Below are 72,089 nucleotides of genomic sequence, written 5' to 3' on the forward strand. Positions count from 1 at the left end.
TATATAGAATTTAGATTGTTAATTTATATAGCCACCAACTATCTTACCTCCACCAACAAATTCTCATGTATTTTCCATTGAGTAATTTATATTAATGTTTCACGGATTATTTTTTTTAACGAACTAAGCCATCTGGGTTGGATTTATAGTTTACATTTTTCCATGTTTATATATTAGTGTTAGTTGGTTTTCTTTTTTATTGTAGCTGATGTAGGTGTCATTGTATCATAATATAAGAATCCAAACATGTATTTTTTTGGTTGATTTTTTTTGTTGTAGCTGATGTGGGTGGGGCAAGGTTGGGAATAGGTATGAGTCGGGTCAAAATAGTTTGATCTAGAGTGTAGAGTGACAGTGAGGTATTGTCTATACGTGTATATAAATTTTTAAAAAATAATCACTTATACTAAAAAATATACATGATTAATATACATTCTTGCTTTTGTATGTTTTTATGGCTCTTTACAACAAGAAAAAGTTTAAGAAACCGAATTAAAAATTTATGGTGGAGAAAATGGAAAGATGATACTTTAGATGTTAAAAGTGTTATTTTTATACTTTTATTTGTTGTATATTAAATTTCCTACCCGGAAAATTTCCGGGTTATAACCTAGTTTAATATTGTTAACATAAGGAGAGAGTGGTTTGCAATGACAGTTATAATTAATACCCCAAATGTTATAGTAAACCACATGGCCGAATGGTGATCTTCCCACATATTATTAAGATAACTACTTTCTTAAACTATACCAAAAGGTATAGTTAGAACTTAACATTAGTATAATCATTTAAACAAAAATGAAAGTAAAATAAAACTATAGAAAATCAAAGCTGAGAAAGGGAATACTTTCACATCCTTTGTGAATTAGCATATTCCATAAGGAGAAAATCACATGCTTAGAAACTGTAAGATAAAACCAAAGCAAGCCAAATTATATTCTAATTCCACTTCTCTATCTTAACGTTTCATTCTCTCTTCACCGGCTGGCACAACCACCAAGACACCATCTCCACCACCAAAAATCAACAGCCACCGTCACCACCGCAAGCCACCCAAGTACCCGACACCTTCCCACCACCGCCACCAGCATCATCGTCTACCACCCTCTCTCTAGATGACCACTGCCCCCACCAATGACTACTTCTGACCACCGCCACCATCCCACCGTCTTCCTGTCTCTTCTGGCGAAATCTCATCCGTTTTTCATCAGGGAAACCTCTAGCCGCCCTTTCAGTTCCAGTTGTAGATAGAAAGATGAAAGAGAAATAAAGTGACGGTTGGCCTTGGGTGGAAATATGCTTGTATAATGTTGTGTAAACTTGTAAAAGGAGGAAACCTGGTGGTCAAAACCTAAAACTAAAAAAGTCTACTGACGCAAACATATGTTATGTTTTGATATATATATATATATATATATATATATATATATATATATATATATAATGGTAACTAATATTCGTTAAAGCAAAGCTTCAATTTTCAATCATCTGTTATGTCGATTATGTTCATATTTTTTGTTGTTTACAATCTGATTTAGTTATCTGATGAACATGTGTTTGACAGTTTGATGTTACAGTGTATGGTGTTTTTTGCATGGGTGATGTTCCTTTAGTATACGAGTTTATTTAATGATAACACGTGTAATCCTTACAAGGTGTTTGATATGTACATGGTGTTTTTGATGTATACTATTGAAGTTGTAGGGTGTTTTTTATAACAGTTGTTGATTTGCTATAGTTGATTAGTTGCTTGTGGTGTTATGTTGTACATATTATGTTGTGGTGTTTTTTTTTTTTTTTTTTTTGCACATCTTTACCGTTGAATGGTGTTTTCTGCATTAGTTGTATAGCTCCATATGGTGTTTTTATGTAGTGTATTATTTTCTTTCTTTTGCTGTATTCAATATGGTGTCATATTGTAATGATATCTGTGGTGTCTTATGTTCGTCTATGTTGTCTTTAATATATACGTTGGTTGTTTAATGGTGTTTTTTCTATATGATATGTTGTCATATTTTCCAAGTTTTGTTTAACTGAATTTAAGCAGGCTATCATTTAATTTAATTTTTTCGTAGGCTTTCAAACTTATCAGCTGGTTGGGCAACTACATCTGTCTCCAAACTCTGGTAAGAGGACTTATTTACCTGAGGTGGATGACTCGCTTAAGCTGAAGGATAAGATGACGTTTGATACAGTGAATAATGCATTCCTCTTTTATCAAAAGTATGCAATAGCTTCAGGCTTCACTGTCAGGAAGTCTTCTCAATACACGCCTTATGGTGTTATAAAATCTAAAATTTCGTTTGCTCAAAGGAGGGAACTAAACCTTTCAAGGCGATCGATACATCTAAAGAAATTGACACCTCAAATAATGGGTCAAAGAGGAAATCTATTCGACATGTTCCTTCTATAAGAACGGCTCTCGAAGCACCTATGTGTGTAAAGTTAAATGCTTCGAATCTATATGAGGTATATTCTTTCAAGGAGGCCCATAATCACTATTTTGTTGCTGAAGAAGATAGGCATTTACTCCCCGCTAACCGAGGTATGAACTATATGCAAGAACAAGCCGTTAACGAGTTGAGCGCCTTGAATATTGGACCGGTCAAAGCGTTTAATATCATGAGGACACTATATGGTTGGTTTGACAAGGTTGGGGCAACCAAAAACGGTTTTAAAAATTTTAAGCGAGACCTGAACAGGTATATATCTGAGTTTGACGCTGATATGATGATTAAACGGCTATTGAGGAAGAAGGAGTACATGCCAAACTTTTCAATTGAGTATATAACCACAGAAGATGGTGTTTTAAGGGTGTTGTTTTGGGTCGATGAAGATGCCAAAAGGAATTTTTCGGTGTTTGGTGACATTGTTTCATTTGATGCGACATATCGTCGTAACAAGTAAGTTTGATAATTATCATCCTTAATTTGATTTTTACAGCTCCTTTGTTAAGTATATATCATTTAGTTGTATGGTGTTTTTAATCCGTATTTATTGTTTAGGTACAAAATGATGTTTGTTCCATTTACTGGTATCGACAACCACAATCGTAACGTTACTCTTGGTGCCGCTATAATAGGCAACGAAATGGCTGAAACTTATAGTAAGTTGCTTAAGGTGTTTCGTGAAGCATTTGGCCGTGCCCCTCCAGTGATTGTCACCGACCAAGACCCAGCCATGAAGAAGGCTATTGAGGATACATGGACTGAGAGTAGACATAGGCTATGCATGTGGCACATTATGGACAAACTTACTGCTAAGGTGTTTACTTATTCGTCCTTTTAAGTTTTTATTTATTTATATTTTTACATACTTTTCTGGTGATTATTGTGTTATATGTTGTTCAATGGTGTTTTAGGTTGGTGCTACAATCTGCAATAGTACAGATTTCAAAAAGAGGTTGTGTGCTATTGTGTGGACCAATTCAATTCTACCTGAGAAGTTTGAAAGTGATTGGGCTACCATAATGAACGATTTTAACTTGGTTGATCATAAGTGGCTGCAGTCAGTTTATCAAATCAGGGATACTTGGATACCGACTTATTATCGTGAGGAGTTCATGTCCGGGCTTATGCGTACCTCGTCTCGTTCAGAGAGTGAGAACCATTTCTTTGAACAGTTTTTTAACCAGAAGTGTACTCTTGTCGAATTTCTCGGGCATTTTAATTCTGCAATTGAAGCTTAGAGACATGAACAAAAGGAAGAACGACCATGACACCAGAAACACAAACGCTTACATATGGGCTGTAGACTTTGTTTTGGAGGATCATGCGACCAGTATATACACACACACACTATATTTTTTGACAAGCAGCTGGAGATACAAAATGGTTTACATAGATGTGCTATCGGAAAGTGGGAAACGATGGGTGACTTCGTTAACTTTTTTGTGAAGGACTGGGAACAACCATGCACTACTTTCTTCAAGGTATATACAAAGAATTAAATATCTAAGTCAAAATATAATCTCCTTGAGTTTACACATGTTGTTTTGTAGTGTTATGTCTCAAAACGTATAGCACTTGCCGATTTACGGTTACATATGGTGTTATAGTATAGTTTTTGGTGTGTTTATGTTTGTCATGTATGTAACAAAATTCTAATTTTTAATGGTGTTTTATAGGTTATGATGCGGGAGGGTGACATGACTGTGTACTGTATATGCAAAAGATTCGAACAGTTTGGGTTGTTGTGCTTGATGCGTGTGTAGTGTAATATAATTTAGATGTTTATTTAAGCCCTTTTTACACTTTTAGCCAAGTTTTAAATTTATAAAACACGATATTTACTAACACTAAACACACATATGGGCAAGTGCACCCATCGTGGACGTAGTATAGTGTTGGTAAGATACCGAGGTCGTCCAAGGACACAAGAGCTTTTAGTACCGGTTTATCCTCAACGTCTAATCAAATCAAAATGTTAGAAAAAGGTTTTTAAACTAAGAAAATAAAAACTAACTAAATGCTGAAAAATAAAATAAAAATAAAAACAGATAGAAAAGATGAATCACTTGGATCCGACTCGTGTATTAGTATAACCTTTGATTATTTTCGCACTTTTGCACTTGTTTAAGAGATTATCTTAGTTATTGTAGTAGGCCCCTCTTTTGAAGGCGACGTTACCCTCAACCCAGTAGTTTGAGTCAGCAAGGATACAATCCTAAAGGGTTGGATTATTGGAAGATAATGAATTAAGTTATTAATGCAAATTATGGTAAGCCCCGCTTTTGGCGGTGACGTTACCCTCGACTAAGTAGTCTGAGTCAGCAGGGATACAGTCCTAAATAGCCGGGTTATAGTATTAATAGTAGTTAACTTATGAGGGGGGTCAAAGAGTTCGGGTCCCCGCCATCCAATACCTATGGGTATTGAAGGAGATCCTACTAAATTTGACCCAGGTCCCTTGCAGGACCTATAAACGCTGAACAAGGGCAAGACCCTTACCAAACCGTTCCCTTAACCCCCGACCAGGTAGCCAACATACCTCCATATAGACCGTGGAGATATGAATGGTGAAAATCTTTTATTTTATATAGACAGTAAAATAATGCCAAGACACCACGGACAAACGATAAGGAAAGATCACCTTCAACATAAGTAACTAGTTATTAAAGTCATTAATACAAAACCAAATAAAAAGTGCAAAAGATTAAAAATAAAAAGTATTATACTAAACACTTGTCTTCACCAAGTGATGTAAGAGACTTAGGCAAACATGGCCTTGATTGTCAAGAACTCTTACGATCAATCTTGGATCCCGAGACGACTCACACACTCTATGATGGACAATGGATGATGGTGGTGGATGATGGTTTTATGGTGGTGGTGGGTGGTGGATGAAGTGTGAGAGAGGTGGTGTGCCAAGGGATGAGTTGAAATGAAACCAAGCACTCCTATTTATAGGCTGAACAGAAGGCTGGGCACGGCCCCGTGTCCGCTGGACACGCCCCCGTGCCCGTCTGACACTATCTCTCTTCATTAATTGTAATTCGCAATTACAATTAATGCGCCTGCTGTACTTTCGCCACGCCCCCGTGCTCACTAGACATGGCCCCGTGGTGGGCAATAGAAGCTTCTACGGGTTTGTCTTTTCTGCTGCTTCTTGGGCACGGCCCCGTGCTGGCTGAGCACGGGGCGTGTTCAGTCTTCTGACTTCTCTTTTCTGCTTGGGAGGATGTCGTTGAGGGGTCGGGCAATCCACTTTTGTTCCTTTTCTTGTATTTATGTTAGATTTAGCTGTCTTTTTGCTTCTTTTGTGAATTTGAGCTCATTTCATCCTGAAAATACAAAAGGAAGACAAAAATACTCTTTTTCCAACATTAGTACTTAAAAAGGGTTAGTTTTATGCCTCATTTGATGTAATTTATATGTTGCATTTTACACACATCAAATACCCCCACACTTGAATTTTTGCTTGTCCTCAAGCAAAACTCTTTAATATGTGGCTTACACTCCCAAATGGAATGGGTAGAAGAGAAGGTTTTTGGCTTGTCATAGAGTGTCGGGAATCCAAGATCTTTTTAGTTTTATTTTTATTTATTTACAATCCTATTCGTTATGATTTATTTAGAACGTTTCGTAAGAGAAATTACTTATTTGGGCATAGCATGCCTTTTTAAAATTTCATTTATATACAAGTTCACATACCTCACGGAGAATCACTCAACACTCGGCCGAAGGTGTATTTTTAGTGAATCACTCGAGAGCGGCATGGAACTTATTCCTACCATAAGCTTGCCAAGCAATCAATCCTCCTCCTTTTTAACTTTATACCTTTGTAAATATCAAGAGGGCTTTTTGGTTGAAGGGTTAGGCTTGGGCTAAAGGTGGGTGGTTGGGTTAGTGGTTAGTAAAAGGGCGAAAAGCGTAAAAAGCGTCGGTTTTCGTGAAACACTTTGACTTTTTATTTTGAAGTATTTCTCCAAACAAACTTTTTGTTTTAATAGCTTTGTTTGTTTATTTCAAACTTCATCATATTTTTTTTTTGGTCTTCACGAAAAACCGAGCTTTTTACTAAAATAAAGGGTGAAAATAAAAAGGGTTTTTTTGGTGGGTAAAAAGGTTTTAGGGTAAAGAAATGAAAGGTTTAGGCTCAAAGGGGTTAACTAGGGGGATTTTGGGTAGGTGGTAAAAAAAATTGAAAAATAATGGTGTAGAAAAAAAATGATTAGTCCTAATGCCTCCATCATTTACTTACTTGGGTTTAAGTTGGTAAGGATCGGGAATGAATCGTCGTGGCAAGTTCTAGAGTCGTAAGAACCAAGCGGCTATTCACACAAGAAATGAAAAATGAGCATTTAGTCTAAAGATGTAAATTTGTATGCTCAATAAAGGCTCAAAACTCACTTTTGTGGGAAAGGGGTTTTTATGTGATCAAGTATATATAATCGAATTTTAACCAAGCTTGTCATGCCGTTTCATAATTTTCTAATGTTGGTTCTTGTTATCACGACGCTATCGGTTGTAAATTAAAAATATAACCTTATTAAAACTTGTTATTCCCAAATTAAACCAAGACAAGTAAAAAAAACGAAAAGTTTTTGAAAAAATTTGGGGTGATTAGCGGTTCCAAATAGAGTTTTGTGTAAGGCTTGTTAATAGGACTTGCAAAATTTCAAGGTTTTAGCTTCCCCCCCACACTTAAATTACACATTGTACTCAATGTGTCCCAAAAATAATTTTTTAGGTGGATTGGATGTGTAATGTGGTGTTAAAAAGCAAAGATTTATGTTACTGGCAGTCTGGACACGGCCCCGTGTTCAGGTGCCAGTAACAAAAATTAAAGAAAAGAAACAGAAGCCTGGACACGGGGGCGTGTCTGGTGAACACAGCCCGTGTCCAGTTACCTGAACTGGGCATTTTTCTGCAGGGGGTTGAGCACGGGGCCGTGTTGGTTGGACATGGCCCGTGTTGAGCCTTCTGTAATGGAGAAATTCATGTCGGGTTGCCTTGTTCTTGTGCATGGGGCCATTTTTCTCGTTCCCCTTTTCATCCTTTACCACCATGAGTGTGTTTTATTCCTGCAAAATAAAACTAAAAGATTAAACTAAACTAAGGATAGTTCCGCGGAATGCCTCCGTGGTGCACCACATTTATAAGGGTCCTTGGCTAGACCCAATGTGAGGTTATATATTTTCTGAGTGGGATATTTGGCATCCCATGTTACACCGTCGGAGAGCCGCATCCAAACTCGAATCAATAACCTTCATGTAGTTGACCGGGTCGTCGTCTTCTATTCTCTTCCCAACTCCGAATTTTACTTCATCATCCCCGTACCTCAAGGTGAGCGTTCCATCATTCATATCTACCACTGCTTGTGCGGTGGCAAGAAATGGTCTCCCTAGTATGAGGGGGACCTCGGTGTCTTCCTCCATATCGAGTATGACAAAATCGGTCGGATAAACGAATTTGCTTACCTTTACAAGGACATTTTCGATGACACCTTGCGGGAATTTGACGGATCGATCAGCAAGTTGTATGCTCATTTTTGTAGGACTCGTTGTTCCTAGGCCGAGTCTTTTAAACATTGATGAGGGCATGAGGTTAATGCTAGCTCCAAGATCGGCTAGAGCATTACGAACGGGGGAATCCCCGATTGAGCAGGGAATCGTGAAGCTTCCGGGATCGATTTTCTTTTGGGGAAGTTTGTTGAGTACGAGAGCAGAGCATTCTTCGCCTAAGTTAACTAATTGCAAAGTTTCAATTTTCTTTTTATGAGTGAGGAAGTCCCTCATGAACTTAGAGTATTTGGGCATTTGGGTTAGGACATCAATAAAAGGAATATTGACATGCAATTGTTTTAACAGACTTTCGAATTTTGCGAATTGCTCATTGGTCTTTTGACGAATTAACCTACCGGGGTACGGAACTCGAGGAGCCTTGGCAGGCTCTGATGACGGAGGGGAGTTCTTTTCCTGCAGAGGCGGGGGTACAGTTTCTTCTATCGGCGGTGGCGCCTCCGCAGGCCCCACGGTGCGGTTTCGTAACGTGATGAGATGAACTTGCGGTTTTGGGTTTGTTTCGGTATTGCTTGGTAATGCTCCTTGTGGTCTCTCGGAAAAATTTTGAGCTAGTTGGTTTAATGGTTTTTCTATGTTTTGAATACTAGCTTGTTGATTTCTAAAATTTGACTCTAATTGTAGAAACCTTTCCGAGTTTTTCTTTTCAGTGTCGGAGATGAGGCGAGATACAGTATCTTCAAGCCTTTCTCGTCCACCGTGTTGTTGAGTGAAATTTTGTGACTCGCTTCTTGGTTGTTGAAAGTTTGTTCGTTGGGTTTGTTGGTTACTATTATTGTCGGGCTCTCTCCAACCAAGGTTTGGGTGGCTTCGCCATCCTTGGTTGTAGGTGCCCCTTGGAGGACCCGACGGCCTAGGTCTATTATCAATATAGCTTACCGACTCTTGTTGATCTTCCGTTTCTTTCATACAACTCCAATTTTCATGTGGCCCACCACACCCTTCACAAGCCATAACCGAGACTGTTTTTGTCATTTCTAATTTTTTTATTTTTGAAGAAAGGGCCTCGATTTGGGCTTGCAAAGAAGTGCTTTCATCAACCTTATGGGCGCCCGGGGCAATAGATTTATTGCCTCGGGGAGTGTGCCACTGAAAATTGGTTTGAGCAATTTCCTCAATTTGGTTATATATTTCATGCGGGCGGCGATTACCTAAAAGTCCCCTGGAGCTAGAGTCAAGTGTCTGCCTTGTGTGTGGCAACAATCCGTTATAGAAAGTGGATACTTGTTGCCATATCGCAAGGCCATGATGTGGACACTTGCGTAATAGTTCCTTGAACCTTTCCCAAGTTTCATATAAGGATTCCCCGTCCTCTTGTGAATATGTATTAATTTCAGTCATCAATTTAGCCGTTTTAGCGGGGGGGAAATACTTATATAGAAATTTTTGGGCTAGTTCATCCCAGGTGTTTACCGATCCAGCTGGGAGGGCGTTGAGCCAAGCTTTCGCTCGGTCTTTTAGTGAAAAAGGAAACATTCGGAGGCGGATGGCGTCATTTGATGCTCCATTGATCCGAAAGGTATCACATATTTCTAAGAAATTAGTAATATGTAGATGGGGATCCTCGTCCGCAAGCCCATGGAAGGTTGCGGAGTTTTGGAGCATTTGTATCAAATGCGGCCGAAGTTCGAAGTTATTGGCTTCAACATTCGGTGCATTGATAGCGGCGCCTAGATTACCTACGGTGGGTCGTAGATAATCCATGAGGGTACGTTGGTCCGCCATAGGTGGATTCCCCGAAGCTTTCTCTTGGTTTTTAGCTTTTAGTCTTTTTCTGAGAAAGCGTTCGGGTTCTTCTAGAGGTTCTTTTATGTCCTTATTAGAACTGGAGCTCATACACTACGTAGGATGGCGTCTGGTTCCAAGTCCTGCAATAAAAACAGAAAAGAATGCTGGTCAGAAGGTTCACCACGGCCCCGTGCTCAGCGAACACGGCCCGTGGTCGGAGTTACAGTGATTGTTTTCCAGATCCCAGTTACTGGAAAGTTGGACACGACCCCGTGTTGCACCGACACGGCCCCGTGTTCAGCCTTCTGTAACTTGGAAAACTAAAAACTGCCAGTAACGATGCTGGGCACGGCCCGTGTCCGACCAGGCACGGCCCGTGCTGAGCTCTGCAGAAGCTGAAAAACTAAGAAAATCCTAAAAAATAAAAAAGAAAAATAAAAATATGATTAGGCCGTTGATTCCTAACTTTCTTAAAATCCTTGTGTCCCCGGCAACGACGCCAAAAACTTGATGCGTGTGTAGTGTAATATAATTTAGATGTTTATTTAAGCCCGTTTTACACTTTTAGCCAAGTTTTAAATTTATAAAACACGATATTTACTAACACTAAACACACATATGGGCAAGTGCACCCATCGTGGACGTAGTATAGTGTTGGTAAGATACCGAGGTCGTCGAAGGACACAAGAGCTTTTAGTACCGGTTTATCCTCAACGTCTAATCAAATCAAAATGTTAGAAAAGGTTTTTAAACTAAGAAAATAAAAACTAACTAAATGCTGAAAAATAAAATAAAAATAAAAACAAATAGAAAAGATGAATCACTTGGATCCGACTCGTGTATTAGTATAACCTTTGATTATTTTCGCACTTTTGCACTTGTTTAAGAGATTATCTTAGTTATTGTAGTAGGCCCCTCTTTTGAAGGCGACGTTACCCTCAACCCAGTAGTTTGAGTCAGCAAGGATACAATCCTAAAGGGTTGGATTATTGGAAGATAATGAATTAAGTTATTAATGCAAATTATGGTAGGCCCCGCTTTTGGCGGTGACGTTACCCTCGACTAAGTAGTCTGAGTCAGCAGGGATACAGTCCTAAATAGCCGGGTTATAGTATTAATAGTAGTTAACTTATGAGGGGGTCAAAGAGTTCGGGTCCCCGCCATCCAATACCTATGGGCATTGAAGGAGATCCTACTAAATTTGACCCAGGTCCCTTGCAGGACGTCTAACCGCTGAACAAGGGAAAGACCCTTACCAAACCGTTCCCTTAACCCCCGACCAGGTAGCCAACATACCTCCATATAGACCGTGGAGATATGAATGGTGAAAATCTTTTATTTTATATAGACAGTAAAATAATGCCAAGACACCACGGACAAACGATAAGGAAAGATCACCTTCAACATAAGTAACTAGTTATTAAAGTCATTAATACAAAACCAAATAAAAAGTGCAAAAGATTAAAAATAAAAATTATTATACTAAACACTTGTCTTCACCAAGTGATGTAAGAGACTTAGGCAAACATGGCCTTGATTGTCAAGAATTCTTACGATCAATCTTGGATCCCGAGACGACTCACACACTCTATGATGGACAATGGATGATGGTGGTGGATGATGGTGTTATGGTGGTGGTGGGTGGTGGATGAAGTGTGAGAGAGGTGGTGTGCCAAGGGATGAGTTGAAATGAAACCAAGCACTCCTATTTATAAGCTGAACAGAAGGCTGGGCACGGCCCCGTGTCCGCTGGACACGCCCCCGTGCCCGTCTGACACTATCTCTCTTCATTAATTGTAATTCGCAATTACAATTAATGCGCCTGCTGTACTTTCGCCACGCCCCCGTGCTCACTGGACACGGCCCCGTGGTGGGCAATAGAAGCTTCTACAGGTTTGTCTTTTCTGCTGCTTCTTGGGCACGGCCCCGTGCTGGCTGAGCACGGGGCGTGTTCAGTCTTCTGACTTCTCTTTTCTGCTTGGGAGGATGCCGTTGAGGGGTCGGGCAATCCACTTTTGTTCCTTTTCTTGTATTTATGTTAGATTTAGCTGTCTTTTTGCTTCTTTTGTGAATTTGAGCTCATTTCATCCGGAAAATACAAAAGGAAGACAAAAATACTCTTTTTCCAACATTAGTACTTAAAAAGGGTTAGTTTTATGCCTCATTTGATGTAATTTATATGTTGCATTTTACACACATCAGTGCTCACACATCTTTTGTGTGCTTAGGATGCTTGATGTTAGGGAGTTTCCACAACACTATATCTTACGACATTGGACCCGGGAGGCTGTTCCCAATAGTGCCCCTGGTGCTATTCTAGGTATCAACGAGAGTGATGATCGTTATAATGAAGTTAACCGCGTTGTACGTGAGATCACATACTCTATGGAGTCAGTTATTAACAAGCTTGTCACCAACTTTGATGCGCTGTGCTCATTCAGGTATCATGTTGTAAACTATTTCAAAACAGCTGATGAGGCAGTGGTCATTGCCCCACGTAAGAGCCGTCGTGAAAGGTTTGCTCAAATTACCAGTAACACACAACCATCAGATATAGCCGTTCGTGTTCCCGTTGGAACTAGATACAAAGGTATGGGTAAGCCTAAAGGGATGAAGTCCAAACGTGAAATTGCTATAAGTCAGTTGGGCAAAAAGAGTCGTTAGTGTCAAAATTGTTTTAGATACGGGCATAACAGACGTACTTGCCAAAACCCTACCCAGACTAAAGAATAAGATAGTGCCGAGGAGGACGGTGAAGAAGCTGATAAAGGTGACGAGGAGGAAGATGTCTGGGAAAAAGTTGAAGAAGCTTTGGATGAACAAGATGAGGACGAAGAAGACGAGGAGGATGGAAAAGAGGATTAAGAAGTTATTTAGAGATGTCTAAACATTTGGTTATTTTTAACATATTTATTTTTTGTTTCGTACATTGTTAGGTTTTCAATGGTTTTTCGGATTGGTAGAAACTCGTAGTTTTATTTGTTTGGTTTTGGTCGTATTTTATATTACCAATGAGAACGTTTTATATTCTACGTTTTTGTTTCACTTAAATCTGCTTTTTTTTTGTTAATCAATGGTGTTATATTTGTTCAGGGTGTTTTATTATGTGTGTTGGAACTTTAATGATGTTATTTATTTGCACACAGTGTTTTAAGCATGGTTATAGAAATCGCAAGTCGCTAGTCGGCCGGTGGGGTGGGGACTAGCGATTAATCGGGATTAACCGGGGATTAATCGGATATAATCGCGATTAATTGTAATTAATCGAAAATTAATCGAGATTAATCGGTGATTAATCGAGGATTAATCGGCGCCTAGTTGGGATTTTTACAACCATGGTTTTAAGTGCATATTAGTTGTACTGTTTTTATTTATATTTGTGTTAGATCTGTTCATGGTGTGTTATTATGTATGTTGAAGCTTAATGGTGTTATTTCTTTACACACAGTGTTTTATGGTGCATATCAGTTGGTATGTTATTTCATTACATCAGTTGGTATGTTATTTCATTACATCAGTAACATGTTAACACTTACTTCGTACAATCCCTTTGGTCGCGGATGGATCACAAAGGTCATTACAGATTCTTTCAACTAAAACGGTGTCTAACTAAATGAAAACACCAAAATAGAACATATAAAAGACAAACAGTTTACCAAACGAAATCAGGCTTTACATAGACAACGTATACCAAGATCATAAAGAGCGACCAAATGTTATTACCATTGTTTAAAACCCATAACAAGAGTGCTAACATGCTAACACATCATATATTCTAAAAATGCCAAAATTGTTTTGTTTTCTAACAGAAAGTTGATGTTGTTTTGCCGTCAACCTACACGGCACTGTCCAACCTTTCACAAATCCGATCCATTGCATTCACTTCCATACTCACCCTTTCATCCTCGTCTAAACGTGTGAATTCTTGTACTTCTAGCTCTACATCGCCTCGTCCCGTGTTCACGTCGCTTAGAAGCATTTTTGAGAGGTACTTCTTACGCAGATCCTCGATTTCTTTCGCTTGATCAAGCAAGATTTCTCCTTTGATGTCTCTCTCATGCGAGAAACCACACATCTAATGCCCCACGTTTGTTCCTATTCAATCCCAAATCATTAGCATTTTTCATATTTCATGTCTATTTTAAGTACATGTATTTCACTTTTTTTATTAAGAAACAAAAATGACACGAGCTTACCATTGTAAGTTTCCATATGCCGCATCAAGAAAATACCACAGTCGATGCCATTGTAACGTGTTTTCCATGGGAATACCAGTGGAACTGGTTCTGTAGTCCTCAGTTTTGCAGCGATTTTTGGATGTATTTGACTTAGATACCGACAAAACGTAGTTATCTGCAATTACACATTTTTAATGTTAAGAATTAGTTATATTTTTTACACCATATGGTTACGGCAGTCACATATATATAAATCTACACCAAACTTACCATCTTCTCCACATTTCCATGGTATCTTTTTAAGCCCGCATCACCTTCTCTGTTGTCAATAATGAAGATCTCTTTTGTTTTCAAGTTGAAAAATAGGAGATAGTGGTGATCACCTGTCAAGAGAGGTATAAACACCATCTGAAACCTTTAAACGTTTTTGCTTCTGTCCCAGCAAGCACAGCGTTCATGTTTGTTGTAAACTCTGTTATGTGGTCATCATAAGACTTCGCGAAATCTTTCTCGAGCTGTGGTGTTATTCAAGTAAACAAAAATAAGATATGGTGGTATTCAGCAATCAAACAGTAGATTGTTAAACAACCCAAAAATTTGTAAACATACAATAAGCTATGGTGTTATTTAAGTAAACACAAATAAGCTATGGTGTTATTCAGTAAGTTCACTTAATATGGTGTTTTTACAATTCTTATCTCCAATATTTGGTAAACACAAAAATGTGTAAACATACTATAAGCTATGGTGTTATTCAAGTAAACCAAAAATAAGCTATGGTGCTATTCAGTAAGTTCACATAATATGGTATTTTTACAGTTACTTATCTCCAAATTTTGGTAAACACAAACATGTGTAAACATACAATAAGCTATGGTGTTATTCAAGTAAACCCAAATAAGCTGTGGTGTTATTCATTATGTTCACATAATATGGTATTTTTACAGTTACTTATCTCCAGAATTTGGTAACTTAGAATAAACCATGGTGTTATCTAGTGAGTTCACATAATATTGGGTGGTGTTATTCAAGTAAGCAAAAAATAAGCTATGGTGTTATTCAGTAAGTTCACATAATATGGTGTTTTTACAGTTACTTATCTCCAAATTTTGGTAAACACAAACATGTGTAAACATACAATAAGCTATGGTGTTATTCAAGTAAACCCAAATAAGCTATGGTGTTATTCACTATGTTCACATAATATGGTGTTTTTACAGTTACTTATCTCCAGAATTTAGAATAAACCATGGTGTTATCTAGTGAGTTCACATAACATTGGGTGGTGTTATTTTAAGTAAAGGAATAACTTACCAACATTCCTGCATTGCGGAATAATTTTGGGGTTGTCCCCATCCTCCTCATTTTTTTCTTGATAGTTTAAGACTGCGGCCCAGACACTGATGACATTCACGTGTATAGTTACACCAGGCATCATGGATTCAAAAGGCCCCCTCATCACCGACACGTTACCATTGTTGCTAAACAAAAGATCCCTACGAACCGAAACACCATCGACACGAATGTATAAATTAATATAGATACAAAATAATGGTAACGTATAATACTATACATAAAACAGGTAAAGGTCCAGTTCAGATTCATATAACTTGTTTCCTACGGCACAAAATATACAACGAGCCAATGTATCTTCAGACTTATCACGTCCGTTTCTCAACGAGACAGCGCGCTCGACGTACGGCGACCGTAGTGCAACTGAAAGAATGATTGTTCGTTTCGGCCTTGGTGTTTTACCTCGCTGATCAGGTTGCGTTACCTCGTTGCGTTCTTCATCCGTTACAACGTCGGCCAGCCTTGTCGACAAGTTCACCGCTTCAATTCCCGAAACGTTGAATTTTGTCTCTGGTGTCTTTTCACTTCGTACCTCCTCAACAGCTCTATCCACCTCTGCGACAAACGACAACCTCATTGGTGAAAATGGAAAAGTGTACTGTGTTATACCATCATTATTTTGCACGTTCGCAGGAGTGTTATCTCCGACTAACGATACATTACCTTTTTAAAGATCAATGGGTTCAGCTACTTCAACCACATTATCGTCTTCAGCTTCAACATTTTTATTTCCGTTTTCCACATCATCACCCTCATTTTCTTTCTCATCTTCAACAATAAGGAGTTTTTTGATTATCTCCTTCTACTCCATTGCTTTCCGTTTCAATAGATTACTCTCGGGGTACATCACACATGATTCTGTTAAAGTGTTATTGATTTTGTTCACACAGATCACAAACTCTGTAAACAAGTTATCTAACAAATTTGACCAAACCTGTACGAAACCCCGGTTTAATTAACATATCAACAGAAATAACATATAGTGTCAAATCTAGTACGAATCATAATATGTTTACCAGCTCAAAATCATGGTCAGATGTGCCTGTGCCTGATGGTGATGGAGTGTTCACATAGCGTACGATCATCGGTATACGGCATTCGCCATCTGCACCTACAAATAATGCACACGTTTTGGGTGTCAGTATGTGACAGTAAGTAATCTGCACAGTGTCTGTATATACCCAGGTGCGCATCATCATCCTTGATCTCTTCAGTACCTTCTTCATCAATCAGCTTCGTCGTTTCCATTTCCTTTTTCCGTGTTGTTTTTTGTTTATTAATTGGTTTTTTCTATATTCTTTGTCCTTGTGCGTTTCTGTTTATCCGCCTGTTCGACAATTTTTATCTTCTTTTTTTCACCACGTTTAACGTCGTCGGCAAGTTTGGTTTTTTTCTCTTCCCTCGCATTCTTCTTCTCCTGTTGTTCTGAGTGCATCCTCTCCATATCCTATTCAAGATTGTTCAAAACATCATCATCGACAAGTTCAACAATATATGAACTGTGTGATGAAGGTATCTTCTTTATCTCAATTCCTTATGCAGATCGCGGACAATATACTACAATATGTTTCAAAAGATTTGTAAATAGCTTAACATGTATGGTGTTATTCAGTTATCTAGGGTGTTATTCAGTTATCTATGATGTTATTTAGTTAAATAGGTGTTATTCAGTTATCTATGGTGTTGTTCAATTATCTATGGTGTTATTCAGTTATCTATGTTGTTATTTAGTTAACTATGGTGTTATTCAATTATCTATGATGTTATTCAGTTATATATGGTGTTATTCAGTTATCTATGGTGTTATTCAGTAAGCAATGGTGTTATTTCAGTTATCCATGGTCTTATTCAGTAATCTATGGTAGTTTATCAGTTATATCACTAAATATTGGTCAACAACTCAATTGGTATGGTGTTATTTAACTAAAGATGTTACTCAATAATTTTGTAATGCAAGATGTTAAATACGAGCAACTTACCGCCAGTAACAACATTGGTCCCCGGAAAGCATCCTCACCACCATGCCATGCCTTTTTCATTCTGTTAAGACATGAGACCATGTACGAACACCAGTTGAAGCTTTTGATATCCACGTGCGGCTGTATAAATGGAATGTATCGCACGTTCACTGTATTGTTCGTTGTGGTTTCACCTAGGAGTGAGAAGTATAGAATCAAGAAGTTCATGACAAACATCCTTCCGTGATCATGCCTATCTAATATGTAATGCATCAGCTGCAACGGCAACAATCGCTTGGTATCCGTATGCTCAAACTGATTTCTGAACTCTTGGACAACAACATCTTTCTTTTTGTTTGCCTTTTTCTTCTCAACAAGATCTGTTGGTCCCATGGGTAGCCCGAAAACACGTTTAACCAGCTCTGATGTTATCTCTACAAGACGACCGCCGCCCACATTCAAAATACATGCGTCTGGGTCGTAATTTGAAACCAACCAGTTGACTATCATTCCCAACTTGCTCCTCTACTTCACCCATATCTGTTATGGTTCAAATCAATTGTTATCATGTCTTATATGCTAACAAATTATAACCACAAGAGCTTTTTTTCTTCTTTACCTTGTGTGTTTTTTATCGATTGCGGAACATCTTCTCTTATTTCTACATTACAACATCATTCCTTCCAGCATCACCATCTGTTTAATACAAAACAATTTTTATCATATACAAAACTCATCATAAAACATACATACTCACATATGGGCTACTTAGCATACTGTAGTGTTTTTTGTTTGTTTATACTTTAAACTACATTGGGAATACATTTGTCCTCGTTATTTGATGTTTCTGAGTCACTACATACCAACGGTCTTTCAAATGTGTTTTTGAATCGTGATTTGTACATTTTCCTTGTATGGCTTTGGCTTGACATGACTATAGAAGACATTCAAACACTATATTTAAAAAACTACATCTAACACAACATATCCTAAATAATGTTTCAAACAAATTTAACAAAACCATGCCACAGGATGTTAGGACCCTACATGGACATATAACAGAATAATATCACAAGTAAACAACATAATCAAAATACAGTTAACAATATCATAGAATTGTTTACCGTAATATAACACCATAGCTGCCAACAACAACATATATTACACCATTCATACAAAAAAAAAAATCATATGTTTAACTCACTTTGTTTAAAAACACCATGTAACAATATACATAACACCATACATACAAAAAAAAAACATATCTTTAACTCAACCTCTTTGAAACCACCAATATAACACCATAGCTGGAAAGACCAATATACATAACACCATATATATGCTTAACTTAATATGTTTAAAAACACCATATAACACCATACATATGCTTAACTCATTATGTTTAAAAACACCATATAACACCATACAGCAACAAAAATAACAATACAATTGAACCTGAGCCATATAACACCCTATCTAAAAAAAAAAACACCATGTACAACAACAACCACAATCTTTATAACACAATTAACTGATAAACATACATAAAACACCATTAACATCCTATCTAATAAAAACATTAACTCATTGAACTATAAAACACCATTATAACACTCCTATTCCACCAAACCCTAGGTTTAATGTGACAACTCGAGTTTCTGACTTTCACTTTCGCATTAAATGCGCGTTGACTTTGACTGTTTAGTTGTTTGGATTGTGGACTTGAAATTGTACGCGTTGTGTTTTAATGTAATGTATTGTCGTTTTGCCTATATGTGATTACTTGCTGTGGTAGAAAATAATATTAGAATTTATTATTTAAAACACTTAGTCTAGATCACGAAACATGACATACAGTTCGAAGGATCTCGAAACATATCCTTCGATTCGAAGGATCAACTTTCGGTCCGAAGGATCTCGAAACATATCCTTCGACCAAGGACTCTATCCTTCGACATCTTTCGGCCCAGTCTTTCTAATGGGCTTGGCCCATTCCTGTGATACGTTTATATACGTGATGCATGTAAACCGGCTGTTAGTTTCAAAACCCTAATACCCTTCTCTCTCTCTCTCGAAGTCTTGTAGTCGGCTGAAAGTTCTTGTGCACCCGAAACCCCACTAGTTTCAATCCCCTAATCCGGTTAGTGTTTGATTGTGTTTTAGTGATTGAATGATGTTATTATTATTACATGCTTTGATTAGAACGATTAGAATTGATTGTATGTTGAATGATATGAATCGTATAAAGATGATCTTGTAGTTGTATTGCATGATAATAAGTTTAAATCGATTCAATGATGCTTGTTATGTTACTGTGACGATGTATGCTCCGGATTGATAACTTGTTGATATATTAGTGAAATCGGGTTATTATGAAATCAGTTTACATGAGGTTGTATGTCTTAATAGTAATCCGAATGATTATGGTTATTGTTCATGATTTTCGGTTAGGGTTCCTGAGATTGAATATATGAAATATGCTTGTTTGATCGGCTGTATGTTAATCGAGAAATTGGAAACCTGTTGATTGATAATTGTTATGTTTGGAAACAATGTAACAAATTCAGTAAGTTTAGGAAACACGTAACTGTTATTTGTCGAAAGATGTAGTTATTCGAAACATAGTTGTGACCGAAAGATACTTGTCCTTCGAACCATAGTAGTGTTGACCGAAGGATAGCTTTGACCGAACCATAGTAGTGTTGACCGAAGGATAGCATTGACCGAAAGATGACACTGGTTCGAAACATAACATTCGGTCCGAAAGATAACTATGATAACTGTTTGTCGAAAGATCACTAATGTGTCGAAAGATAAGAGTGGATCGAAAGATATATGGTTATGAACATACTTTGAATGATTGAATGTATGCTTGATTTATTTGGCATGTCATGCTTGGTGATGAATGTTAACATTGGTATTCGTGTACACTAGCTGATGATTTGATGTGAAACAATACGTGTTGTGCCGATATGCAAACTGACTGTTATGTGAACATTAAATTGCATGCGTATCATTGCGAACATGAACTGATTTGTTATACGTGCATACAATAGGACGTGATTAATTACTTGTGAGTGCATAACCTAGCATACCGAGCAAACCAAGGTGAGTTCACACTCTTACCAAGGCATGGGATTCCCGGGGTGTTGGGAATGGGATTGAAAGGATAAGTTTGAATAGATATGCTACTGACACTATGACTGGACTACCACATTACTATCCTCGGATGTGAAGGATACTTATACTGATCACTATCCTCGGATGTGAAGGATACCTATACTGATCACTATCCTCGGTCGTGAAGGATACATACACTGATCACAATCCTCGGATGTGCAGGATACTTTACTTATATTGATCACTATCCTCGGTTGTGAAGGATACCTATAGTTACGAGTAGTCTAGTGGTTATACAACGTGGAACACCACCACCAATAGAACATACAATCGGCCCAGTAGAGCCACCTGTTACAAACGAACTTACTATTACGCATTTACTTTCTGTGAACTCGCTCAACTAGTTTGTTGATCATTCTGTTACATGCCTTGCAGATCGTTAGGTACTTGGAGCTTGCACTGGAGAAGCGGGTCGTTGTGGACAAGGATCGTGGCTTTTCTGTTGAACTATTATGACACTTAAAATTGTTAACTACTACTGGATCATTTACTATGCTTCCGCTACATTTTGAAACTATGGTTTTGTTTGAACACCTTTCGTGTTGAATGGATGGTTTACTTTTATTTTACTTGATATTAATTGCATGTTCAATATGATTGGTGGCTTGATCCTGGTCAGTCACGCTCCCAAGCGGTGATACTCCGCGTGTGGATTTTGGGGGTGTGACAGATTGGTATCAGAGCCATTGGTTATAGAGAACTTGGTTTTAATATGGGAAAACGTTTTTATTAAAACCAGACTATAACCAGAACAGTGCTCTCAACGATCCACAACGACGCTTCGCTCCACGTGCAAGACTCAACTTCTTAGGTAATAAGGTTTATGTTTATTGCCTACATGCTAGAATTTGCATAGAACTTTGCTCGTAGTATGCTTACATTACCTTGCTCACAACTTGTTATTGCATGAGAATACTTATGTGCTTACACTCTTCTGTCATCGCACTATTCGCGAACCTTTCTCACTTATGTTGCCTTTGATGTGAAGATCAATGGCCGCACGAATTACCATGACTCAAGCCCAGCTAGAGGCTCTCGTTGCTGCGGCAGTTGCAGCCGCCCAAGCAGGTAGTATACCCTGCAGTATAGACACTAGGATCTTTAGATCCTACATTAATTCTCGTACTTAACTTTGCCCTATTCGTACACAATAGGTCAACCCGCTCAGCAACAACCTGGGTGCACCTTCAAGAATTTCATGGATTGTCGTCCTAGCTCGTTCAGTGGCACGGAGGGAGCAGTTGGACTCCTCCACTGGTTTGAAAAGCTCGAGTCGGTTTTCGAAATGTGTGAATGCCCTGAGGCTCGCAGGGTGAAGTTCGCCACTGGCACACTTGAAGGGATTGCGCTCACTTGGTGGAACGCACAAGTGCAGATCTTAGGGTTGGCAGCTGCTAACGCCACACCCTGGAATGATTTCAAAGAACTGATTAAGAGGGAATACTGCACTAGAGAAGACATTCACAAGTTGGAGGACGAGTTGTATAACTTGAAAATGGTTGGTTCGGAAATCGAAGCTTACACCAAGAGATCAAATGAGTTGGCTGTGTTATGTCCAACTATGGTGGACCCTCCATACAAGCGTATTGAGTTGTACCTCAAAGGTTTGGCACCAGAAATACAGAGCCACGTTACCTCGGCTAACCTCAACAACATCCAGGAAATCCAGCGTCTCGCTCATCGCATCACCGATCAGGCAGTGGATCAGAACAAACTGCCAAAGCGTATCAGTGCTACTGCTACCACTACTGCTTCTACTACACTTGCTACTCCCAGTGAAAGTAAGAGAAAATGGGATGGGGATTCTAGCAAGGGATCAGCTTCAGTGCAGTCGCAAGCTCAACAGCGAAAGACAGACAGTTACCAGAGTCCAAGTCAGCACTCCTCAGGCAGCCATAGACAGGGAGGGTATCGAGGAAACCTTCCAAAGTGTAACACCTGCAACAAACATCACAGTGGCCAGTGTAATAAGGTTCGTTGTCAAAGATGTCTCAAGATGGGTCACGAGGCTAAAGATTGTAGAAGCGCTCGTCCTGCAAACCAGAATCAGCAGCAACCCCAGGCACAGCAGAATCAGCAGCAGGGTAACAAAGGGTGCTTTCATTGCGGTGCAGAGGGTCACTTCAAAAGGCATTGCCCTCAGTTGAACAGGAACCAGAACAACAACAATCATAACAACAATCAGGGTAATGGTAACAACAACAACGGGGGAAACAACAACAACAACGGCAATGAAGCTCGTGGTCGTGCTTTTGTGTTGGGTCGAGGAGATGCAGTGAATGATCCCAATGTGGTTATGGGTAAGTTTCTTCTCGACGATATTTATGTTACTGTCTTGTTTGATTCGGGTGCTGATACAAGCTATATGTCATTGAAAATGAGTAAATTATTAAAACGTACACCAACACCTCTAGACACCAAACACGTTGTAGAACTAGCCAATGGTAAAAGTGTAGAGGCCGCCCAGGTAGTCAAGGGTTGCAGTATTGTTCTAGCGGGTCAGACTTTCTCGATTGATCTCATACCCATAGTTTTGGGTAGTTTCGACGTTGTCATCGGTATGGATTGGTTATCCCAACATCACGCGGAGATCTTATGCAAAGAAAAAGTTATTCGTATTCCTCGCTCCAGTCAGGAACCTCTCGAAGTACAAGGTGACAAGAGTGGTGCTGTGGTTGGCATCATCTCTTACTTAAAGGCGCAGAAATGTTTACGAAAGGGACATACTGCCATTCTGGCACTTGTCACTGACGCATCAGCAAAGGAAAAGAAGCTGGAGGATATACCAGTTGTGCGTGATTTTCCTCAAGTGTTTCCTGAAGATTTACCTGGTTTACCTCCTCATCGTCAAGTCGAGTTTCAGATTGAGTTAGCTCCTGGAGCAGCACCAATAGCCCGCGCACCGTATCGTTTAGCTCCAACCGAACTGGAAGAACTGTCGAAGCAGCTACAAGAGCTCTTGGAAAAGGGCTTTATTCGTCCAAGCTCTTCGCCTTGGGGAGCTCCAGTGTTATTTGTGAAGAAGAAAGACGGTACGTTTAGAATGTGCATCGACTACCGCGAACTCAATAAGGTGACGGTGAAGAACCGTTATCCTCTTCCGCGCATAGATGACCTATTCGACCAGTTGCAAGGGTCGTGTTACTATTCCAAGATTGATTTAAGGTCAGGGTATCATCAGCTGAGAGTCCGGGATGAGGACGTCTCCAAAACCGCTTTCAGAACTCGCTACGGTCATTACGAGTTTCTTGTCATGCCATTCGGGCTTACGAACGCGCCTGCAGTCTTCATGGACCTTATGAACAGGGTGTGCAAACCGTATCTTGATAAGTTTGCTATCGTCTTCATCGACGACATTTTGATTTACTCCAAGAGTCAGGAGGAGCACGAGCAGCACTTACGCCTTATCTTGGAACTTCTTCGAAAGGAGCAACTGTATGCAAAGTTTTCAAAATGCGACTTCTGGCTTCGTGAAGTCCACTTCTTAGGCCATGTGGTAAACAAGGATGGGATTCATGTCGATCCATCCAAGGTTGATTCGATCAGAAACTGGCCAGCACCACGTACACCGACAGAAATACGCCAATTCTTGGGTTTGGCGGGTTACTACAGGCGATTTATTAAAGACTTCTCAAAGATCGCGCAACCACTTACTATGCTAACACAGAAAGGTGTCGTTTACAGATGGGGTAATACGCAAGAGACCGCTTTTCAGTACTTAAAGGATAGGCTTTGCAGCGCACCTATTCTCTCATTGCCAGAGGGCACGGATGACTTCGTGGTTTATTGTGACGCATCGATACAGGGGCTTGGTTGTGTATTGATGCAGCGGGATAAAGTTATTGCCTACGCCTCTCGGCAACTCAAGGTTCATGAACGGAACTACACGACACACGATTTAGAGCTGGGAGCTGTTGTTTTCGCGCTTAAGATATGGCGACACTACCTGTACGGTACCAGGTGCACGATTTACACCGATCACAGGAGTCTCGAGCATATTCTTAAGCAAAAGGATTTGAATATGCGTCAACGGAGATGGGTTGAACTTCTGAACGACTACGAATGCGCCATCAAGTATCATCCAGGCAAGGCCAATGTTGTGGCTGATGCCCTCAGTCGGAAAGACACTCTACCTAAGCGCGTGCGAGCGCTACAGCTTACTATTCAGTCCAGTCTTCCTGCACAGATACGAGCTGCTCAGTTAGAAGCACTGAAACCCGAAAACGTTAAAGCTGAAGCCTTACGCGGCTCAAGGCAACGCATGGAACAAAAGGAAGACGGCGCCTACTATGTAACGGGGCGTATTTGGGTCCCACTTTATGGCGGTTTACGCGAACTTGTAATGGATGAAGCTCACAAGTCTCGCTATTCGGTACATCCAGGGTCGGATAAAATGTACCACGACATCAGCACAACATACTGGTGGCCAAGTATGAAAGCCCACATCGCCACCTATGTTGGAAAATGCTTAACCTGTGCGAGAGTCAAGGTTGAATACCAGAAACCAGCAGGCCTACTTCAACAGCCCAAGATACCTCAGTGGAAATGGGAAGAAATTTCCATGGATTTCGTTACGGGCTTACCTAGATCCCAGCGTGGGAATGACACTATTTGGGTGATCGTTGATCGACTCACAAAGTCTGCTCACTTCTTGGCTATCAAAGAAACGGATAAGTTTTCTACCCTAGCAGACATCTACTTGAAAGAAGTTGTTTCGAGGCACGGAGTGCCCACTTCTATTATTTCGGATCGCGATGCACGATTCACGTCAGAGCTTTGGCAAGCGATGCACAAATCCTTCGGCTCACGGTTAGACATGAGCACAGCATATCATCCTCAGACGGATGGGCAGTCTGAGCGAACTATCCAAACTCTAGAAGACATGCTTCGAGCGTGTGTCATCGATTTCGGCAACGGCTGGGAAAAACACCTCCCTTTAGTGGAGTTTTCATACAATAACAGTTACCACACCAGCATTCAAGCCGCTCCATTTGAGGCATTGTACGGACGTAAATGCCGGTCACCTCTCTGTTGGGCAGAGGTGGGGGATAGTCAAATTACGGGTCCAGAGATTGTAGTGGACGCCACAGAAAAGATTGCGCAGATACGACAACGCATGGCGGCAGCACGCGACCGTCAGAAAGCCTACGCGGACAAGCGTAGAAAGCCATTGGAATTTGAGGTCGGGGACCGGGTTTTATTGAAAGTTTCACCCTGGAAGGGTGTGGTTCGATTTGGTAAAAGAGGCAAACTGAATCCGCGGTACGTCGGACCATTCGAAATCTTAGAAAAGATTGGCAAAGTAGCCTACAGATTAAACCTACCAGCTGAACTCGGTGCAGTTCACAATGTATTTCACGTGTCGAATCTGAAGAAATGCCTATCAGATGAGACCCTTATAGTTCCTTTTCAGGAACTCACTATCGACGAGCGGTTGCAGTTCGTCGAGGAACCAGTTGAAATCACGGACCGGGATGTTAAGGTCCTCAAACACAAGAGAATCCCTCTTGTTCGAGTTCGTTGGAACTCCCAGCGTGGTCCAGAGTATACCTGGGAACGCGAAGATCAGATGAAAGAAAAGTATCCCCAGTTATTCGAAACCAATGCATCCACTTCTGAGGCTGAAGCTACTACTACTGAATTTCGGGACGAAATTCCAAATCAACGGGGGGATGATGTGACACCCCAGGAAAACCAGTGAACGATGTAACTTACCTAGCTTCCTCAGTGAGTGCGTATCAAATTTCGGGACGAAATTTCTTTTAAGTTGGGGATAATGTGACAACTCGAGTTTCTGACTTTCACTTTCGCATTAAATGCGCGTTGACTTTGACTGTTTAGTTGTTTGGATTGTGGACTTGAAATTGTACGCGTTGTGTTTTAATGTAATGTATTGTCGTTTTGCCTATATGTGATTACTTGCTGTGGTAGAAAATAATATTAGAATTTATTATTTAAAACACTTAGTCTAGATCACGAAACATGACATACAGTTCGAAGGATCTCGAAACATATCCTTCGATTCGAAGGATCAACTTTCGGTCCGAAGGATCTCGAAACATATCCTTCGACCAAGGACTCTATCCTTCGACATCTTTCGGCCCAGTCTTTCTAATGGGCTTGGCCCATTCCTGTGATACGTTTATATACGTGATGCATGTAAACCGGCTGTTAGTTTCAAAACCCTAATACCCTTCTCTCTCTCTCTCGAAGTCTTGTAGTCGGCTGAAAGTTCTTGTGCACCCGAAACCCCACTAGTTTCAATCCCCTAATCCGGTTAGTGTTTGATTGTGTTTTAGTGATTGAATGATGTTATTATTATTACATGCTTTGATTAGAACGATTAGAATTGATTGTATGTTGAATGATATGAATCGTATAAAGATGATCTTGTAGTTGTATTGCATGATAATAAGTTTAAATCGATTCAATGATGCTTGTTATGTTACTGTGACGATGTATGCTCCGGATTGATAACTTGTTGATATATTAGTGAAATCGGGTTATTATGAAATCAGTTTACATGAGGTTGTATGTCTTAATAGTAATCCGAATGATTATGGTTTTTTTCATGATTTTCGGTTAGGGTTCCTGAGATTGAATATATGAAATATGCTTGTTTGATCGGCTGTATGTTAATCGAGAAATTGGAAACCTGTTGATTGATAATTGTTATGTTTGGAAACAATGTAACAAATTCAGTAAGTTTAGGAAACACGTAACTGTTATTTGTCGAAAGATGTAGTTATTCGAAACATAGTTGTGACCGAAAGATACTTGTCCTTCGAACCATAGTAGTGTTGACCGAAGGATAGCTTTGACCGAACCATAGTAGTGTTGACCGAAGGATAGCATTGACCGAAAGATGACACTGGTTCGAAACATAACATTCGGTCCGAAAGATAACTATGATAACTGTTTGTCGAAAGATCACTAATGTGTCGAAAGATAAGAGTGGATCGAAAGATATATGGTTATGAACATACTTTGAATGATTGAATGTATGCTTGATTTATTTGGCATGTCATGCTTGGTGATGAATGTTAACATTGGTATTCGTGTACACTAGCTGATGATTTGATGTGAAACAATACGTGTTGTGCCGATATGCAAACTGACTGTTATGTGAACATTAAATTGCATGCGTATCATTGCGAACATGAACTGATTTGTTATACGTGCATACAATAGGACGTGATTAATTACTTGTGAGTGCATAACCTAGCATACCGAGCAAACCAAGGTGAGTTCACACTCTTACCAAGGCATGGGATTCCCGGGGTGTTGGGAATGGGATTGAAAGGATAAGTTTGAATAGATATGCTACTGACACTATGACTGGACTACCACATTACTATCCTCGGATGTGAAGGATACTTATACTGATCACTATCCTCGGATGTGAAGGATACCTATACTGATCACTATCCTCGGTCGTGAAGGATACATACACTGATCACAATCCTCGGATGTGCAGGATACTTTACTTATATTGATCACTATCCTCGGTTGCGAAGGATACCTATAGTTACGAGTAGTCTAGTGGTTATACAACGTGGAACACCACCACCAATAGAACATACAATCGGCCCAGTAGAGCCACCTGTTACAAACGAACTTACTATTACGCATTTACTTTCTGTGAACTCGCTCAACTAGTTTGTTGATCATTCTGTTACATGCCTTGCAGATCGTTAGGTACTTGGAGCTTGCATTGGAGAAGCGGGTCGTTGTGGACAAGGATCGTGGCTTTTCTGTTGAACTATTATGACACTTAAAATTGTTAACTACTACTGGATCATTTACTATGCTTCCGCTACATTTTGAAACTATGGTTTTGTTTGAACACCTTTCGTGTTGAATGGATGGTTTACTTTTATTTTACTTGATATTAATTGCATGTTCAATATGATTGGTGGCTTGATCCTGGTCAGTCACGCTCCCAAGCGGTGATACTCCGCGTGTGGATTTTGGGGGTGTGACATTTAACACCATCATAAAATTAAAAAAAAAAACTATCTTAAAATAAAAAAAAACACCATTACACTTCAAAGAACTCAAACAAGAACGACAAACCTTTTCGAAACTCAGATGTTGTTTTCTTGATTTCGGGTAGTTTAAATCGTCGGCTTGTAGTGTTTTTCCGACTTGAATCATCCATCTTCTTCTTCGTTCTTCTTTCAAAATTCTCTGATGATGAACTATCGTGCTTTTTTCGCTTGTATACGAGTTCGATTTTAGGGCTCATTGTAATCTATTGTAAAATCTCTAGTGGGAAGAACACCCTGATTTTCGTGCGAGATGATCGCTATGATAGAGGTTTTAGGAGTTATTAGATACGGTTATTGATTTGAATCTGTGTGAAAGGCCTATTTTACCCCTAAAAATCAAATCAGTATTAAAATACCACTATTTTAATTACAATATTGCCATCTAAATATTAACCATTAGATCAATGATCTAATGGTTTAGATTCTTTCTTATCTTTCTCACACAAAACATTTTTCTTACAATAACCTTACCCTATATATATATATATATGGTAAGGTTCATGCGAGAACCACTCTTATTGCGAGAACTGCGAGAACCAATGTGAATACAAAATAAAATCTAAAAAAAAAATCAAAAAAGCACTTAAAAAAAATTTTTTAATATTTTTTAACAAAAATCGCTATATTTAGTTAACAAAAAAAAATTTTTTTTCGAGTAACAGTTATCCATACATATGTGCATATGTATCATTACTTCAACAAATTCCGTAATACGTTATCAGTAATAGACAATTGCACTTTAATTTACAATACCATCTGTAATACACTACTTTTTACATTACCAATATTCAAAATACACATGTGCATCATTAAGTATAATCATGATATAACTTTTTTTGGTACAAAACGTTTGTGATTTTGAATGGAGAAGTAGGCCCATGTACATGTTTTTTTGTTAGTTATATCTAGTGGTTGATGGTTTGGCTATAGTTGTTACTTTATGATGTAATATGATGATTGGATGGTATAAATGGTGTTGATATACATGTAATAAAGTGAAAATATTGGTAATAGTATTGTATTATGGATGGTAGGAGGTAATGATATTGTATTATGGATGGTAGGAGGTAATGGTAGTGTATTATGGATGGTATGATATATGAAAGGGAAAGTGTATTCAAAGTAGTGTACCAAAACACCTTATTTCATATTGATACATATAGATGCACATGTGCATTTCTAATATTGGTAATGTAGAAAGTAGTGTATTACATATGGTAGTGTAAATGAAAGTTCAATTGTCTAATATTTGTAATGAGTTACGAAATTTGTCAAAGAAAAGATACATATGCACATGTGCATGTTTGTGTATGATGGATAGAATGATAGATGAAAGAGAAAGTGTATTCAAAGTAGTGTACCAAAACACCTTATTTCATGCTGATACATATAGATGCACATGTGCATTTCTAATATTTTTAACGTAAAAAGTAGTGTATTACACGTGGTAATGTAAATGAAAGTGCAATTGACTAATATATGTAATGAATTACCGAATTTGTCAAAGAAATGATACATATGCACATGTGCATGGATAACTGTTACTCGAATTTTTTTTTGAAAATTTTTTATATTTTTTTATTAACAAAATATAGCGATTTTTCCAAAAAAAAATAGTAAAAAAAATAAAAAAAAAATTTGGGTGTCTTTTAGATTTTTTTAGGAATTACTGTTTGTATTCACACTGGTTCTCGCGGTTCTCGCAATAAAGGGGGGTTCATAACGGATCTTTCTCCTATATATATATATATATATATATATATATATATATATATATATATATATATATATATAATAACGTGTATAAAAATAATATGATAATTTAAAAGTGAGGAGACATCATAGAGTGATATGTGTCCAAATTTTTTTCATTTATTGGTATTGAAAGATATAATATTAGTTGAAAATGGGCTAACGGTATGTTGGTCTTTTCATAAGAAATTAACAAAAGATTTGGATGGAGTTAGTAGACTCAACCTAAATTGATATGAAAACCAAACTATTTGATTATAAAAGTTAAAAAAAAATCTATTGGACTAGAATGGATATTTGAAGCAAATCACAAGGATTAAAATAATATTTAACTCTTATTGTGTTTTCTAGTATATAAAAGTGTACTAATTCAACTATATTTATCTTTCTTTGCAAAATTGAGTTATTGACTTTATGTTATACAGGTACGTTTTTTTCTACACTCTGAGCACAAAACTTCTTGAGGATTTTTGAAGACGACCCATTTTAATAAAATGGTTATAATATGATTTATTAAGACCATATACTTAAAGTATAAAAGTTATAAAATAAAATAAATAAATTAAGAGACTAGGGATTTATTCAGGTATTAATTACTGACTTGAAGTACTTCTTTTTAATGGTAAACTTAAATAATTGATGGATCACTTGAGTTTTATCGTGTCACCATTAGAATCATTCGATTATGTTTATCTCCACTAGGCTATAATGTATATACATCAATTCAAGAGGAAACTAATAAATATTGAAAAAAATCTTGTAAATATTGAACTTAGGAGTTAATAGCCATAAGTCTTATCTCACCCTTAAAATAGGTTAGTTATAATAAAATGGAGAAAGAGTTGAACTAATTAACATACGGCTGCTTGAGCAATAAGTAACTTCAATTTGCATGCTTCCTTAAATAGGGTTTAGGGGGTAGCCGGCTAGTCGCACCCTAATTAACAGATTGTTTAAAAAAATATTACATATGGTCATTCTTGAGAAACAATTAACTTACACAAGTTAACAACATAATCAAAATACAGTTAACAATATCATAGAATTGTTTACCGTAATATAACACCATAGCTGCCAACAACAACATATATTACACCATTCATACAAAAAAAAAATCATATGTTTAACTCACTCTGTTTAAAAACACCATGTAACAATATACATAACATCATACATACAAAAAAAAAACATATCTTTAACTCAACCTCTTTGAAACCACCAATATAACATCATAGCTGGAAAGACCAATATACATAACACCATATATATGCTTAACTTAATATGTTTAAAAACACCATATAACACCATAAATATGCTTAACTCATTATGTTTAAAAACACCATATAACACCATACAGCAACAAAAATAACAATACAATTGAACCTAAGCCATATAACACCCTATCTAACAAAAAACACCATGTACAAGAACAACAACCACAATCTTTATAACACAATTAACTGATAAACATACATAAAACACCATTAACATCCTATCTAATAAAAACATTAACTCATTGAACTATAAAACACCATTATAACACTCCTATTCCACCAAACCCTAGGTTTAACACCATCTTAAAATTAAAAAAAAAAAAACTATCTTCAAATAAAAAAAAACACCATTACACTTCAAAGAACTCAAACAAGAACGACAAACCTTTTCGAAACTCAGATGTTGTTTTCTTGATTTCATATAGTTTAAATCGTCGGCTTGTAGTGTTTTTCCCACTTGAACCATCCATCTTCTTCTTCGTTCTTCTTTCAAAATTCTCTGATGATGAACTATCGTGCTTTTTTCGCTTGTATACGAGTTCGATTTTAGGGCTCATTGTAATCTATTATAGATTAAAATCTCTAGTGGGAAGAACACCCTGATTTTCGTGCGAGATGATCGCTATGAGAGAGGTTTTAGGAGGTATTAGATACGGTTATTGATTTGAATCTGTGTGAAAGGCCTATTTTACCCCTAAAAATCAAATCAGTATTAAAATACCACTATTTTAATTACAATGTTGCCATCTAAATATTAACCATTAGATCAATGATCTAATGGTTTAGATTCTTTCTTACCTTTCTCACACAAAACACTTTTCTTACAATAACCTTACCCTATATATATATATATATATATATATATATATATATATATATATAGGGTAAGGTTTATGTGAGAACCACCCTTATTGCGAAAACTGCGAGAACCAATGTGAACACAAAATAAAATCTAAAAAAAATCAAAAAAGCACTCAAAAAAATATTTTTTTTTAATATTTTTTAACAAAAATCGCTATATTTAGTTAACCAAAAAAAACTTTTTTTTCGAGTAACAGTTATCCATGCACATGTGCATATGTATCATTACTTCAACAAATTTCGTAATACGTTATCAGTAATAGACAATTGCACTTTAATTTACAATACCATCTGTAATACACTACTTTTTACATTACCAATATTCAAAATACACATGTGCATCATTAAGTATAATCATGATATAACTTTTTTTGGTACAAAAAATTTGTGATTTTGAATGGAGAAGTAGGCCCATATACATGCTTTTTGGTTAGTTATATCTGGTGCTTGATGGTTTGGCTATAGTTATTACTTTATGATGTAATATGATAATTGGATGGTATAAATGGTGTTGATATACATGTAATAAAGTGAAAATATTGGTAATAGTATTGTATTATGGATGGTAGGAGGTAATGATATTGTATTATGGATGGTAGGAGGTAATGGTAGTGTATTATGGATGGTATGATATATGAAAGGGAAAGTGTATTCAAAATAGTGTACCAAAACACCTTATTTCATGTTGATACATATATATACACATGTGCATTTCTAATATTGGTAATGTAGAAAGTAGTGTATTACATATGGTAGTGTAAATGAAATTGCAATTGTCTAATATTTGTAATGAGTTACGAAATTTGTCAAAGAAATGATACATATGCACATGTGCATGTTTGTGTATGATGGATAGAATGATAGATGAAAGGGAAAGTGTATTCAAAGTAGTGTACCAAAACACCTTATTTCATGCTGATACATATAGATGCACATGTGCATTTCTAATATTGTTAACGTAAAAAGTAGTGTATTACACGTGGTAGTGTAAATGAAAGTGCAATTGACTAATAAATGTAATGAATTACGGAATTTGTCAAAGAAATGATACATATGCACATGTGCATGGATAACTGTTACTCGAATTTTTTTTTGAAAATTATTTATATTTTTTTTAACAAAATATAGCGATTTTTCCAAAAAAAAAATAGTAAAAAAATAAAAAAAATTTGGGTGTTTTTTAGATTTTTTTTAGGAATTACTGTTTGTGTTCACACTGGTTCTCGCGGTTCTCGCAATAAAGGGGGGTTCCTAACGGATCTTTCTCCTATATATATATATATATATATATAATAACGTGTATAAAAATAATATGATTATTTAAAAGCGAGGAGACATCAGAGAGTGATATGTGTCCAAATTTTTTTCATTTATTGGTATTGAAAGATATAATATTAGTTGAAAATGGGCTAACGGTATCTTGGTCTTTTCATAAGAAATTAACAAAAGATTTGGATGGAGTTAGTAGACTGAACCTAAATGGATATGAAAACCATACTATTTGATTATTAAAGTTAAAAAAAAAAACCTTTTGGACTAGAATGAATATTTGGAGCAAATCACAAGGACTAAAATAATATTTAACTCTTATGGTGTTTTCTAGTATATAAAAGTGTACTAATTCAACTATATTTCTCTTTCTTTGCAAAATTGAGTTATTGACTTTATGTTATACAGGTATGTTTTTTTCTACACTCTGAGCACAAAACTTCTCGAGGATTTTTGAAGATGACCCTTTTTAATAAAATGGTTATAATATGATTTATTAAGACCATATACTTAAAGTATAAAAGTTATAAAATAAAATAAATAAATTAAGAGACTAGGGATTTATTCAGGTATTAATTACTGACTTGAAGTACTTCTTTTTAACGGCAAACTTAAATAATTGATGGATCACTTGAGTTTTATCGTGTCACCATTAGAACCATTCGATTATGTTTATCTCCACTAGGCTATGATGTATATACATCAATTCAAGAGGAAACTAATAAATATGGAAAAAAATCTTGTAGATAGTGAACTTAGGAGTTAATAGCCATAAGTCTTATCTCACCCTTAAGATAGGTTACTTATAATAAAATGGAGAAAGAGTTGAACTAATTAACATACGGCTGCTTGAGCAATAAGTAACTTCAATTTGCATGCTTCCTAAAATAGGGTTTAGGGGGTAGCCGGCTAGTCGCACCCTAATTAACAGATTGTTTAAAAAATTATTACATATGGTCATTCTTGAGAAACAATTAACTTACACATGCAGTTTCCATACATACAAATAGTAAAAAATAACTCTGGTGTAGGGTTTACTCTACTAAATGGTAAAATAATTATACACGCTGTTTCTAGTTCAATTCACATGGTAAACCCCGCCACATGCATTCCACCTGGTTCCCCGCCGGTCAACCCACCACCATTTCCACCCACACTATATAACCACCAAAACCCTACCTCACCATCGCATTCAATCTCTTCACAACAAAAAGCTTCAAAACTTCAATATAATCAATCTTTTTCTTTAAATTAATTCCCATTAAATAATCACAACCATGAAGATTATGAAAGTAATCTTCATGATCGCAGCCACCATGGCCATAGCCATAGCAACAACCCTCACCATCACCTCCACCACGTCCGGTGACAATCAAGAAGCAACGCAGCTCGTTGGGCCGCCAGTTGTGAACCCATTTCCAAAAAGGGTGAGTCGGTTTCTAGCTGAAAACAAGAACCCTCGAGCAGCGGATCATTGCAACAAAGACGACGAGATTTGCTACATCTTAGAAGGAAAAAACTCAACATGTTGCAACAATAAGTGTATGGATTTGAGTGAGGATAAACACAATTGTGGTGGGTGCAAGAAGAAGTGCAAGTTCACAAGCTCATGTTGCAGAGGGGAGTGTGTGAATTTGGCTTATGATAAGAGGCATTGTGGGTCGTGTGGCAACAAGTGTATGCCCGGTGGTTATTGCATTTACGGTCTCTGCAATTACGCATAATCAATCATTTGATCTTGATTGTATGTGATGTGTGTTGAGAAGTTCTTCGATGCTAGGTCGATCGATTATATATACATGCATTAATTTAACTATTCATAGGCACGTTAATATGCCATCAATAATGACCATGTTTGGTCACCCGAATGTTGTATACTCATTTATAATCTAATTTCATGTTTTATAATATTAATTCATACCCAGTTTTGAATTGTCGATATATTTTTCTTAGGCTTAAGCGCGTTTAAGTTCAAGAATACGCGCACTTGAGCGAGATGAAACTCCTTTCGTTTAAACTGAAGAAGATAGTTAAGAACATGTAGTTGAGTTGGCAAAAGCATGTTATTTAAGCAACTGTGTACGATAGAAAAAAAAATCATATATAAGTTGCTAATTTTGCCAAGAAAAGGTGAAATGAAGGTATGCATGTTCATGTTACCTTAATTCCAGCAATTAAGAATCGCACGTTTGCGTAGAAAGTAGAGAGTGGAAAACTTTTTTTGTGTTTCAAATTAGAAGTTTCCCTTACAAAGTCGTCGCTATGCATGTTGTTTCTTGCATAACACAAATTTTCTACTTTTTAATTTATTATATGTTCCATTTTCGATCTTTCATGTTCTATTTACTTTTTGTTACACGCTATTTTTCATGAAAAGTTGCATATAAAATAACGTATCTTTTCTACATGTCAACATAGAATCGTTTACTGCTAATATTGAGCTAACTCACTTGGTTTCTATATATCAACATAGGATTGTTTATTGTTAATGTGAAACTAACTCAATTGGAAGAAGTTTATTGTCTATTAATAGGAGGATTTGGGTTCAATCCCAAACAAAGTGTTAATTTGGTATAATTTAGTTGTGATTACAAGTTGTGTATCATTAGCCGATCAAAAAGAAAAATAGGATTGTTCACTAAGCTATAAGAATAAAGCATGTAGATTTTTTCTTGGTCTGATAACCAAATTTATATTGCGCTAGGTTACTTTCTCATGTATTACACGAGTTAAGAATGTAATGTTATGTATTTATTAATAAAAAAGTTATTTTTTTTAAAATATATGAACTGTATAGTTGAATAAACTTTAGTCTTATACTAATACTAGTAGTAAAACTCATGTGCAAACACGTGTAGTTTTTAGAAAACTATGCAGACCACATATAAATGGTGAATGTGGTTATAGTTATAAATAGACAAGTCGGCCGGTAAATACTTAAAGTTTAGAGTATAAAAAATAGGAAAATATACGATTTATTAATCTTTGTGAACGAAATAACATCTGCATTCAAGCAACTGTTAATAATTACAAATCAAATATTTAGACTGTAAAACACATTAGACACAACTTCATCATAGAAATCAAATAAATCCTATATCAGTAGCCCACTAAAGAAAAAAACTATATTCACTTAAGAAGTGCTGGACTCTAAATTTCCATTATCCTTCAACCGGATCATACAACATAAACTCAGCACATTGCATCGTCACCTTCTTCTTTAGCATCTCGGTGTATTTATTGATCTTTGACCCATCCATGATGTGCTGCATTATAATCTAATCAATAAAAACATTAATATGTTGTTTTTTAAAGATTCCAAAATGTTGTTTAAAATTATCAAAAGGATTGTTCAAAAATGACAAAAAAGAAAAACTTCGTTTAAAAGAGTAAACCACTCTTTTAGTGGTTCAAAAGTCTGTTTGACCAAAGTCAAACCACCGTTTTAACCTAACAGTGGTTTCAACCACTATTTTCTCCACAAAACTTTGTTTTAACCCAACAGTGGTTTTAAACATCTGTTTTCTTCCATCTATTGATCAAAGTCTACAGATGTATCAACCACTATTTTATTTTCAAACATCTGTTCACAACAATTAGAGGTTTCAAAACATAAACAGACATTTGCCACTATTATAAGCTTTTAAACTCTCAACCCTAAATATTTATTTAATTAATTTTTTTTCACCTCATTTAAAGTTTTCTAACTTTTCTAAACAGGCCTTCCCCCTTTACACTTTGAGTTTTAGAGGACAGAACTCCAACTAACCTGACTAACCTGATTGATCGCATTCATTATTACCACTGTGATGTAGTACCATATGTTCAAAAAGGTGTACCTTGTTTGGCTTGTTATTTTGTGTGATTACTGTTGTAGAGCCTTTAATTATCATCAAACAACCATCTTGTCAGTAGAAATTGAGCAAGATTTCAATCTTTGTTTTCATTCCCATACTAAGATCTTCATCACCGGTATATCTTGAAATTTACCGCCCATCTCAGTATCTAAAAACTCCTGCAGCCAATTGATTATTTGTAAACAGAAACCAAAATTTCTCTAAGAATAAAAGCACCCTTTTGAATGCCACCAAAATGCTCTAACCATGTTTGACTTCTGTAGGCCATATTTTGACCATCCATAAGAACACGTTTGAAACTTTGAGTGTATAACATTGCAGCATGGCCTGATCTTTGAAATGCGTCGACTGTTTTCCAACATTGACTATGCAGACATTCACTTAGATGCTGGCCCATATCATAGTGATCCAAACACTGAAAAAACGCCACCTTATTGATGATCATAATACTGCTGCAATAAAGAAAAATAGACAGATATACCATATCCACCGGTTGTCATCATTTTATGTTTGCATCTAAAGCTTTCTAGGCTGCTTCACATTCAGCGACTTGTCATTCACGCTCTTCAATGTAACTCTGCATCTCTCTCTCTCTCTCTCTCTCTCTCTCTCTCTCTCTCTCTCTCTCTCTCTCCTTCATGATTCTGTCTTGTATATGTGCATCTAAAGCTTCACGATGAGAAAGCCAAACCTCATATAACTAAATAAAACTCGATTGATTTGATGTGAAATTAATGAAACACTAACTTAGAGAATGAAGATTTGAAGATTACTTTGGAGAAATGTTGTTCGGTTGATGTAGTCATGGTCGCCGACGATGGAAGATCGGAATCGCCGTAGTCGGTTGCTTTCTCCGGTCAAGTAATGGAGTGTGCAAAACTTTTGTTTTACCTGTATCGGAGCATATCAGCATCATCTTTGAGGATATCCCTTCGCTTCAAACCTTCTTCTCTTGCAATTCTCGTGGTGTTCTCTACTGCAACTAAAGCTTCATTATGTTTATGGTTTTCTTGTTTGAGTGACGCGTTGTCTTCGCCGGCTTTCTTTATATAACTTATGAATCCCATTTCTTTCGCAGTCCATGCAAGAACCTGTTCTTCAGACTCCACTCTTAATCTTTCAGATGTCTCCATTTGTAACTCAAGTTCTTCACGTAACCGTTCGATTTCCTTTTTCAAATGGGCTACTTGTTCTTCTAATAATCGTAGTCGTTCGTTCACTGTACTGGATTCCATCGCTACTTCGCTTAAAGCCGATGCTAAATCATCCATAGCTTTTTTGCTTGTCTCCTCAGCTTTTGTTGCTAATTTCACTTCTTTTCTCATCATTGCTATTTCGTCTCTCAGAATTTTAGCATTCGAAGATGAATCCAGATTACTCGTTTGATTGAACCCGTTTTTACCACCGTTTTGAAGGCTATTGAGATTTTCTTGAAGGGTCACAACATCAAGCTTTGATTTTTCTAAGTCCATTTTAGTTTGCTCGAATTGTCGGGTTTGCAGCATCAATGATTCCAGCATATGTGATTCTGATTTCTTCGTTTTCTCCGGTTCATTTTCGAGTTCTTAAATCTGCTTCTTGAATTGCTCCAAAGAAGCATCCCTATCAGCTAACTTAGCCTCGAACACCTTTGCAGATTCAAGCTGCTTGCTCAATTCATTGATCTCTTCATCTCTTGATTTGATCTCTTTTATCGAATTTGATAGCAACTCTTGTAAACTCTTGAGCTCTGAAAACATTCGTTCGACTTTTTGAGGCAATAATCCTGTATTAGCCAACTCTTTAGCTTCTTTAACCTCTACAACTGCTCGGTTTCTTTCAGTTTCTACTTCATCTAATCTCGCTTTCATGTTCTTCAATTCCTCTTCTTGATCACTAACTTGTTTTTGCATTATTGCAGCTTTTACTATCCGATTCTACATAACAAAATCAAAATCATAGTGATAATACACACAATCAACATCAAGTTCTCAACCTAATCGTACAAAAAAATTCACATAAAACAGTTCAAATTTACGATTCTGATCTCGTGATCAACTGCAATGATTTTTTTAATGTTAAAAACTATGCATCCATAAACTTTCAACTGACATACCTTGCAACAACTTTTCCTTGGCTTTTCATCACCGTTGTGCTCATCTTCGCTTGGTTTACGTTCAGGCATGCTGCAATACATAAATCATGAAAACTGTTTAAAATCTTCTCAGATCTTAAAGATTTAAACTACAAACTTAGAAACAGCAGCACAAGGAGCTTAAAAACTGCATAACAGCAGCAAAAACAACATAAACAACATAAAAACTATCAACTCTCTTTCAACAATTCCTAATCTTTTAGTTTAGGAAACCAGTCAAATAATTTCACTTCATTTTTGTTTGTTCTGATTTACTTCAAATTGTTAGGTGTAGGTGCTTATTCAAAGACAAGAAAATCATTATTTACCAAAATGTAGAAGGCTATATGTTCCGTTGTTTTGGATCAAGTTTGCTTTATGCAAGGTGACGTTTTTTTCTTTTTGGTAATCACGTTCGGGAGAGAACATATATATATTGTATTGGATTGAGATCCATTTATATTGTACATTATTTTTTATTTACTTAATGAACTTTATCTTTATTATATTTTTATGTGTTATACAACTTAAATTATTCAACTCGTGTATCACACGGGTAGATAACCTAGTAAACTTAATTTAAAATGAGTTTTGGTGTTTAATGGGCTTAAAACAAATAAAGTGTTAATGAGTTTAAAGGTTGTTTGTTTATCTTTTAATAAGACTCTTAATGGTTCAGCACTTAATGATTCAGACGATTTGTATCGCAAACAGATGTCTGAATGGTTAAGACATTTGTCTCTGAACGGTTAAGCATTATACTGGCTCTTAATGGTTCAGACCTCTTACTAGTTCAGCACTTAGGTGCTGTTTGTTTTTTCAAAGGTAAAACGTCTGTAGTCCGCGGACCACATTTGCAGACATCTGTAGCAGAAGAGGTGGACCAAACCTCTACAGTCTGCAAGATGAAGACTGTTTATTTTTTAACTTCTCCAAACTACTGAAATAACACCAAAATTCAGCAAAGTAACACCACAATTATGAAAATTAACATCAAAATTCTAAAAAACTAACATCAAAAATCTAAAAGATAACACCACAATTCTGAAAAACTAACATCAAATGTGTAAAACTCATACCTTTTGTCTCCATCTGAATTATATATAGTCGATCCAGTTTCAACACTCTCCTGAAAATTCAAAACAAATTAAACTTTTTAAAGCTTTTAAAATGTCAAATGTGTAAAACTCAAACAAAGCTAAAAGAACAAAAGTTTAAAATATAGATATAAAATTATAATAAAATAGATTGTAAAAATATTAACACATTACCTCTAGATCTGAAACTTCCAGATTCTTCAATTTGCACAAACAGTAACGAAGTACTGAGCTTCCTCCTCTTCACTGTTATCGGATTATCCATCGTCTCCACCAACGTAGTTCGAGCTCTAATCGTGACTCCTACCAGAGTGGCGGAGGCTGCGAGGAGGAAGGGGTGACGGGCGGCGGCGGCGGTTTGTGGAGAGTGGCGGCGGCGGACTGTGGAGGTGGGGGAGTTGACTGGGGGACTGTGGAAGTGGATGAGGTGACAACGGAGATGTGGAGGTGTCGGCTGGGAGGAGGAAGGGGTGGAGGACAATAGAAGATGCTAGGGTTGAGGATCTGTGTTTTGAAAATAAGGCAGAGCAGAGGAAAAGAGGTTTGAAGACTCGAGTCCACATTTGCCCCAATAAGAGGACTGGCAGACATTTTTTTAATGAAATCACTTCGAGAAAACAAACACACTGCAGAGTCAAACGTCTGCGCGTGGTCTACGTGGGGCAGACATAAAAGGTCAATAAGAGCTTTTCACAAAAAACAAACACCCCCTTAATGGTTCAGATCTCTTACTATTTACTGGTTCAGCATTTTACCATTCAAATGTTGCCAAACAGCCTATATATATTTAACAAAGTATATACATTTTTCTTTTTTAATATATATAGCATAAGTTTTTTTTAAATGTGGGGCGGGGCCTGAACCGTTGCACAACCCACCCTCTTACGGCCGGCAATAATCAAGAGCATCAAGAGAAACAATGGGACCCTTTTAGTTATTGATGTGTAGTTGTCCGTAAAGGGTACCTATATATTGTTAAACTGGGAGAGCCCTGGATACTAAACCAGAAACCAAACACACACAAGAACTCACGAGGTGATCAACTGATTGACTCTTTTTGTTATTGATTATAAAGAAAAGATACGTACTACAAATAATAAAACCTATCTAATTATACTAAGTAATGACTTGGCTAACAAGGAATCCTAGTTTGACTCAAATTCAAAAACATAATAAATAAACTATCAAATTAAATATTGATCTTTATCTCCTCCTTCCACCCCTTTAGAGATAACCGTACCACCCTTGATCAAACCGAACCAAGCCTATCCATAAGCGGAATTGCCTTTTTCACACTCCCTCTCAATTCCAGCTTCATGCATTCCTATCTTCGAGCACAACTTCAGCAACCTTGCCTTTGTCAAGCCTTTAGTGAAAGCATCAGCCACCTGTTCCTCAGTTTCAACATGAATCAAGTCAACTTCTCCTTGAAGAACCTTTTCCCGAACAAAGTGATAGTGCACTTCAACATGTTTAGTGCGTGCGTGGAACGTAGGATTCTCTGCTAACTGAATAGCTGACATATTATCACAAAACAACTTCACTTTGTAGCTTATCTTTTGATTCAGATTCTCCATAAGACGTACCAGCCACACTAATTCTTGTGTAGCTACAGCTACCGCCCTATACTCAGCCTCTGTGGTTGACAGCGACACTGAGGTTGCCGCTTACTGCACCATGACACTGCACCACTTCCAATTTTAAACACATATCCAGTGGTGGATTTCCTCTGATCTGGATCACCTTTCGAAATCTGAATCACAATATCCAATAAGTTCACCTTCAAACTCCCTCTTGAACTTAATCCCATGGCTCAGTGTCCCTCCAATGTATCCAAGAACTCTTTTAACAGTAAACATATGCGGCGTTCGAGGAGCTAGCATGTATCGACTTAACACACCGACTACGAATGACAAGTCGGGCCTGGTAAGAGTTAGATAAATTAAGCTTCCAACAATTTTGCGATACTCGGTTGGATTGTCCAACTCTTCTCCTTCATCAGCTTTAATTTTAGTATTTACATCGATGGGAGTGACTGCAACTTTGGATTTCATCATGCCATGCTTAACTAATAAATCCCTGGAATACTTTTGCTGATGTAATACAATACCATCATTTTCATACTCAATCTCCAGACCCAAGAAATGTCTCAATCGTCCCAAGTCCTTCATCCTAAAACGAACGTTCAAGTTCTCATTCAACTGATTAATTTCTTCTACAAGGTCACCGGTGATAACCAAGTCATCGACATACACAAGAACAACCGCTGTTTTGTTACCCACTGACTTAACGAATAAACTGGCATCGGCTGGAGTACTTGTAAAACCACTATACTCGAGAAATTCTGCTATCTTCCCATACCACGCTCTCGGCGATTGTTTGAGCCCATAAAGCGCCTTCTTGAGCTTACATACATAACCCGGCTTCATCCTATTCTCGAACCCAACAGGTTGCTCCATGTAAATTGCTCTATCCAAATCTCCGTATAAGAACGCGTTATTAACGTCCATTTGCCAAAGTATCCAATTCTTATTTGCCGCCAAAGCAATTAACACTCTAACTGTTGTCAACTTCGCCACTGGACTAAACGTTTCATCATAGTCGAGCCCGTATTCTTGTGAAAAACCTCGAGCGACTAGACGGGCCTTGTATCTCTCTATTGAACCATCGGCTCGTCTTTTAATCTTGTATACCCACCTGCACGAGATCGGCTTCACGTCTTCGGGCTTAGGCACGAGCTCCCATGTTTGATTTTTAGCAAGTGCACCAAGTTCTTGTTGCATTGCTTTGATCCACTCGCTTGATTTACACGCTTCATCATATGAATTTGGCTCTACAACATTAGTTTCAACCAGAGCAACATTGGCATATCTCCGATTGGGCTTGTGGTTTCTATTGGATCGACGGGGCTCATTCACTGGAGCATTGGGCTGATTTTTGTTGGTATTTATGGGCTGCACACTAGAGTTTTCGCTGGTATTTATGGGCTGCACACTGGAGCTGGGTTCTTCTTGCTCCAGCTCAAGTTAAACTTCCACTTCTGGATCATCTTCAACGGTTAGATTTACGAATGAAGTTTTAAGCTTCTCGGTTAAATCTTCTGTATCGGGTAAAACATCATTAACTCGTGACCACCAAGCAGAATTTTCATCAAACACTACGTGCCTCAAAACAAGGCATTTTCCAGTATTCGAGTCACAACATTTCCATCCTTTGCGCTCTTCATCATAGCCGACAAAAATACAACGAACCGCCTTTTTATCTAACTTTTGTCTCAGATGACTAGGTACAAATACGTAACAAACACTACCAAAGACTTTAAAGTACAAAACATTAGGCCTTTTGTTACGTATTAATTCGAAAGGAGAAACATACCTGAAACTTTGTTGAGGAGTTCGATTAATAATATAGGCTGCAATTCTAATCGATTCTGCCCAAAACCTTTGAGGAATATTTTTATTATGAAGCAAACTACCCGAGACTTCTTGTAAATGTCGATTCTTTCGTTCAGACACTCCGTTTTGCTGGGGTGTATTTGCACATGTTAACTGCCTTCCAATTTTACAACTTTTAAGAAAACTTGCAAATTCTTGACTTGTATATTCCCCACCATTATCCGACCGAAGACACTTAATTTTTCTACCAGTGACTCGCTCGGCTTCTAAACGGAATTCTTTAAACTTTGCAAGGGCCTCGCTTTTCTGTTTCATAAAAAATACCCAAACGAAACGTGAATAATCGTCAATAAAGGTTATAAAATACTGCATACCACTCATCGATTTTTGCTTCATTGGTCCACACACATCGGTGTGAACTAGTTCGAGCGGGGCAGTAGCTTTGTATGTGGACTGGCTGAACGGTAGCTGATGAGCTTTTCCGAACTGGCACCCTCACACACTTCATCTTTATTAACTTCTAACTTGGGTAAACCGACTACAGAGTCTTTCTTCATAATGATGCCCAATTTTTCATAGCCGACATGACCTAGGCGTTGATGCCAAAGATCAACTATTTGCGAATTCTTGGTCTTTTCAACATACGTTGTTTCAGCGGATAGCACATACACACTTTCTCTCCTATGACCTTGTAGTATTGGTTTTGACGGGGTCTCAAACTTCTCAAATACTCTAACATCGTTTGGACCGAACACAACATACTTCCCAGCATCAGTCATTTGTGGAACTGAAAGTAAGTTTTTCCGCATCCCAGGAACATGGTACACATACGTAAGAACTAACTCCTTGCCTTCGGTTTTAGAGGGAAACACAACATCGCCAATACTTTCAATGTTGTGTCTAGAGTTGTCTGCAATTACTACAATGCTATTCCCAGAATACTTAGTTGGATTAGATAACTTACCTCGTTCTCCAGTCATGTGATTTGAACACCCAGAGTCGACTATCCAATCATCCAGCTTGTTAACTTGTGGTTCCACTGAAACGGTGAAAGCATGCTCTTCAATAAAATCTTGATCATAGTCTTGTGCAAGTAACCCATCCACATTCCAGCCTTCTTCATCTTCGGTTACAGCAACGTTTCCTTCTTCACGACCTTTCTTTTTACAATCTCTCGCCATATGACCTTTTCTACCACAGCTATGACACTTGTATGGAAACCGTTTTCCGCTTTGCCTTGGTTTCTGATCACCACTAGAATCATCCTGATCTTGCGCCTTCTTTTGGTCACTTGAGGACGGTTTTGACTTATCAAACCGCTTCTTTGTATACCTGCTAGATCAATTCTTCCCTCGGCTACTATTTGCATACAGTGCTTCGTCTTCCTTTTTAATTGAGACACCTGCTAGCTGTTTAGCCAAGGCCTCTTGGCCGGCTAACAAATTTTCGAACTCCACTAAGGTCGGTTGAGTCGCCCATCCTTGTATTGCAGTAATAAAACTCCTGTACTCTGGTTTCAAGCCATGTATAATGACTCTTTTCATCATGGCTTCTCCGATACGAGATTGTTCCTCCAGTTCTCCAATCTCTCTACATAGGGTTTTTACTTTTCGAAAGTACTGTGGAATAGACATATCACCTTGAGATATCATCATCAACTCGCTTTCGAGTAGCTGCAACCTTGCATCGTTCTTCTTCGAAAACAGTTTTGCAAACATATCCCAGGCCGGCTTTGGATACTTGATCCCTTGTAAATGTTCGAGCATCTCTTCCTCCACCGTTGTCTATAAGATAAACATCGCCTTCCCAGCTCTCACCTTCCACTTATGGACTGATCCATTCGTGTCAACCCTAGGAACCTGAGTTTCGGACCCATTCACAATCTCCCAGAGATCTTGACCCTGAAGATAAGACATCATGGTCGTTGACCAAGTGTTATAGTTGGTATTGTTGAGCTTTTTGATACCGCATATAACCTGGAAATCCGACATGATTGATTTCTTGAACAGCTACGGTTTCCTGCGATTGGTATTGACTGAGTTGCGATTCAAGATAATGATTTCTGACCTGCTGATTATCATCGAACGCTACCACGGCCTTTCCTCTTCGTTGCTGCTCTTTGATCTTCGTCTGCTCTGATACCAATTTGTTAAACTGGGAGAGCCTGGATACTAAACCAGAAACAAAACACATACAAGAACTCACGAGGTGATCAACTGATCGACTCTTTTTGTTATTGATTATAAAGAAAAGATACGTACTACAAATAATAAAACCTATCTATTTATACTAAGTAATGACTTGGCTAACAAGGAATCCTAATTTGACTCAAATTCAAAAACATCATAAATAAACTATTAAATTCTAAACTCGGTATGGACCGCCGGAAAACTCCTATTCCGGTAGAGGTTCAACGTCGCATTACAAAGTTATTTGTTACCAATCTTCCGGATGGCTGCAGTGGGCTAGATTTAGCATCTCAGGTCAGGTCGCACGGCCAGATTTTTGATCTGTACATTGCAAGGAAAAGAGACAAGGGAGGGAATCGATTCGGTTTTATTTCGATGCTAGATGTCAAGGACAAAGGAGAATTATTGAAAAACCTTCGGGGTATTCGTTTTGGGGTTAACAAACTTTGGTTCAACATAGCACGGTTTGTTCTAGAGGATGGTGAAATCAATACAGGTATGTCCAAGCAGAAGCCTATCAAGATACCGGACCCTAAAGGTAATGTTGGGGAAGGTTCGACTACAAACGGTGGTTACAACGTGACAGGGGAATGGCCTTTTAAAGACATGTTAGTAGGAAAAACTATTAACGTAGATGACAAGATTAATGCTTTTTCTTCTTTGCATGGAGTAGCTGTTGTGACAAGGATGGCTGATGTCACGAGTTTGAAGAACATTTACGTGTATCTCAATGAAATATGTCCAGGCCTAGGTAAGGTGCAATTTTTAGGAGGTCTGGATCTCTTGGTTTCTTTTGAAGATGCAGAGTCGGCTCAAACGTTTCGCTTCGCTGCGGAAACAATGAAGGAGATTTTTTCTTTAGTCAGCTTGTGGGAAGGCCAATCCTTGGGCTTCGAATGAGTGGCGTGGTTGAAGGTACAAGGCATCCCTCTACATTTGGTCTCGAATGAAGTTATCGATGCCGTCGGAGGAATGATCGGTAAGGTGGTGCATAAAGCTAACAGGTCTGAATCCGACCATGATCTATCCTTCGAATACGTGGGTGTCTTGGTCAGAGATGGTAAGAGAATATCCGAGGAGATTATGCTCGTTTGGAGGAACCGGAAGTTTCGTGTCTGGATTGTGGAAGAAGCAAGTGACTGGGTGCCCGATTTCACTAAGGTTCCTAAAAATCAAGATGACGAAAACATGGCTAGTGAAGAGTTGACTGAGGATGACAAGACGGAAAATCAGTCGGAACATTCGTCGGAAGAGTCTGACAGCGAATCGGAAGTAGACCTGGATGTTGATCAATCGATGGACCCGGTTGACCCGGTTGAACCGGTTGTTGACCAGGTTCAAAAGGAATGTGTTGAATGCCCATTAAATGCGATTAATAATGAGCAATCATTGTCTTTTAAGGTTATGAATGTTGTGGAGGATTTTTCGGCTGACTGTTTCATTCCAGCTGCAGAGTTTGACTTTGATCACCCGATTGAGAATGTCCAAAATAGCCCTTTGTTTTCAAATGTAATCAAACGCAAGAAGTGTAAAAAAGCTGATGTGGGCCGGACCAGTTTTAATTATATCAGTAGCAATGAGAGTCAAAAGTTGGGCAAGAAGCCCAAAAACACTCTAGATGAATACTTGGAAGAAGATGTCTTTGGGTTAAATCCTCTATTGGGCCTGGATAATAATACGTCAATTCCACTGGACGACAACTCAATGGCTGCTACTAACAATCTGTTTAACCTTAACTCTCAACCTATTCCTCCCTTGAAGAATCTCCTGCTAATGAATCGGGTGATCACGACGAAGCCGAACCAGCTAGCTTACCCAACGAAGCTCCTGTTCTAAATGAGGAGATTGAAGCGACCAAGTTGTTGGGGGAGAAATTGGGAGTATCTTTGGGAGAGCATGAATCGTTAGTTCAAAAGTCAATCATCCAAGAAGGGTTACTAAGTGGTAAGCAATGAATTGTCTTTCGGTCAATATTCGGGGGATAGGGTCTAAGGGTAAATCGGTTTGGATAAACCGCTTAAAGAATGATAATGGTGTGGCGTTTATTTGGCTTCAAGAGACTATGTCGAGTAACATTTCGACGGGGTTGGTTTCAAATTATTGGGGTGGTCTGGGTCACGAATTTGATAGCGTTGATGCTGACGGTAATTCAGGAGGGATCCTTAGCATTGGGGACCCAAAATTCTTCTCTAAAGATTCGGTTGTTAAAGACCCTAATTTTTACTTGTTTCCGGTCTTCTATATGATGGCAAAAGTCGGTTTAATTTTCTGAACGTTTATGCCCCGCAAAATAAAACTTTGAAGAGAAATCTTTGGGATAGACTGCTTCGGGTGATTCAAATGGGTTCTGGCTGGTGGATTATTTTCGAAGATTTTAACGCGGTTAGAGATCAAGCTGAGAGAAAAAATTCAGTTTTCGACCCTGTCTGTGCTCGGGATTTTAATTATTTTGTGGATGAAGCTGGTCTCAGGGAATATGAATTGAAAGGCATGAATTATACTTATATGGTCAATCGGCGCGGCGTTTGTAAACTGAGCCGTATTGATAGAGTTTTCGTTTGTGAAAACATCTTTAATAAGTGGTCGAATGGGTATGTTCGGGCTCTTAAAAGAGAAAAGTCGGACCACTCTCCGTTACTTCTTTCTCTTGTTGACACAAATTTCGGTCCGAAACCTTTTAGATGGTATGACTCTTGGATTGATAAACCGGGTTGCTTGGAGGTGATAAACTCGGTGTTAGGCGACTGGATTAACACGGGCCCGACCGATGTGAATTTAACTAACAAATTGAAAGCTTTAAAGGAAAAGCTAAAGGTTTGGATTAAAGGCAGTAGACTAAATGAAAGGCAAGATGAAAGCAATTTGAGACAAGAGAAGGAAAGCCTAGAAGTCCTAATGGAGCACCAAGATTTGGAAGAATCGGATGTTTGGGTTTGGACTGAGTGTGTTAAGTGCTTAGAAGATATTGAGCTCATGAAATCTCACGACATCAGACAAAAGTCGCGGATTAAATGGGCTATTCTTGGCGACGAGAACGCGAGTTTTTTTCACAATATTGTTAAGGGTAGATTAGTTAAGCGAGAAACTCAATTCCGGGTCTACAAATCAAAGACGAGTGGATTTCGAAACCGGTTTTGGTCAAGCGTGAAGTCCTCAGTTTTTATAGAGATCACTTCAGGGAAGACACTCCTTTTCGTCCTACAATTAATTGCACCGGTTTGAAGCGCTTAACTGATATGGATGGTTTATTGTTGACGGGTCCTTTTTCCAAGCAAGAAATTAGAGATGCGGCTTTCGACTGTGGTTCAAATAAGGCGCCCGGACCAGATGACTTTAATTTTCGCTTTGTCAAACGCTTCTGGAATTTGCTTGAAGATGATTTTTACAAAATTTTGGAGGAATTCCATGACACAGGTACCATAAATTCGGGTTGCGGTTCGGCTTTCATAACCTTGATTCCTAAGGTTAAATCGCCGGTGGGCCTCAAAGATTATCGTCCTATAACTCTTATTGGGATGATAAGTAAGGTTATTTAAAAAATCCTTACTAATCACCTCAAAAAGGTGTTAGGTAAAGTGATCTCAGAATCTCAATCGGCGTTTTCATCTGATCGTTTTATTTTAGACGGTCCGCTTGTGGTGAATGAAATAATGGATTGGTTGAAAAAACGGAAGAAAAAGGCTTTCCTATTAAAGATAGATTTCGAAAAAGCTTATGACAATGTCAATTGGCATTTTTTGATCTCTATGATGTCTCAAATGGGTTTTCCGGTTAGATGGTGCACGTGGATCAAAGGCATTCTCGTCTCAAGTCGGGCTTCTATCCTTGTCAATGGTTCTCCCACTTTCCAGTTTACTAGCGGAAAGGGTCTTCAACAAGGCGATCCTTTATCGCCATTCTTATTCCTGATTGTAATGGAGTGCCTTTCTTGGATGTTGGATAGAGCAAAACTTATTGGTGTTCATGAAGGCATTACTCTTCCGGCAAATGGAGTGAATATCAACCACCTTTTCTACGCGGACGACGCCCTCATTATGGGTGTTTGGTCTCGAAATAATATCCAAAGCACGGCTCGAATACTTAGAGTCTTCTATTTATGTTCGGGTCTTCGCATAAACATCCATAAATCTAACTTATTCGTGGTTGGTACAAAAGATTTTGAGGTTGATAACATGATGGAGGTTTTGGGATGTAAGCGTGGAGATTTTCCGTTTTCTTATTTGGGCATTAAAGTGGGAGCCAAGATGTCAAAAATTGGGAATTGGAACTCGGTGATTGAAGTCGTGAGGAACCGGTTGATTTCTTGTAAAGCTAGACATCTTTCCATTGGGGGCCGCTTAATTCTTATTAAGGCGGTTCTTGAGAGCTTGCCTATTTACTATCTCTCATTGTACAAAGCCCCTAAGAAGGTTATTGACACTATTGAGGCGATTATGCGACGTTTTCTTTGGGCCGGTTCGAGTGACGATAAAAAGATAAGTTGGGTTGCGTGGGATGTTGTTACTACTCCTAAAGAGTCCGGGGGTTTGGGTCTCTCAAAACTGCTTCACGTAAATGATGCTCTTTTACTCAAATGGTCTTGGAGTTTCAAGAGAGAAGGAGCTAGCCTTTGGAAAAAGATAGTGTTGGGCTGCCATGGATCGAACAGGTCTTGGTCATTTCTTCCTTATTCGCCATCCTCAAGTGGTTGCTGGAAGTTCATTGCTAGAGCCGGGGAAAAACTTTGGAATGGCAAACCGTTAAATAGTTATTTTAGCGGTACTGTGGGCGATGACAAGAGCTTAAACTTCTGGATTGATGCTTGGATTTTTGATGAACCACTTCGTACCATATACCCGCAACTGTTTAGAATTGAAAAGAACAAGTGGGCAACCATTTCGGACAGACTACAGGTGGTTAACGGCTGCAAAATCATGTCGTGGGACTGGTCTGCAGCCCCAGAATCGCCTAACCAGGTGTCCGAACTGTTCAGTTTATTATCGGACATACATGATTTTGAGTGGAAAGGAGGTGCAGACAAATGGAGTTGGACCGCTGATTCCAGTGGAGTTTTTTCGGTTAACAAGGCCAAGAAGCTGCTATCAAACGGGTCGACTGATACTAACAGTTGGAAGATGATTTGGTCCGGTTGGGTTCCGCTAAAATGTAAAGTTATGGCGTGGAGAGCTACCCTTAATCGCTTGCCAACAAAGACGGAATTGTTCAAACGGGGCGTCCCTCTACAAAATAAAACATGCGCCTTATGTAATGCGGATGATGAGTCGGCGATTCACCTCTTTACTGGTTGTTTTTACTCGGCGGAGATATGGACCAGAGTTCAGACGTGGTGTAAAATAGCTCCTCTGATGGTGTTCGATGTCTCGGACATTCTGAAAACAGTAGACTCACAACAGTTTTCGAGCCAGGCCTCATACATTCTAAAAGGGATCCTTATAACAACTATGTGGGCGATTTGGAATGAAAGGAACAAGAGGAACTTCGAAGGTAAAAGCCGGAGACCGATTGAAGTCGTGGAGATTATTAAAACTACTTCATATTTCTGGATCCGTAATAGGTCCAAGATGAAAAACATAGAATGGAATGTTTGGTGTATTTCTCCTTTAACCTCTCGTTTGTAATGTCGGTTTTTTTGTGCCCTTGGGTCCTCGCTTTGAGGACTCCTTGTGGCGTTTTTTTGAATGAAATTTAACTTTCAAGAAAAAAATACTGATCTTTATCTCCTCCTTCCACCCCTTTAGAGATAATCGTACCACCCTTGATCAAACCGAACCAAGCCTATCCATAAGCGGAATTGCCTTTTTCACATATATATTAGATTTTAATCATCAATAACAAACACATACAGTTATCTGTCAATTGTCACTACGTACAGTTGTCTATATTTAATATGAGATGAGATGAAATTAGGATCAAGGGTTGACAGTGGTTAAGATGAGAGTTATTTTCATGACCAGCTGGTATGGAATTCAAAGTTAAATTGATATACCCTACATTAAACACTGTTTGTTGGAGACTCTTAATGGCGATTTCTTTTCAGCCATTCAATGCAGTCCTCCACACTCTTTAAGACTTCTTTACTGATTTCCATTGATGATGAAAGAAAATATATGCGTAATGGATACTGCAATGGACCATCTAAAATGGAGTACGTGTTAAATTTTCAGAATTGGATATTTAATATAATCATATGATATATTTAACAACGAAAGGCCGGAAAACTACTATTCCCTTTCAAAGAAAGAAAATAGATGCGTAATGCCGTATTTGATACTGCACGGGACTCAGACCATCTAAAGATGCACTTCCGTTTTTAACTCTCATATTGGAATCAAGTTGTTCGTATTTCGAGATCGTGAAAGCATGGTTACCGATACGTTAATGGAGGGTACAAGAGTCACAAAGACCAAGTTGATCTTTGGCTTTCTTGTTGCACTTTATACATCAATAACTTGTATCCATGCTGCCAATAGTACCCTATCTGCAAACCAAACCATCAGATATAACGAAACCATCGTTTCACCACAAGAAACCTTCGAACTAGGTTTCTTTAGCCCCGCCAACTCTACCAACCATTATGTCGGAATTTCATACAAGAAAATATCGAAACATACTGTTGTATGGGTAGCCAACCGGAACGCACCACTTACAAATACCTCTGGCGAGCTAACTCTCAGCCTTCAGGGAGTTCTAGTTCTCCGGGATGCCACAACGGGCAAGATCCTATGGTCATCAGCGAACTCATCAAGAGCATCGGTGATGAATCCGATTGGGCAGCTTCTAGATACAGGCAACTTTATAATTTACGAGGAAGGTGATCAAGAAAATCCCATATGGCAAAGTTTCGACTTTTTGACGGACACTCTGTTGGAAGTTTAGTGTGAATGAAAGTCTCAAGTTGGTAATTCACTTTGTCCCACATCGGTTTTGGAGTGAAAAGATAGGCTATATATAAGGAGAAACCTTAATGAAGCCTTTGAAGTCTTATGACATGTTTTACCACAAGTCCTACCCGCGCGCACGCAGGGGGGGTGCAAAAAATGGAACCGGATTTAGTTGAACTCGTGTACGCCCGCACGTCCTGCGGACACGAATGCAGCTCCGAAAACCCGGGCTCTACAAAGAACATGCTAAAAGCAAGATTTGACATGAAAGACATGGGTCTGGCGGATGTGATTTTGGGGGTCAAAATCACGCGAACCCAAAATGGACTTGTTTTAAGTCAATCCCACTATGTGGACAAAATTCTTGAGAAGTTCAATGCAAATGACTCTAATGAAGCTAGAACTCCACTTGACACAAGTCAACATCTAGCCAAGAATAGAGGTGAACCCGTAAACCAGTTGGAATACTCAAGAATTATTGGTAGCTTGATGTATCTTATGAGTTGTACTCGACCAGACATAGCATTTGCTGTGAGCAAGCTAAGTAGATACACAAGCAACCCGAGTTCAATGCATTGGAACTGTATCACTCGGTTGCTTCGTTACTTAAGATACACTCGAGAATACGGGTTGCATTATAACAGATATCCAGCAGTTATAGAAGGACACTGTGATGCAAATTGGATATCTGACACGAATGATTCCAGAGCAACAAGTGGGTATGTATTCACACTTGGAGGTGCAGCGATATCGTGGAAATCATCAAAACAAACGGTTATTGCTAGATCCACGATGGAATCTGAGTTCATCGCTTTAGATAAAGCAGGTGAAGAGGCAGAATGGCTACGTCAATTTGTTGAGGATATACCAAGATGGCCTAAGCCGGCAACGGCCATTTGTATACATTGTGATAGCCAATCGGCACTTGGCAGAGCTCGTAGCACAATGTATAATGGTAGGAACAGACATATCAGACGTAGACATAATACGATACGACAACTAATCTCTACAGGAATTATCACTGTTGACTACGTGAGGTCAAAGGATAATATTGCGGATCCGCTGACAAAAGGCCTAAGTAGAGAGTTAGTACAGAAGTCGTCCATGGGAATGGGACTGAAGCCCTTGGAAAATGAAGTTCATATGATGGAAACCTAACTCAATAGACTGGAGATCCCAAGAATTGAGTTCAATAGGAAAACCTAATTGTATGAATAAGTAAGGTCACTGTGGGGGGATAACCCTACGTTTTAATAAGGTAGTTTATTATAAAGATTTATAAACTTCCTAGTCCATTCCTAAAAGTGACAAGTGTGAGGCTAAGCCTATGGCTTTTAATGATTCGACTAAAGTAAACATAAATAGTGAATCACCTATGTGAGAGAGAAGTGGGGTCGCTTCGAAGGGTATTGTTGGGGCACAATACCTAATGGCTCTCGCAGAACCAGGCATCATGTTCATGACCATAACGAACATAACTATGAGGACTTGACTTTGTCAGGGAGAGTCTTGTGTGAAGTGCATTGTCGTCTACACAAACGGCAGACGAGTTCAAAGACATCGAGTTCTACTCAGAGCTAGTGGGCTAAGTGCATTTCATGAGCGAAGGTTCAAAGGGTAACGCCTACCTATCGTATGCAAAACTCAACTGCTGAAATGTAACAAGGAATTATGTTGTTCTGAGATCGACCTCCATTCATGTGGGGGATTGTTGGAAGTTTAGTGTGAATGAAAGTCTCAAGTTGGTAATTCACTTTGTCCCACATCGGTTTTGGAGTGAAAAGATAGGCTATATATAAGGAGAAACCTTAATGAAGCCTTTGAAGTCTTATGACATGTTTTACCACAAGTCCTACCCGCGCGCACGCAGGGGGGGTGCAAAAAATGGAACCGGATTTAGTTGAACTCGTGTACGCCCGCACGTCCTGCGGACACGAATGCAGCTCCGAAAACCCGGGCTCACGGGAGACAGTTTTTGCACTCGAGACTGACTAATTATTTTTTAGTCTTTAAAACGGTTGGTCTTAATGGGTCTTTAACTGAAATGATTTTCAGTTTTAATGAGAACCATTATACTATTCAGTTTCGAAACCGCTGAGCCATTATGTGAGTTAATTCTCTGCAATGATGAGGCATAAGTTTTGAAACCGACTAACTTTAATTCTCTGCAATGATGAGGCCAGAATCAGTTATGATCTGTGCCTATAAAACCCAATGCAGACCAACACAGTGAGACACACCGAAATACAATCTCTTCTCTCGATCTCTCTGCAACATTCTCCGGTTTATTTTTCAGGCAAGTGTTCAAGTCCGGCAGCGCTCGGTGCTGTTTCGAACCGGCGTACCCTGGGAACAGACGGCGAATCTGTTTAAGGGAATTGTGTCAAACACAAGCCCGGTTAAATCGTTTACTGTTTCTTTTTACTTCTATTTGCAATCTTCTCTAACCACTGTTCTCATCAGTGGTTCTGTTTCAACTTGCCACTGCTTCTAATAGACAGTGGTTGATCAGCGGTTGGACTGATCAGTGTTTAAACTGATCAGTAGTTAAGTTCATCAGTGGTTAGTCAAACTGATCAGTAGTTTATCAAACTGATCAGTGGTTTCTAATCAGTGGTTCAAAAACAGTGGTTATTTTGTAACAAACTTAAACAGATTTTATTTACTGATTGTTCCTTTTATTTTTCAGAATGGATACCCCTGTGACCACTGCTGTTTCTACAGTCGTGACTGCTGTCATGACTTCCGCTGTTGCTGTAACAACTGGTCTGGTTGCACCACTGCCTAATGCAGTTTCGCATGCTGAAAAACCAGAGAAATTCAATGGTGTGAATTTCAAACAGTGGCAGCAAAAGATGTTCTTTTATCTGACCACGCTGAATCTGGCAAGGTTCTTGACTGAACCGAAACCCCATGTTGAGGAAGGGGAGATGGATGCTCAAACTGTGAGCGCGATGCATGCTTGGAATCATTCGGATTTCCTGTGCCGCAACTTTATCTTGAATGGTTTGGTGGACACATTGTATAATGTGTATTGCAAAGCCAAGACTGCCAAAGAATTGTGGGAGTCTTTGGATCGCAAATACAAAACAAAGGAAAATGCTCAACAAGTGAACATGGTAGATGAAGTCGATAAGCTTGTTGCCATGGTCACGGACCTCTCGATCTTGGTCACGGAAGTGAACATAGTTGGGCAAAATAACAAGGATTGGTGGGTCGATACGGGGGCTACTCGACATGTGTGCTTTGACAAAAGCCTTTTCAACACCTTCAAGGAGGTGACTAATGGAGAAAAGGTTTTCATGGGAAATTCTGCCACGGCGGAAATAAAAGGCGAGGGTAACGTAGTTTTGAAGATGACTTCGGGAAAGGAACTCACTTTGTCCAATGTGTTGTATGTTCCCGAAATTCGTAAGAACCTTGTGTCGGGATGGCAGTTGAACAAGTTTGGGTTCAAAATGGTAATTGAGTCGGATAAGGTCGTGTTGACCAAAAATGGTGTTTATGTTGGTAAGGGCTATGCCCTCAATGGAATGTTTAAACTGAATGTAATTGTCGTGAATGCAATGAAAGAAAACGCTACTAGTTCTACTTATTTGATTGAGTCTTCTAATTTATGGCATGGTAGACTAGGTCACGTAAATTATAATTCCATTCGTCGTTTAATCAAACTTGATTGCACGAATAACATCCATCAGGTTGGTGCTTGCCATTGCCGCCATTAGAAATTTGGAAGTACACCAAATGGATGTGAAAACAGCTTTCTTGAATGGAATTCTAGAGGAAGAAATCTACATGGAGCAACCCGAAGGCTTCACAGCTATTGGGCAAGAAAAGAAAGTGTGTAAACTTGTGAAATCCTTGTATGGATTGAAACAAGCTCCAAAACAATGGCATCAAAAGTTTGATCATGTCATGCTTGATGCTGGGTTCAAAATCAATGAATGTGACAAGTGTGTGTATGTGAAGGACACATCTGATGGATATGTCATTTTGTGTCTATATGTAGATGATATGCTCATTGCTGGAAGCAATGACAAAATCATAAAATCTACAAAGAACATGCTAAAAGCAAGATTTGACATGAAAGACATGGGTCTGGCGGATGTGATTTTGGGGGTCAAAATCACGCGAACCCAAAATGGACTTGTTTTAAGTCAATCCCACTATGTGGACAAAATTCTTGAGAAGTTCAATGCAAATGACTCTAATGAAGCTAGAACTCCACTTGACACAAGTCAACATCTAGCCAAGAATAGAGGTGAACCCGTAATCCAGTTGGAATACTCAAGAATTATTGGTAGCTTGATGTATCTTATGAGTTGTACTCGACCAGACATAGCATTTGCTGTGAGCAAGCTAAGTAGATACACAAGCAACCCGAGTTCAATGCATTGGAACTGTATCACTCGGTTGCTTCGTTACTTAAGATACACTCGAGAATACGGGTTGCATTATAACAGATATCCAGCAGTTATAGAAGGACACTGTGATGCAAATTGGATATCTGACACGAATGATTCCAGAGCAACAAGTGGGTATGTATTCACACTTGGAGGTGCAGCGATATCGTGGAAATCATCAAAACAAACGGTTATTGCTAGATCCACGATGGAATCTGAGTTCATCGCTTTAGATAAAGCAGGTGAAGAGGCAGAATGGCTACGTCAATTTGTTGAGGATATACCAAGATGGCCTAAGCCGGCAACGGCCATTTGTATACATTGTGATAGCCAATCGGCACTTGGCAGAGCTCGTAGCACAATGTATAATGGTAGGAACAGACATATCAGACGTAGACATAATACGATACGACAACTAATCTCTACAGGAATTATCACTGTTGACTACGTGAGGTCAAAGGATAATATTGCGGATCCGCTGACAAAAGGCCTAAGTAGAGAGTTAGTACAGAAGTCGTCCATGGGAATGGGACTGAAGCCCTTGGAAAATGAAGGTTCATATGATGGAAACCTAACTCAATAGACTGGAGATCCCAAGAATTGAGTTCAATAGGAAAACCTAATTGTATGAATAAGTAAGGTCACTGTGGGGGGATAACCCTACGTTTTAATAAGGTAGTTTATTATAAAGATTTATAAACTTCCTAGTCCATTCCTAAAAGTGACAAGTGTGAGGCTAAGCCTATGGCTTTTAATGATTCGACTAAAGTAAACATAAATAGTGAATCACCTATGTGAGAGAGAAGTGGGGTCGCTTCGAAGGGTATTGTTGGGGCACAATACCTAATGGCTCTCGCAGAACCAGGCATCATGTTCATGACCATAACGAACATAACTATGAGGACTTGACTTTGTCAGGGAGAGTCTTGTGTGAAGTGCATTGTCGTCTACACAAACGGCAGACGAGTTCAAAGACATCGAGTTCTACTCAGAGCTAGTGGGCTAAGTGCATTTCATGAGCGAAGGTTCAAAGGGTAACGCCTACCTATCGTATGCAAAACTCAACTGCTGAAATGTAACAAGGAATTATGTTGTTCTGAGATCGACCTCCATTCATGTGGGGGATTGTTGGAAGTTTAGTGTGAATGAAAGTCTCAAGTTGGTAATTCACTTTGTCCCACATCGGTTTTGGAGTGAAAAGATAGGCTATATATAAGGAGAAACCTTAATGAAGCCTTTGAAGTCTTATGACATGTTTTACCACAAGTCCTACCCGCGCGCACGCAGGGGGGGTGCAAAAAATGGAACCGGATTTAGTTGAACTCGTGTACGCCCGCACGTCCTGCGGACACGAATGCAGCTCCGAAAACCCGGGCTCACGGGAGACAGTTTTTGCACTCGAGACTGACTAATTATTTTTTAGTCTTTAAAACGGTTGGTCTTAATGGGTCTTTAACTGAAATGATTTTCAGTTTTAATGAGAACCATTATACTATTCAGTTTCGAAACCGCTGAGCCATTATGTGAGTTAATTCTCTGCAATGATGAGGCATAAGTTTTGAAACCGACTAACTTTAATTCTCTGCAATGATGAGGCCAGAATCAGTTATGATCTGTGCCTATAAAACCCAATGCAGACCAACACAGTGAGACACACCGAAATACAATCTCTTCTCTCGATCTCTCTGCAACATTCTCCGGTTTATTTTTCAGGCAAGTGTTCAAGTCCGGCAGCGCTCGGTGCTGTTTCGAACCGGCGTACCCTGGGAACAGACGGCGAATCTGTTTAAGGGAATTGTGTCAAACACAAGCCCGGTTAAATCGTTTACTGTTTCTTTTTACTTCTATTTGCAATCTTCTCTAACCACTGTTCTCATCAGTGGTTCTGTTTCAACTTGCCACTGCTTCTAATAGACAGTGGTTGATCAGCGGTTGGACTGATCAGTGTTTAAACTGATCAGTAGTTAAGTTCATCAGTGGTTAGTCAAACTGATCAGTAGTTTATCAAACTGATCAGTGGTTTCTAATCAGTGGTTCAAAAACAGTGGTTATTTTGTAACAAACTTAAACAGATTTTATTTACTGATTGTTCCTTTTATTTTTCAGAATGGATACCCCTGTGACCACTGCTGTTTCTACAGTCGTGACTGCTGTCATGACTTCCGCTGTTGCTGTAACAACTGGTCTGGTTGCACCACTGCCTAATGCAGTTTCGCATGCTGAAAAACCAGAGAAATTCAATGGTGTGAATTTCAAACAGTGGCAGCAAAAGATGTTCTTTTATCTGACCACGCTGAATCTGGCAAGGTTCTTGACTGAACCGAAACCCCATGTTGAGGAAGGGGAGATGGATGCTCAAACTGTGAGCGCGATGCATGCTTGGAATCATTCGGATTTCCTGTGCCGCAACTTTATCTTGAATGGTTTGGTGGACACATTGTATAATGTGTATTGCAAAGCCAAGACTGCCAAAGAATTGTGGGAGTCTTTGGATCGCAAATACAAAACAGAAGATGCGGGCACTAAGAAATTCGTGGTGTCAAAGTTCTTGGACTTTAAAATGATAGACTCAAAAACTGTCATGAGCCAAGTCCAAGAATTGCAGGTTATCCTTCATGATATTCATGCGGAAGGAATGATGCTCAGCAAGACATTCCAAGTTGCTGCAATGATCGAAAAACTGCCACCAAGTTGGGTTGATTTCAAGAACTATCTCAAGCATAAGCGAAAGGAGATGACCATTGAAGATCTTGTTGTTCGTCTTCGGATTGAAGAAGATAACAAAGTGGCCCTAAAAAAGGTTGATGGTCCTGAAACTGTGAAGGCCAATCTTGTTGAACATGGGCAATCTTCGAAGGGAAAAAACAGTGGAAAGGGCGGAAAGAAAGGTCATGGGAAACGCTCCAACCTTGGTCCTAAGGGGGGAGTTGGAAAAAAGAAGTTCCTTGGAACTTGTTACAATTGTCAAAAGCAAGGCCACAAGGCTAGCGAATGCAAGCTTCCCAAGAAAAAGGAAAATGCTCAACAAGTGAACATGGTAGATGAAGTCGATAAGCTTGTTGCCATGGTCACGGACCTCTCGATCTTGGTCACGGAAGTGAACATAGTTGGGCAAAATAACAAGGATTGGTGGGTCGATACGGGGGCTACTCGACATGTGTGCTTTGACAAAAGCCTTTTCAACACCTTCAAGGAGGTGACTAATGGAGAAAAGGTTTTCATGGGAAATTCTGCCACGGCGGAAATAAAAGGCGAGGGTAACGTAGTTTTGAAGATGACTTCGGGAAAGGAACTCACTTTGTCCAATGTGTTGTATGTTCCCGAAATTCGTAAGAACCTTGTGTCGGGATGGCAGTTGAACAAGTTTGGGTTCAAAATGGTAATTGAGTCGGATAAGGTCGTGTTGACCAAAAATGGTGTTTATGTTGGTAAGGGCTATGCCCTCAATGGAATGTTTAAACTGAATGTAATTGTCGTGAATGCAATGAAAGAAAACGCTACTAGTTCTACTTATTTGATTGAGTCTTCTAATTTATGGCATGGTAGACTAGGTCACGTAAATTATAATTCCATTCGTCGTTTAATCAAACTTGATTGCACGAATAACATCCATCAGGTTGGTGCTTGCCATTGCCGCCATTAGAAATTTGGAAGTACACCAAATGGATGTGAAAACAGCTTTCTTGAATGGAATTCTAGAGGAAGAAATCTACATGGAGCAACCCGAAGGCTTCACAGCTATTGGGCAAGAAAAGAAAGTGTGTAAACTTGTGAAATCCTTGTATGGATTGAAACAAGCTCCAAAACAATGGCATCAAAAGTTTGATCATGTCATGCTTGATGCTGGGTTCAAAATCAATGAATGTGACAAGTGTGTGTATGTGAAGGACACATCTGATGGATATGTCATTTTGTGTCTATATGTAGATGATATGCTCATTGCTGGAAGCAATGACAAAATCATAAAATCTACAAAGAACATGCTAAAAGCAAGATTTGACATGAAAGACATGGGTCTGGCGGATGTGATTTTGGGGGTCAAAATCACGCGAACCCAAAATGGACTTGTTTTAAGTCAATCCCACTATGTGGACAAAATTCTTGAGAAGTTCAATGCAAATGACTCTAATGAAGCTAGAACTCCACTTGACACAAGTCAACATCTAGCCAAGAATAGAGGTGAACCCGTAATCCAGTTGGAATACTCAAGAATTATTGGTAGCTTGATGTATCTTATGAGTTGTACTCGACCAGACATAGCATTTGCTGTGAGCAAGCTAAGTAGATACACAAGCAACCCGAGTTCAATGCATTGGAACTGTATCACTCGGTTGCTTCGTTACTTAAGATACACTCGAGAATACGGGTTGCATTATAACAGATATCCAGCAGTTATAGAAGGACACTGTGATGCAAATTGGATATCTGACACGAATGATTCCAGAGCAACAAGTGGGTATGTATTCACACTTGGAGGTGCAGCGATATCGTGGAAATCATCAAAACAAACGGTTATTGCTAGATCCACGATGGAATCTGAGTTCATCGCTTTAGATAAAGCAGGTGAAGAGGCAGAATGGCTACGTCAATTTGTTGAGGATATACCAAGATGGCCTAAGCCGGCAACGGCCATTTGTATACATTGTGATAGCCAATCGGCACTTGGCAGAGCTCGTAGCACAATGTATAATGGTAGGAACAGACATATCAGACGTAGACATAATACGATACGACAACTAATCTCTACAGGAATTATCACTGTTGACTACGTGAGGTCAAAGGATAATATTGCGGATCCGCTGACAAAAGGCCTAAGTAGAGAGTTAGTACAGAAGTCGTCCATGGGAATGGGACTGAAGCCCTTGGAAAATGAAGTTCATATGATGGAAACCTAACTCAATAGACTGGAGATCCCAAGAATTGAGTTCAATAGGAAAACCTAATTGTATGAATAAGTAAGGTCACTGTGGGGGGATAACCCTACGTTTTAATAAGGTAGTTTATTATAAAGATTTATAAACTTCCTAGTCCATTCCTAAAAGTGACAAGTGTGAGGCTAAGCCTATGGCTTTTAATGATTCGACTAAAGTAAACATAAATAATGAATCACCTATGTGAGAGAGAAGTGGGGTCGCTTCGAAGGGTATTGTTGGGGCACAATACCTAATGGCTCTCGCAGAACCAGGCATCATGTTCATGACCATAACGAACATAACTATGAGGACTTGACTTTGTCAGGGAGAGTCTTGTGTGAAGTGCATTGTCGTCTACACAAACGGCAGACGAGTTCAAAGACATCGAGTTCTACTCAGAGCTAGTGGGCTAAGTGCATTTCATGAGCGAAGGTTCAAAGGGTAACGCCTACCTATCGTATGCAAAACTCAACTGTTGAAATGTAACAAGGAATTATGTTGTTCTGAGATCGACCTCCATTCATGTGGGGGATTGTTGGAAGTTTAGTGTGAATGAAAGTCTCAAGTTGGTAATTCATTTTGTCCCACATCGGTTTTGGAGTGAAAAGATAGGCTATATATAAGGAGAAACCTTAATGAAGCCTTTGAAGTCTTATGACATGTTTTACCACAAGTCCTACCCGCGCGCACGCAGGGGGGGTGCAAAAAATGGAACCGGATTTAGTTGAACTCGTGTACGCCCGCACGTCCTGCGGACACGAATGCAGCTCCGAAAACCCGGGCTCACGGGAGACAGTTTTTGCACTCGAGACTGACTAATTATTTTTTAGTCTTTAAAACGGTTGGTCTTAATGGGTCTTTAACTGAAATGATTTTCAGTTTTAATGAGAACCATTATACTATTCAGTTTCGAAACCGCTGAGCCATTATGTGAGTTAATTCTCTGCAATGATGAGGCATAAGTTTTGAAACCGACTAACTTTAATTCTCTGCAATGATGAGGCCAGAATCAGTTATGATCTGTGCCTATAAAACCCAATGCAGACCAACACAGTGAGACACACCGAAATACAATCTCTTCTCTCGATCTCTCTGCAACATTCTCCGGTTTATTTTTCAGGCAAGTGTTCAAGTCCGGCAGCGCTCGGTGCTGTTTCGAACCGGCGTACCCTGGGAACAGACGGCGAATCTGTTTAAGGGAATTGTGTCAAACACAAGCCCGGTTAAATCGTTTACTGTTTCTTTTTACTTCTATTTGCAATCTTCTCTAACCACTGTTCTCATCAGTGGTTCTGTTTCAACTTGCCACTGCTTCTAATAGACAGTGGTTGATCAGCGGTTGGACTGATCAGTGTTTAAACTGATCAGTAGTTAAGTTCATCAGTGGTTAGTCAAACTGATCAGTAGTTTATCAAACTGATCAGTGGTTTCTAATCAGTGGTTCAAAAACAGTGGTTATTTTGTAACAAACTTAAACAGATTTTATTTACTGATTGTTCCTTTTATTTTTCAGAATGGATACCCCTGTGACCACTGCTGTTTCTACAGTCGTGACTGCTGTCATGACTTCCGCTGTTGCTGTAACAACTGGTCTGGTTGCACCACTGCCTAATGCAGTTTCGCATGCTGAAAAACCAGAGAAATTCAATGGTGTGAATTTCAAACAGTGGCAGCAAAAGATGTTCTTTTATCTGACCACGCTGAATCTGGCAAGGTTCTTGACTGAACCGAAACCCCATGTTGAGGAAGGGGAGATGGATGCTCAAACTGTGAGCGCGATGCATGCTTGGAATCATTCGGATTTCCTGTGCCGCAACTTTATCTTGAATGGTTTGGTGGACACATTGTATAATGTGTATTGCAAAGCCAAGACTGCCAAAGAATTGTGGGAGTCTTTGGATCGCAAATACAAAACAGAAGATGCGGGCACTAAGAAATTCGTGGTGTCAAAGTTCTTGGACTTTAAAATGATAGACTCAAAAACTGTCATGAGCCAAGTCCAAGAATTGCAGGTTATCCTTCATGATATTCATGCGGAAGGAATGATGCTCAGCAAGACATTCCAAGTTGCTGCAATGATCGAAAAACTGCCACCAAGTTGGGTTGATTTCAAGAACTATCTCAAGCATAAGCGAAAGGAGATGACCATTGAAGATCTTGTTGTTCGTCTTCGGATTGAAGAAGATAACAAAGTGGCCCTAAAAAAGGTTGATGGTCCTGAAACTGTGAAGGCCAATCTTGTTGAACATAGGCAATCTTCGAAGGGAAAAAACAGTGGAAAGGGCGGAAAGAAAGGTCATGGGAAACGCTCCAACCTTGGTCCTAAGGGGGGAGTTGGAAAAAAGAAGTTCCTTGGAACTTGTTACAATTGTCAAAAGCAAGGCCACAAGGCTAGCGAATGCAAGCTTCCCAAGAAAAAGGAAAATGCTCAACAAGTGAACATGGTAGATGAAGTCGATAAGCTTGTTGCCATGGTCACGGACCTCTCGATCTTGGTCACGGAAGTGAACATAGTTGGGCAAAATAACAAGGATTGGTGGGTCGATACGGGGGCTACTCGACATGTGTGCTTTGACAAAAGCCTTTTCAACACCTTCAAGGAGGTGACTAATGGAGAAAAGGTTTTCATGGGAAATTCTGCCACGGCGGAAATAAAAGGCGAGGGTAACGTAGTTTTGAAGATGACTTCGGGAAAGGAACTCACTTTGTCCAATGTGTTGTATGTTCCCGAAATTCGTAAGAACCTTGTGTCGGGATGGCAGTTGAACAAGTTTGGGTTCAAAATGGTAATTGAGTCGGATAAGGTCGTGTTGACCAAAAATGGTGTTTATGTTGGTAAGGGCTATGCCCTCAATGGAATGTTTAAACTGAATGTAATTGTCGTGAATGCAATGAAAGAAAACGCTACTAGTTCTACTTATTTGATTGAGTCTTCTAATTTATGGCATGGTAGACTAGGTCACGTAAATTATAATTCCATTTGTCGTTTAATCAAACTTGATTGCACGAATAACATCCATCAGGTTGGTGCTTGCCATTGCCGCCATTAGAAATTTGGAAGTACACCAAATGGATGTGAAAACAGCTTTCTTGAATGGAATTCTAGAGGAAGAAATCTACATGGAGCAACCCGAAGGCTTCACAGCTATTGGGCAAGAAAAGAAAGTGTGTAAACTTGTGAAATCCTTGTATGGATTGAAACAAGCTCCAAAACAATGGCATCAAAAGTTTGATCATGTCATGCTTGATGCTGGGTTCAAAATCAATGAATGTGACAAGTGTGTGTATGTGAAGGACACATCTGATGGATATGTCATTTTGTGTCTATATGTAGATGATATGCTCATTGCTGGAAGCAATGACAAAATCATAAAATCTACAAAGAACATGCTAAAAGCAAGATTTGACATGAAAGACATGGGTCTGGCGGATGTGATTTTGGGGGTCAAAATCACGCGAACCCAAAATGGACTTGTTTTAAGTCAATCCCACTATGTGGACAAAATTCTTGAGAAGTTCAATGCAAATGACTCTAATGAAGCTAGAACTCCACTTGACACAAGTCAACATCTAGCCAAGAATAGAGGTGAACCCGTAAACCAGTTGGAATACTCAAGAATTATTGGTAGCTTGATGTATCTTATGAGTTGTACTCGACCAGACATAGCATTTGCTGTGAGCAAGCTAAGTAGATACACAAGCAACCCGAGTTCAATGCATTGGAACTGTATCACTCGGTTGCTTCGTTACTTAAGATACACTCGAGAATACGGGTTGCATTATAACAGATATCCAGCAGTTATAGAAGGACACTGTGATGCAAATTGGATATCTGACACGAATGATTCCAGAGCAACAAGTGGGTGTGTATTCACACTTGGAGGTGCAGCGATATCGTGGAAATCATCAAAACAAACGGTTATTGCTAGATCCACGATGGAATCTGAGTTCATCGCTTTAGATAAAGCAGGTGAAGAGGCAGAATGGCTACGTCAATTTGTTGAGGATATACCAAGATGGCCTAAGCCGGCAACGGCCATTTGTATACATTGTGATAGCCAATCGGCACTTGGCAGAGCTCGTAGCACAATGTATAATGGTAGGAACAGACATATCAGACGTAGACATAATACGATACGACAACTAATCTCTACAGGAATTATCACTGTTGACTACGTGAGGTCAAAGGATAATATTGCGGATCCGCTGACAAAAGGCCTAAGTAGAGAGTTAGTACAGAAGTCGTCCATGGGAATGGGACTGAAGCCCTTGGAAAATGAAGTTCATATGATGGAAACCTAACTCAATAGACTGGAGATCCCAAGAATTGAGTTCAATAGGAAAACCTAATTGTATGAATAAGTAAGGTCACTGTGGGGGGATAACCCTACGTTTTAATAAGGTAGTTTATTATAAAGATTTATAAACTTCCTAGTCCATTCCTAAAAGTGACAAGTGTGAGGCTAAGCCTATGGCTTTTAATGATTCGACTAAAGTAAACATAAATAGTGAATCACCTATGTGAGAGAGAAGTGGGGTCGCTTCGAAGGGTATTGTTGGGGCACAATACCTAATGGCTCTCGCAGAACCAGGCATCATGTTCATGACCATAACGAACATAACTATGAGGACTTGACTTTGTCAGGGAGAGTCTTGTGTGAAGTGCATTGTCGTCTACACAAACGGCAGACGAGTTTAAAGACATCGAGTTCTACTCAGAGCTAGTGGGCTAAGTGCATTTCATGAGCGAAGGTTCAAAGGGTAACGCCTACCTATCGTATGCAAAACTCAACTGCTGAAATGTAACAAGGAATTATGTTGTTCTGAGATCGACCTCCATTCATGTGGGGGATTGTTGGAAGTTTAGTGTGAATGAAAGTCTCAAGTTGGTAATTCACTTTGTCCCACATCGGTTTTGGAGTGAAAAGATAGGCTATATATAAGGAGAAACCTTAATGAAGCCTTTGAAGTCTTATGACATGTTTTACCACAAGTCCTACCCGCGCGCACGCAGGGGGGGTGCAAAAAATGGAACCGGATTTAGTTGAACTCGTGTACGCCCGCACGTCCTGCGGACACGAATGCAGCTCCGAAAACCCGGGCTCACGGGAGACAGTTTTTGCACTCGAGACTGACTAATTATTTTTTAGTCTTTAAAACGGTTGGTCTTAATGGGTCTTTAACTGAAATGATTTTCAGTTTTAATGAGAACCATTATACTATTCAGTTTCGAAACCGCTGAGCCATTATGTGAGTTAATTCTCTGCAATGATGAGGCATAAGTTTTGAAACCGACTAACTTTAATTCTCTGCAATGATGAGGCCAGAATCAGTTATGATCTGTGCCTATAAAACCCAATGCAGACCAACACAGTGAGACACACCGAAATACAATCTCTTCTCTCGATCTCTCTGCAACATTCTCCGGTTTATTTTTCAGGCAAGTGTTCAAGTCCGGCAGCGCTCGGTGCTGTTTCGAACCGGCGTACCCTGGGAACAGACGGCGAATCTGTTTAAGGGAATTGTGTCAAACACAAGCCCGGTTAAATCGTTTACTGTTTCTTTTTACTTCTATTTGCAATCTTCTCTAACCACTGTTCTCATCAGTGGTTCTGTTTCAACTTGCCACTGCTTCTAATAGACAGTGGTTGATCAGCGGTTGGACTGATCAGTGTTTAAACTGATCAGTAGTTAAGTTCATCAGTGGTTAGTCAAACTGATCAGTAGTTTATCAAACTGATCAGTGGTTTCTAATCAGTGGTTCAAAAACAGTGGTTATTTTGTAACAAACTTAAACAGATTTTATTTACTGATTGTTCCTTTTATTTTTCAGAATGGATACCCCTGTGACCACTGCTGTTTCTACAGTCGTGACTGCTGTCATGACTTCCGCTGTTGCTGTAACAACTGGTCTGGTTGCACCACTGCCTAATGCAGTTTCGCATGCTGAAAAACCAGAGAAATTCAATGGTGTGAATTTCAAACAGTGGCAGCAAAAGATGTTCTTTTATCTGACCACGCTGAATCTGGCAAGGTTCTTGACTGAACCGAAACCCCATGTTGAGGAAGGGGAGATGGATGCTCAAACTGTGAGCGCGATGCATGCTTGGAATCATTCGGATTTCCTGTGCCGCAACTTTATCTTGAATGGTTTGGTGGACACATTGTATAATGTGTATTGCAAAGCCAAGACTGCCAAAGAATTGTGGGAGTCTTTGGATCGCAAATACAAAACAGAAGATGCGGGCACTAAGAAATTCGTGGTGTCAAAGTTCTTGGACTTTAAAATGATAGACTCAAAAACTGTCATGAGCCAAGTCCAAGAATTGCAGGTTATCCTTCATGATATTCATGCGGAAGGAATGATGCTCAGCAAGACATTCCAAGTTGCTGCAATGATCGAAAAACTGCCACCAAGTTGGGTTGATTTCAAGAACTATCTCAAGCATAAGCGAAAGGAGATGACCATTGAAGATCTTGTTGTTCGTCTTCGGATTGAAGAAGATAACAAAGTGGCCCTAAAAAAGTTGATGGTCCTGAAACTGTGAAGGCCAATCTTGTTGTACATGGGCAATCTTCGAAGGGAAAAAACAGTGGAAAGGGCGGAAAGAAAGGTCATGGGAAACGCTCCAACCTTGGTCCTAAGGGGGGAGTTGGAAAAAAGAAGTTCCTTGGAACTTGTTACAATTGTCAAAAGCAAGGCCACAAGGCTAGCGAATGCAAGCTTCCCAAGAAAAAGGAAAATGCTCAACAAGTGAACATGGTAGATGAAGTCGATAAGCTTGTTGCCATGGTCACGGACCTCTCGATCTTGGTCACGGAAGTGAACATAGTTGGGCAAAATAACAAGGATTGGTGGGTCGATACGGGGGCTACTCGACATGTGTGCTTTGACAAAAGCCTTTTCAACACCTTCAAGGAGGTGACTAATGGAGAAAAGGTTTTCATGGGAAATTCTGCCACGGCGGAAATAAAAGGCGAGGGTAACGTAGTTTTGAAGATGACTTCGGGAAAGGAACTCACTTTGTCCAATGTGTTGTATGTTCCCGAAATTCGTAAGAACCTTGTGTCGGGATGGCAGTTGAACAAGTTTGGGTTCAAAATGGTAATTGAGTCGGATAAGGTCGTGTTGACCAAAAATGGTGTTTATGTTGGTAAGGGCTATGCCCTCAATGGAATGTTTAAACTGAATGTAATTGTCGTGAATGCAATGAAAGAAAACGCTACTAGTTCTACTTATTTGATTGAGTCTTCTAATTTATGGCATGGTAGACTAGGTCACGTAAATTATAATTCCATTTGTCGTTTAATCAAACTTGATTGCACGAATAACATCCATCAGGTTGGTGCTTGCCATTGCCGCCATTAGAAATTTGGAAGTACACCAAATGGATGTGAAAACAGCTTTCTTGAATGGAATTCTAGAGGAAGAAATCTACATGGAGCAACCCGAAGGCTTCACAGCTATTGGGCAAGAAAAGAAAGTGTGTAAACTTGTGAAATCCTTGTATGGATTGAAACAAGCTCCAAAACAATGGCATCAAAAGTTTGATCATGTCATGCTTGATGCTGGGTTCAAAATCAATGAATGTGACAAGTGTGTGTATGTGAAGGACACATCTGATGGATATGTCATTTTGTGTCTATATGTAGATGATATGCTCATTGCTGGAAGCAATGACAAAATCATAAAATCTACAAAGAACATGCTAAAAGCAAGATTTGACATGAAAGACATGGGTCTGGCGGATGTGATTTTGGGGGTCAAAATCACGCGAACCCAAAATGGACTTGTTTTAAGTCAATCCCACTATGTGGACAAAATTCTTGAGAAGTTCAATGCAAATGACTCTAATGAAGCTAGAACTCCACTTGACACAAGTCAACATCTAGCCAAGAATAGAGGTGAACCCGTAAACCAGTTGGAATACTCAAGAATTATTGGTAGCTTGATGTATCTTATGAGTTGTACTCGACCAGACATAGCATTTGCTGTGAGCAAGCTAAGTAGATACACAAGCAACCCGAGTTCAATGCATTGGAACTGTATCACTCGGTTGCTTCGTTACTTAAGATACACTCGAGAATACGGGTTGCATTATAACAGATATCCAGCAGTTATAGAAGGACACTGTGATGCAAATTGGATATCTGACACGAATGATTCCAGAGCAACAAGTGGGTGTGTATTCACACTTGGAGGTGCAGCGATATCATGGAAATCATCAAAACAAACGGTTATTGCTAGATCCACGATGGAATCTGAGTTCATCGCTTTAGATAAAGCAGGTGAAGAGGCAGAATGGCTACGTCAATTTGTTGAGGATATACCAAGATGGCCTAAGCCGGCAACGGCCATTTGTATACATTGTGATAGCCAATCGGCACTTGGCAGAGCTCGTAGCACAATGTATAATGGTAGGAACAGACATATCAGACGTAGACATAATACGATACGACAACTAATCTCTACAGGAATTATCACTGTTGACTACGTGAGGTCAAAGGATAATATTGCGGATCCGCTGACAAAAGGCCTAAGTAGAGAGTTAGTACAGAAGTCGTCCATGGGAATGGGACTGAAGCCCTTGGAAAATGAAGTTCATATGATGGAAACCTAACTCAATAGACTGGAGATCCCAAGAATTGAGTTCAATAGGAAAACCTAATTGTATGAATAAGTAAGGTCACTGTGGGGGGATAACCCTACGTTTTAATAAGGTAGTTTATTATAAAGATTTATAAACTTCCTAGTCCATTCCTAAAAGTGACAAGTGTGAGGCTAAGCCTATGGCTTTTAATGATTCGACTAAAGTAAACATAAATAGTGAATCACCTATGTGAGAGAGAAGTGGGGTCGCTTCGAAGGGTATTGTTGGGGCACAATACCTAATGGCTCTCGCAGAACCAGGCATCATGTTCATGACCATAACGAACATAACTATGAGGACTTGACTTTGTCAGGGAGAGTCTTGTGTGAAGTGCATTGTCGTCTACACAAACGGCAGACGAGTTCAAAGACATCGAGTTCTACTCAGAGCTAGTGGGCTAAGTGCATTTCATGAGCGAAGGTTCAAAGGGTAACGCCTACCTATCGTATGCAAAACTCAACTGCTGAAATGTAACAAGGAATTATGTTGTTCTGAGATCGACCTCCATTCATGTGGGGGATTGTTGGAAGTTTAGTGTGAATGAAAGTCTCAAGTTGGTAATTCACTTTGTCCCACATCGGTTTTGGAGTGAAAAGATAGGCTATATATAAGGAGAAACCTTAATGAAGCCTTTGAAGTCTTATGACATGTTTTACCACAAGTCCTACCCGCGCGCACGCAGGGGGGGTGCAAAAAATGGAACCGGATTTAGTTGAACTCGTGTACGCCCGCACGTCCTGCGGACACGAATGCAGCTCCGAAAACCCGGGCTCACGGGAGACAGTTTTTGCACTCGAGACTGACTAATTATTTTTTAGTCTTTAAAACGGTTGGTCTTAATGGGTCTTTAACTGAAATGATTTTCAGTTTTAATGAGAACCATTATACTATTCAGTTTCGAAACCGCTGAGCCATTATGTGAGTTAATTCTCTGCAATGATGAGGCATAAGTTTTGAAACCGA

The 72,089-nt window shown here is 39.0% G+C and overlaps 4 protein-coding genes and 1 non-coding gene across 10 annotated transcripts; 3 read left to right on the forward strand and 2 right to left on the reverse strand.

Annotated features, from left to right (window-relative positions):
• Nucleotides 1-9,263: 9,263 nt before the first annotated feature.
• Nucleotides 9,264-9,370, forward strand: LOC118484390. The gene has a single exon (XR_004873501.1). It is a non-coding gene; the product is annotated as a small nucleolar RNA R71 (small nucleolar RNA).
• Nucleotides 9,371-34,840: 25,470 nt separating this feature from the next.
• Nucleotides 34,841-35,551, forward strand: LOC110921378 (stigma-specific STIG1-like protein 2). The gene has a single exon (XM_022165696.2). The coding sequence runs from the start codon at nt 34,905-34,907 to the stop codon at nt 35,349-35,351; it is 447 nt and encodes a 148-aa protein (XP_022021388.1). The 5' UTR covers nt 34,841-34,904; the 3' UTR covers nt 35,352-35,551.
• Nucleotides 35,552-36,586: 1,035 nt separating this feature from the next.
• On the reverse strand, nt 36,587-41,232 carry LOC110923457. Of its 6 annotated transcripts, XR_004872397.1 has the most exons (8): nt 40,869-41,231; nt 40,677-40,726; nt 39,580-39,649; nt 38,258-39,400; nt 37,966-38,153; nt 37,730-37,899; nt 37,467-37,642; nt 36,587-36,905 (listed from the first exon to the last, which is right to left on the reverse strand). XR_004872397.1 is itself a non-coding variant. In XM_022167543.2 (4 exons), the coding sequence occupies exons 3-4, from the start codon at nt 39,646-39,648 to the stop codon at nt 39,050-39,052; spliced, it is 420 nt and encodes a 139-aa protein (XP_022023235.1). In that variant the 5' UTR covers nt 39,649; nt 40,677-40,726; nt 40,869-41,222; the 3' UTR covers nt 38,669-39,049. The 6 variants fall into 6 exon arrangements, 1 of the variants encoding a protein (XP_022023235.1); XR_004872398.1 differs by having other exon boundaries at nt 36,587-36,893; nt 37,730-38,153; XR_004872396.1 differs by having other exon boundaries at nt 37,397-37,642; nt 37,730-38,153.
• A 2,488-nt stretch (nt 41,233-43,720) lies between these two features.
• Nucleotides 43,721-45,270, reverse strand: LOC110924058. Its single transcript, XM_022168099.1, has 3 exons — nt 44,593-45,270; nt 44,070-44,395; nt 43,721-43,976 (listed from the first exon to the last, which is right to left on the reverse strand). Exons 1-3 carry the CDS (start codon nt 45,268-45,270, stop codon nt 43,721-43,723), a joined length of 1,260 nt encoding a protein of 419 aa, XP_022023791.1.
• A 3,348-nt stretch (nt 45,271-48,618) lies between these two features.
• On the forward strand, nt 48,619-49,500 carry LOC110924059. Its single transcript, XM_022168100.1, has one exon. The coding sequence runs from the start codon at nt 48,619-48,621 to the stop codon at nt 49,498-49,500; it is 882 nt and encodes a 293-aa protein (XP_022023792.1).
• The last annotated feature ends 22,589 nt before the right edge of the window (nt 49,501-72,089 follow it).

This window comes from Helianthus annuus, chromosome 11, assembly GCF_002127325.2.
Source record: "Helianthus annuus cultivar XRQ/B chromosome 11, HanXRQr2.0-SUNRISE, whole genome shotgun sequence".
NCBI lineage: Eukaryota > Viridiplantae > Streptophyta > Magnoliopsida > Asterales > Asteraceae > Helianthus > Helianthus annuus.

What these genes read in the sequence shown, in the direction of transcription:
- LOC110923457 (XM_022167543.2), bottom strand. Translation starts at nt 39,648, where the DNA reads ATGCCTGAACGTAAACCAAGCGAAGATGAGCACAACGGTGATGAAAAG. An exon ending in CAAGGAAAAGTTGTTGCAAG is followed by an intron (nt 39,401 to 39,579) that starts GTATGTCAGTTG and finishes TTTGTTATGTAG; the next exon opens with AATCGGATAGTAAAAGCTGC.
- LOC110924058 (XM_022168099.1), bottom strand. Translation starts at nt 45,270, where the DNA reads ATGGCGAGAGATTGTAAAAAGAAAGGTCGTGAAGAAGGAAACGTTGCT. An exon ending in TAGAAGTTAATAAAGATGAA is followed by an intron (nt 44,396 to 44,592) that starts GTGTGTGAGGGT and finishes TTTATGAAACAG; the next exon opens with AAAAGCGAGGCCCTTGCAAA. An exon ending in ACTCCTCAACAAAGTTTCAG is followed by an intron (nt 43,977 to 44,069) that starts GTATGTTTCTCC and finishes ATTTGTACCTAG; the next exon opens with TCATCTGAGACAAAAGTTAG.
- LOC110924059 (XM_022168100.1), top strand. Translation starts at nt 48,619, where the DNA reads ATGGGTTCTGGCTGGTGGATTATTTTCGAAGATTTTAACGCGGTTAGA.
- LOC110921378 (XM_022165696.2), top strand. Translation starts at nt 34,905, where the DNA reads ATGAAGATTATGAAAGTAATCTTCATGATCGCAGCCACCATGGCCATA.